This window comes from Electrona antarctica (assembly GCF_951216825.1).
Source record: "Electrona antarctica genome assembly, chromosome: 17".
NCBI classification, from domain to species: domain Eukaryota; kingdom Metazoa; phylum Chordata; class Actinopteri; order Myctophiformes; family Myctophidae; genus Electrona; species Electrona antarctica.
The window spans coordinates 10,300,493-10,370,371 of record NC_136798.1 but is presented as its reverse complement, the minus strand read 5'-3'; the positions used below and the strand labels follow the sequence as shown (position 1 = coordinate 10,370,371).

At 42.4% G+C, this 69,879-nt stretch overlaps 7 protein-coding genes across 8 annotated transcripts in view; 4 read left to right on the top strand and 3 right to left on the bottom strand.

The window, feature by feature from the left end:
- Positions 1-8,267, top strand: part of stmn4 (stathmin-like 4) — an 11,124-nt gene extending 2,857 nt beyond the window's left edge. Inside the window, exons 2-6 of the mRNA XM_079526526.1 lie at positions 3,598-3,718; positions 4,751-4,846; positions 5,144-5,352; positions 5,970-6,161; positions 7,965-8,267. Of these exons, the coding sequence (XP_079382652.1) occupies positions 3,706-3,718; positions 4,751-4,846; positions 5,144-5,352; positions 5,970-6,161; positions 7,965-8,024 (570 nt within the window). The 5' untranslated portion in view covers positions 3,598-3,705 and the 3' untranslated portion in view covers positions 8,025-8,267. The remainder of the gene's footprint in view (positions 1-3,597; positions 3,719-4,750; positions 4,847-5,143; positions 5,353-5,969; positions 6,162-7,964) is intronic.
- Positions 8,268-10,793: 2,526 nt separating this feature from the next.
- Positions 10,794-12,952, bottom strand: il17a/f3 (interleukin 17a/f3). Its single transcript, XM_079526568.1, has 4 exons — positions 12,800-12,952; positions 12,119-12,285; positions 11,431-11,574; positions 10,794-11,137 (listed from the first exon to the last, which is right to left on the bottom strand). The coding sequence occupies exons 1-4, from the start codon at positions 12,806-12,808 to the stop codon at positions 11,008-11,010; spliced, it is 450 nt and encodes a 149-aa protein (XP_079382694.1). The 5' UTR covers positions 12,809-12,952; the 3' UTR covers positions 10,794-11,007.
- A 3,431-nt stretch (positions 12,953-16,383) lies between these two features.
- On the bottom strand, positions 16,384-25,430 carry mcm3 (minichromosome maintenance complex component 3). The gene is made up of 17 exons (XM_079526709.1): positions 25,286-25,430; positions 24,835-24,947; positions 23,824-24,032; positions 22,874-23,004; positions 22,395-22,633; positions 21,814-21,922; positions 21,532-21,685; positions 21,198-21,329; positions 20,531-20,739; positions 20,140-20,314; positions 19,465-19,591; positions 19,103-19,253; positions 18,655-18,795; positions 18,176-18,288; positions 17,739-17,803; positions 17,354-17,438; positions 16,384-17,206 (listed from the first exon to the last, which is right to left on the bottom strand). Exons 1-17 carry the CDS (start codon positions 25,352-25,354, stop codon positions 17,008-17,010), a joined length of 2,421 nt encoding a protein of 806 aa, XP_079382835.1. The 5' UTR covers positions 25,355-25,430; the 3' UTR covers positions 16,384-17,007.
- Positions 25,431-26,354: 924 nt separating this feature from the next.
- paqr8 (progestin and adipoQ receptor family member VIII) lies at positions 26,355-29,692 on the top strand (the record flags this gene model as incomplete). Its single annotated transcript, XM_079525746.1, has 2 exons — positions 26,355-26,507; positions 28,496-29,692. The coding sequence occupies exon 2, from the start codon at positions 28,616-28,618 to the stop codon at positions 29,690-29,692; it is 1,077 nt and encodes a 358-aa protein (XP_079381872.1). The 5' UTR covers positions 26,355-26,507; positions 28,496-28,615.
- A 4,685-nt stretch (positions 29,693-34,377) lies between these two features.
- LOC306941199 (uncharacterized protein) lies at positions 34,378-38,522 on the top strand. The gene is made up of 4 exons (XM_079526514.1): positions 34,378-34,516; positions 36,225-36,261; positions 37,033-37,093; positions 37,183-38,522. The coding sequence occupies exons 1-4, from the start codon at positions 34,386-34,388 to the stop codon at positions 37,266-37,268; spliced, it is 315 nt and encodes a 104-aa protein (XP_079382640.1). The 5' UTR covers positions 34,378-34,385; the 3' UTR covers positions 37,269-38,522.
- A 2,916-nt stretch (positions 38,523-41,438) lies between these two features.
- znf395b (zinc finger protein 395b) lies at positions 41,439-55,006 on the top strand. Of its 2 annotated transcripts, none has more exons than XM_079526794.1 (10): positions 41,439-41,730; positions 43,888-44,029; positions 46,350-46,531; positions 48,489-48,607; positions 48,874-49,067; positions 49,683-49,783; positions 50,079-50,361; positions 51,870-51,965; positions 52,229-52,347; positions 53,918-55,006. In XM_079526794.1, the coding sequence occupies exons 2-10, from the start codon at positions 43,889-43,891 to the stop codon at positions 54,027-54,029; spliced, it is 1,347 nt and encodes a 448-aa protein (XP_079382920.1). In that variant the 5' UTR covers positions 41,439-41,730; position 43,888; the 3' UTR covers positions 54,030-55,006. The 2 variants fall into 2 exon arrangements, with proteins under 2 accessions (XP_079382920.1, XP_079382919.1); XM_079526793.1 differs by having other exon boundaries at positions 41,440-41,730; positions 50,076-50,361.
- A 1,898-nt stretch (positions 55,007-56,904) lies between these two features.
- On the bottom strand, positions 56,905-68,867 carry pnocb (prepronociceptin b). The gene is made up of 3 exons (XM_079526150.1): positions 68,775-68,867; positions 59,924-60,215; positions 56,905-57,782 (listed from the first exon to the last, which is right to left on the bottom strand). The coding sequence occupies exons 2-3, from the start codon at positions 60,059-60,061 to the stop codon at positions 57,171-57,173; spliced, it is 750 nt and encodes a 249-aa protein (XP_079382276.1). The 5' UTR covers positions 60,062-60,215; positions 68,775-68,867; the 3' UTR covers positions 56,905-57,170.
- Positions 68,868-69,879: the final 1,012 nt, after the last annotated feature.

Genomic DNA, 69,879 nt, shown 5'->3' with positions numbered 1-69,879 from the left:
GTAGAAATGAGAGGTTTGTTCCCTACAGCATCGATTTGTTCCCTACAGCATCGATTTGTCCAGACAAAATCTGAATGCACAGTCATTCAGATGATCGGGATTGGCATTGGCTAAACGCCTAAAATGTACATTTACCAGACTCGGCTAGCACACCATGTGCAAAAGAACAAAGCTTAAGTGTTGTAAGTATTGTGAATGCGGAAGTAGAACAAAAACATTGACTGGTGGGGCACATCACTAGATAATAACCTAACCGCAATATCACTGGCTCAGTTCCAGTGTTGCATGTCCTTCTCACTGTCCTGTCACAAAAAGAAGGGCAAAGAAATGCTATCATCAAACTGTTCTCCAAGTGTAGTGTGGCCTTTTTACGAGTCCATTTAAATTCCCTCTGCAGCATTCTCTCTCTCTCTCTCTCTCTCTCTCTCTCTCTCTCTGTCTCTCTCTCTCTCTGTTTCTCTATTGACAAACGCAATGGACAGCTTACCCCTGCAGGAAACATTTCACTGATCAGCAACCTGGGTGCTTTCACAAGATGAGGAGAGCAGGTGTGCATGCGTGTGTGCGTATGTGCGTGTGTGTGTGTGTGTGTGCGTGTGTGCGTGTGTGTGTGTGTGTGTGTGTGTGTGTGTGTGTGTGCTTGTGTGCTTGTGTGCTTGTGCGCTTGTGCGTGCGTCTGTGTGTGTATGTGTGCTTGCACGTATCTGCGTGCGTGCATGTTCTTTGAGGTGTCCTTTACAGAAGGAAATGGACGTTATGGCACTGGACACAACTGAGCAGTGGTGCATGTGTGTGCGTGTGTGTGTGTGTGTGTGTGTGTGTGTGTGCGCCCGTGTGTGTGTGTGTGTGTGTGTATATGTGTGTGTGTGTGTGTGTGTGTGTGTGTGTGTGTGTGTGTGTGTGTGTGTGTGTGTGCGCACGCGCGCGTGCGTGCGTGTATTTGTGTGTGTGTTTGTGTGTGTGGGTGGGTGGGTGGGTGGGTAAAATGTGTGTGCATATGCACAGACCAGCACATGTATCCTTGAATGTGTGTGTGTGCAGCGTGCGTGTGCATGCAGTATGAGGGTTTTTCATACACGTCCTTGTGTGGTAGTTCTTCTGGGGGGCATGTCAGAGGAGTGAATGCACTTAATGAGAACCCTCTCTCTCTCTCTCCCTCTCTCTCCCTCTCTCCCTCTCTGTCTCAGCCTCCCAGGAGTCCCAGGCAGCCATTTTCACATTTCACACAGTGAATCACTCCATACAGTTTAGTGGGCTTCTTCTATCGTAAATTTGTTATACTACTATCATTTGTAAAGTAAATACTGATACATACTGTACCGTCTTTCTGTCCGTCTGTCTTTTTGCATTGGATTGGAGAGAGCTTATCGGCTCGGCAGGTTATATACAAGTTGTCTTTATGGAGTTATCTCCTTCATGAAGGCCTGCATGGCAGAGGAGGGGCAGATTTACAGCATCCTTCACATGTACATAAATTCAGTTCTGAGCATACCATCTAACATGGAGGAGAGAGAGAGAGAGAGAGAGAGAAAGAGGAAGCAGCTGATGGGAGTGGTTACACTTGGCTTTGATTTTTGGGCTCTTTCCTTCCATCTCTCTCTCTCTCTCTCTCTCTCTCTCTCTCTGCTTTGCTCTACTTAGCATGAATGAACATATAAAACTGTTAATATGCTGTGTATAAAGATATACATTTATTTGAATTGTATTGTAATGCTCTGATGTTAAAGCTATACAATCCTAGATTAATTTATATGAATTAAACAGAATTTTAAAGGAATATTTCTCTCTTAAAAACACTTTTGGTCATTTATTCGTCTACTCAGGCTTATGTGAACACCCCAGACAGTTTCTAAGTTGCTTGATTCAGTAATTAGATATTTGATATTAATTTTACTGAAGCTGCCACACCCCCTTCCTATACAAACCCATTATAACTTCAAACTCCATTATAACCATGATATATTCACCGAAAACACCCAACTTTTTCTGTCGAATGACGTATCCTTCTAATACGTGAGGGGCCGTGGTTTTTCATTTACTGTTTTCATTTATTTTTAATAATTCTTTTGGATTTTTTGAGCGGCGCTGGAGGAGGTTATTTTCCAAAATAATTATTAAAAAATAATTAAAACAGTAAATGATAAACCACGGCCCCAATAGGAGGGCAGTATCAGTCAACAGAAAAAAGGTTGGGTATTTTCGATGAATCTATCATGGTTAAAATTGAGTTTGAGGTTACAATGGGTTTGTATAGGAAGGGGGTCGGGGCAGATACAATGAATATCAAATATCTAATTACTGAATCAAGTAACTTAAAAACTGTCTGGGGTGTTCACAACACATACACCGTAGAGGTAGACGATAACATGACCAAAAGTTTTTTGGAAAGTGAAATATCATGACAGTCACATCATGACACCTGAGCCTAGTTTTCAGACATTTTGGGGAATTGTTTTACATTTTGGAAAATCTTTTGAACACGTCTGCCTGACTAATGTGTTTTTCTTGTAAAAACTCAGTGTTCATTAATTTTAACTATTTGTAACTCAAACACATTTTCTTTTCTTTTCTTTTCTTTTCTTTTCTTTTCTTTTCTTTTCTTTTCTTTTCTTTTCTTTTTTCTTGACATTGACATTTGTTGTCAATCAATCAACATGCTATGAATTCATTGTGCACACGTCCTCGAATGTCTTATCTATTTTAATAGATTGTTGAAATTATGAACGTGTCTCTTTTAGCATCTTATGTGTAGTCACATAATCAAAGCCACAGGGTTTGTGTGCTGTGATGAATGATGACATACTTTTGGTCATGACATTTGGTCATGACATTTGGACATGAACTGTAATGACATCTACTAACAGCTTCATAATAATATTGGTCTGTCACATTTTTACATTAGAAAATGTACTTAGATTCTCCAGAGAAAAAAACGTGTAAATGCTAATGTTAAAGACACCACTATCTACCGGAAGTGGGCGTGGAAAGCGGGCTGTGAGATAGGCCTAACCAGAGTCCCCTGTAGCTTTATAACATACAGACCACCAGCCACCTCCTATTTTCCCTCTACAGTACACCCAACCTCTCAGAGAGTCTACAAATTACAATGGAATGTATTTATTATCTCTGCCAGTCTGGAACAGCCAGGAGGCGGAGATTAAAGTTTAAGGCCAAGGAAGAACTGACAGGAATGACGCAGTATTATACAATACAAAATCACACCTGTGTGAAGTGAGGGGCGCTCTTATCATTGTACATCATCATATATCATCTCATTCCGGCCAATAACAATTTGCGTCCTCACCTTCAGCATCAATGTTTGTGGTTACGCAAACACTCAAAATTGTCTTTTCATGTTTGTTTTAGGACAAAATGTGGGTTACACACACCAAAAGCTGGACATAGGAGGGGTTATTGCCCCTCAAAAATAATCATTCCCAAGATTCCTTGCATCATGTCTCAACTCTCCATTCTCTTTTTCATTCAGACAATTTTTTTCCTCATCTTCGTTCTCTCTCTTTTTCTTCCTGTATCTTTCTGATTGGCCCCCCCTCTCCCCCCCTTCTGTCTCTCATTCTCTCCCTTTCTGTCTTTCAGAGTCAGAGTGAGAAGGATCGTCAGTTTCCCTGGAGTGACAGAAACACTGTCAGACAGACTGAAAGACAGACAGACAGAAAGACAGCGAGAAAAAGACCCTGAGACAAAATGACTCTGGCAGGTAAGTGACAGCAGTCAAATGGACCATCAACACACACACACGGTGCGTGCCTCTGTCTAACACCCCACATCTTGACCATACATAATAAAGAAGAGTGTACAGATGGAACCAAACTCATCAGAGTTAAGTTAACAATGAAGATTGAAGCTTCAGTGCACATATACTTACATTTCCTCATCATTCGTGACCCCATATGAAATATATTTATTCCACCACGCAAATATATTAACACTTAATCTTATCTTAATGACTGCCTGCATGGAAGAGGTCTGAATTAATACCATTAAATCACTGAGTTATTATAAGAAATTTGCATACAAATGTTCTACTTTTTGCTAATCATCTTTTATGGACTTTTTTCAATGACTTACTCCATGTTTAACTCTTCCTCCTACTTCGATAGAAATGCATCACACATTTTCCTCAAAGCAGAGACTAATTGGTCGATAATCATTTATTATTGCCAGCAATGCAATTATTACTAATGACGTCAATTATTTTCTTAAAAGGAGATTTAGATTCTGCTGTCAAGGCCACACAAGCTGTGTGTGTGTGTGTGTGTGTGTGTGTGTGTGTGTGTGTGTGTGTGTGTGTGTGTGTGTGTGTGTGTGTGTGTGTGTGTGTGTGTGTGTGCGTGCGTGCGTGCGTGCGTGCGTGCGTGCGTGCGTGCGTGCGTGCGTGCGTGCGTGCGTGCGTGCGTGCGTGCGTGCGTGCGTGCGTGCGTGCGTGCGTGCGTGCGTGCGTGCGTGCGTGCGTGCGTGCGTGCGTGCGTGCGTGCGTGCGTGCGTGCGTGCGTGCGTGCGTGCGTGCGTGCGTGCGTGCGTGCGTGCGTGCGTGCGTGCGTGCGTGCGTGCGTGCGTGCGTGCGTGCGTGCGTGCGTGCGTGCGTGCGTGCGTGCGTGCGTGCGTGCGTGCGTGCGTGCGTGCGTGCGTGCGTGCGTGCGTGCGTGCGTGCGTGCGTGCGTGCGTGCGTGCGTGCGTGCGTGCGTGCGTGCCATTGACTGTAAAACATGTGTGCTCATTATGTCCTCAGCCTACAAAGAGAAGATGAAGGAGCTCCCCCTGGTGTCTCTGTTGTGTGCCTGCCTGAATCCACAGACTGCAGATAAGCCTACATACAAAGCAGAAGGTGATATAAAGTACTTCAGTAGGCTATATATATATATTTTAATGTTTTTTTTTCACGGCCCAGGCCTCAGTAGGCTATATTAACCCCATACCTGTGTGATGATGTGTGGTGTAGCTTGTAGATCTGCTACTTTGAAAATGCATATGTAATGTATTGTAGAATGTTTTCTTTTCTGACAGAAAACACACGCACACACACACACACACACACACACACACACACACACACACACACACACACACACACACACACAGGTATACCTTATATCATACTGTATGTATGACCATACCTTGACAGATGCCGTGGACTTGGGCGGATGGTGTGTCATTAAGGACGTGGAGGTGATTGAACTGAACAAACGAGCCTCTGGCCAGGCCTTCGAGGTGATCCTCAAGCCCCCTTCCTTTGACGGCGTGCCGGACCTCAACACCTCCATGCCGCAGCGCCGAGACCCCTCACTGGAGGAGATCCAGAAAAGACTGGAGGCTGCTGAGGAGAGGAGAAAGGTGAGAGGGGAAGGGCATAAAGAGAGGATAGAAACAATTATGACAAGAGAAGAGAAGAGAAGAGAAGAGAAGAGAAGAGAAGAGAAGAGAAGAGAAGAGAAGAGAAGAGAAGAGAAGAGAAGAGAAGAGAAGAGAAGAGAAGAGAAGGGTCACAGGAGGGACATAGCTTGTGGAAGGAAATTAAAAAGCCTAAATCGTTTTTTTAACTGGACATCCTTAGGTTTTTTTTTTTATAGATATGCATCATTATTTTTAAAAGTAAAATTCCCTGCTTCCCACCCTTTAAATATCCATGGATTCATAATTTCAAAAGTAATGGATGATGGAAGGTGAAAATGCGCGTACTCAGTGCCATGTGTGTTTATTACCTTTTGCAATTTATACTCTCCTATGATGACACCACCTTCTAAAAGTGGCAGAGAATGTACGTGGCCTAGTCTTCAAAAAGGCCACTTCAAAGAAAAGTTGAGATACTGGACCCCACTACTACGTCTACTTGTTACCCTTACCCTGCTTGTTACTTGACAGATATACATGCTGACTGTTGACTGCCACCAGCTTCTTGCCTCCCTGTCTATGGTCGACTGTACCTCTGCTCTGTGTGTGTCGCCCTCTAGTGCCAGGAGGCGGAGCTGCTGAAGCACCTTGCAGAGAAGAGGGAGCATGAGCGCGAGGTCATCCAGAAGGTCCTCGAGGAGAACAACAACTTCATCAAGAACGCCAAGGAGAAGCTGGAGCAGAAGATGGAGGCCAACAAGGAGAACCGAGAGGCTCTGCTGGCCGCCATGTTGGAGAGGCTGCAGGAGAAGGTACAGAAAGTCTTACATATTTTCTTTACTCTTCTAGTCTTCTTTTAGCCTCGTCAGGTGGTGTGTTACAGACTACTAGAGTAGACTATTGGCTATGTAATTAATTAACCTTAGAGCTTTTTTCACAGCTGCCACATTGGCATGGAATTGTAAACACAGGTGTTACCAATTATACGGGTTCCATTTCATTCAGGTCCAGCTGGTTCTGCTATGCTATTGTGCATGTTGGCTGGCTCATTGGAAAGGCTGCTACTACTACACTAAATGGAACGGAACGTTAAAGCGCAATTACACTTTGGTAGAGGTTTGGTTTCTGCTGATTTGCAGTAGTTACTGAGCCATGATGTAGGCCTAACTCACTCCAATAGCCTATTGTTGATAATTGTCTCCACCAGGCCGAAGGCATGGGGAGAGAGTATGTTTTGCACTCCGTCCGTGTGTGTCTGTGTGTCCTTGTGTGTCCGTCTGTCCGTCCGTCTGTGTACAGCTAATCTCCGGCACCGTCGATAGCAAATTTTGCACACACACTCCCTGGATGCCAACGATGAACCTCTGCCCTAAATAGTTCAGAACGGCCTGTTATAGCGCCACCAGGAGGCCGACTTTTGAAAAACACATTTTTTTTACATTACTCCTCCAGATTCTGTCCAAAAATCCCGCAAATCGTTACACACTATCTCTATAGTCATGTGTTCAAGACGGATCTGTCCGATATTTCAGATTCCATCCTAATTGTCTAACATTGGCTTTCAAAGTTAGCAGGAATGGCCCGTTTTGAACAAAAAGCCTCAAATCATGAACGCAGCGTGCAATTTACGTGAAATCGTTCACAGACTTTCCTACTAGGCTGAGGGAATATATCCCACCCTTTTCACATTGGCCTGTTATAGTGCCACCCAACAGGTGGTTTCTGCAAAACACATTTTTGGAACAAAATGCCTCAAATCATGAACGCAGCGTGCAATTTACGTGAAATCTTTCACGGACTTTCCTACTAGGCTGAGGAATATATCCCACCCACATTGGCCTGTTATAGGTGGAGTTACAGGTGGAGTTTTGCAAAACACATTTTTGGAACAAAATGCCTCAAATCATCCAATTGCCATCCAAGGCGTAAGAAGAAATGGAACTCTTTTCACATTGTTTCATTGTTTCACATTGTTTCACAAATCTAATTCCAAATACATTATTTCAGGTGCCACATCACATGATCCTTTAACATAAGAGAGCTCTTGAATATTAAACAAACCTCCTCTACAGTACTTGGTACCTTCCCCCAATCTAGAGGATCACCAGTACTGTAGGAGAGACAGGTGCCAAACAACTATGATTAACTAGCCTAATAAATGTAGACTATAATTGCAGGTAGGCCTAAGCACAAGTGTGCAACAACTATTGATACATGCAGTTAAATATTGGCAAATGAACCACACACCCCAGGCCAGAACTCTGTTTTATTGTGCTTTAATTAGTTGCCCATTATAGTAACACCCATACGTTTTCATGACAAAAGGCCTGCTGTAAAAAAAAATCTATATTGCCATATTTTATTCTTAAATAAACATTCTATATAAATAAATATGTACTTTTGACATTCGATAAAAAAGGGAAAACAATCAAACTTCTGGAACATTTCCATTTTTATCCTTGTTGATATTCATGAATTTTACATGGGGTTGAAGAGCGTTTTTTATACCGTATTCTTGCTCAGATGTTCATTGTTCTCTTCTCTTTCATGCAAAGTCTTTCACAAATGCAAATGATGTTACTGATGTTATGATTGTTGTCTCTTGTGTCTTGTAGGATAAACATGCAGAGGAAGTGAGGAAGAACAAGGAAATGAAGGAAGAAGCCTGCCGGTAGACGAGTGGAGCGAGGGAGTAAAGGAGGAAGAGACGGCGGGGTGAGAGAAAGAGAGAAAGAGAAAGCATAAGTGGGTTTTTTGAGTCATGAATAAAATAAATAAAGAAAAAAGGAGATCAAAAGAGTGCAGGAACCAAAATAAGAACTTGAAAATAAACCCAGGAGAAAGGGCAAGGTTTTGTGTTTTATGTGTGCTGTAACGATTGGGAACAAGTTGTTTAAACTCGTCATGGAGAAACTCCAAAACAGTCTTTGTTTTTCTAAAGGAGTGTGTGTGTGTGGGGGGGGGGGGGGCGGGGGGGGTGGGGGGAGGTTCATACTAATAAGTCGTATGCCAAACTGTCGCTGGCCAAAAATGCGATGTAGTAAGTTATATAAATTAGCCTTAAATGATTTACACAAAAAAGGTTCAGTGTAAGATTTTGAACAGAGGAGTCTATAATGATAATATTGAAGAACAGTTTGACAGAGCTGAGTCAAAGCAGAATGTGGTAACTGTAAATGACAACCGCATCATTTCCCCAATTCTGGTTTAACAAGACAGTAACAACGAAAATGTATAGTAAATTATGGTTGTTATACAAAACAAAATTACTGAGCATGTGTAATAGATTATTTTTCTTTAGGTATCGCTTAATTGAACAAGCAAAGCCGTCAACTCACGACATGGATGTTCAGTCGAGAGGAGCTGAATGTTAGACCCAATGTTGTTACATGTTGTTACGGTCTAATTACACTTGAATTAGGAGGAAAGGGAACTGCAAGCTAAAGCAGGGGTTCTCAACCCGTGGGTCGCGACCCCTCGGGGGGTCACCAAATTATTTTGGGGGGTCCCCAAATTATTTTCAAAAAATAAATAAATCTTTTTATTTTTATTTTTTTGCAACTGAATGGCTGGAAAGTGGAAATGAAGAGTATACATATAGTAGCCTACACATAGTACATGCATACACCTTCCCTAATGATTATATCTGGTTTCAGTATTTATTTATGGTGTATTGTCTCTATTATTAAGGTTATTGTAGCAGTCAATTTATATTGGGGGTCGGGAGGGGGCGGGGCGGGGGTCCCGAGACATTGCCAAAGCATTTCCGGGGGTCCCCGGCCAAAAACGTTGAGAACCCCTGAGCTAAATGTTTTAGATCCAGCTTTATAGCTAACGTGTTACCAAGACTCCAAGAGTGATGATGTACTGTTTTTTTGGTTTGGAGAAATGATGTGCATGAGGAACCGTAAAAGATGTAGTTAGAAAACCTGTTCAGTCATAGCTAATGTGGTTACAGTCTCAGAACCCTTCAGCCTCGCTTTCAGATAGGCTAGTGCTTTCCAGTAGACTAGACACACACACATGCACACACACACACACACACACACACACACACACACACACACACACACACACACACACACACACACACGCACACACACACACACACACACACACACACACACACACACACAAACACACGCATACACACACGCACGCACGCGTGCACGCACACACACACTCATATTATGCACAACACACACATGCTTGCATACAAGCACATAAACATACAAACACGCATACTTACAGAGTAAATACACAAACACACAAATATGCACTTGCGCACGCACACACACAATAGTCATACCATTCAGATCTGATTAGCCATTTCTCATAGTTCCGCTGATCGCACGTCAATTCTTTGCTGCACTATGTTGGATTGTACAGTTTACCTGAGGACATTGGATTGTACAGTTTACCTGAGGACATGGAAACGTAGGTCGGGCATCTTAGCAAATCATTTATGAATGACAACGAAGCATTAGATTAGGTTTTTTGTGCCAAAGTGTTTTGGCGAGAATTTAAAGTGAATCTAAACCACTACAATGGAAGCTTGAAACGTATAAGGAGCTCTGCTGTGTTTTGTCATTTGACAGAAACTAGAGAAACCTTTTAGATTATAATTGTAGCATAGTGCCGTAGTAGGCTATGAAAGGAATTTTAGTCTGTTAGATTTAGAGCACTGACTGCACTCTGACTTGAAGAAGCACAACTCAAAAGCACATACAGTAACCGTACACATAGAATACATTAAGTGCAGTTAGATGAATGTACAACAGGCAGACAGATCACATGGAGGCAAAGAATTCAATAGAGAGTAAATTCAGCTGTCAGAGATGAGGAGGTATGGAAGGTCAAATCGTTTTCAGTTTTTGTTTCCTTCTGACTAGCCAATAGTTGCACTTAGCATGTGTCACTGTAATAAGGAATAAGAGGAATTCCTACAAGAAACACCTGGATGAGTGGAATAACAGAGAGGGAAATCGATCAATTTGGTGCTGAAATTGGAGTTTTTGAGTCATACTGACTTGACTGTGATGTCTAAAACGTTTGCACTGTAATTAGGGAGCTGTACTTTGGGGTTTGTATTTGCTGTGTCTGTGTGTTGATGTATCCTAAGGATTGAATTGACTGTCTCTGTTCGGCATGGTCAGTAAAAAGAAGCTTGACTGAACTCACAGCTTCGCTCTGGTTGTCATTATTTCGCACCTTGTAGTTTGACATGTTCCCTCAAGAGCTTGATTTGCATTGCAGTACATTGCTGTCGGGCTGAAACCTTCTATATCCATATTTCAACTTTATATGTTTTTTTTTGTTTTTTTTTCATAAATGAATGCCCTGCCTCGCCATGTAGTGTCACACAAAAATATCTATCTGTTATTTTGGCTATTTAAAAAAAATGTGTCTGTGTCTTCTATACATTATTTGACCAATGAAACATATATTCATATTTATTTATTATATAATTATCTACAATACAAGGTAGGCCTATGTTAGTAGGCATAACCAACATTATGTCGCAACAGTCCAATTCTATTTACATCAACTGCCCTGAGAAGAAATGATTGAAATATCTCTTTGGTGGGACAGAATAATACATCTCTTTAAAAAAAATAGAATTTGCAATATAAACCAATGTCTTCATCCCAGCATAACTCATTGTAGTACCATACTGGGCTTCACACAGGTGCAGCCCACCGCCACTGTTTCTATACCGAGTCTGAAGACAAACGTCCTCCCTCTCTTCCTGCCTCCACTGTTGACCCCATTTTGACGTTTTTGGACCCTGTGGTAGGGGGATGATAAAAAGCAAATTAGCCACTTTCAACCTTTGCCTATTTGGGGAAGATTTCCAAAGAAGAAAAAAAAACTAAAAGAAGAAGAAGAAATTATCCAAATGGGGACAATGTACTGTAGCATGCAGTATTAACACACCCAGGAATCAAACAGGAGGAGGGGCCTGGGAAATAAAACAAACATTTATTTTTCAGTATCTGCCTTTGTTCCAGAATTATGTTTAAAATTAAACAAATTACAGATTTTGTCGTCGAAATGAGGCTTTTGAAATGAACGCCTTACTTGCGGAGGACCGGGAATTGGTAGTAGATGGGTTTGGCCTCCAGGCTCATGTCCTCCTCTCCGTTCTGGACAGTCAGACAACCGGAGGTCAGACAGTGGGCATGGAAGATCCTGTTCGGAACCCGAGACAAATCAAATGTGTCCCTAGAGATTGACGAGAGAGAGAGATAGACGAGAGAGAGAGCGAGAGAGAAAGTAAGGTAGAACGAGAGTTAAGAAGACAGAGGAAAATCACAGATAAAAGGTGTGAGGGAAGGATATTTTTCTTCTTTCTTTCGTCTGGGAGGGGCGTGGGATGTTCAGCAGCATAGTATTTTCATTATTTTTCTGCCCCTGAGATTGCTGTCATTGAACATTTAAATAAAAAGATTTTGGAAAAAAAAGAAAGAAAAGAAACAATGTTGTGAGGGAAGGAAGTAGCAGAGTGGTGGCGGTAAGGGGTGGAAAGAGACACAACATGATCTTATAATCTACTGCTTGTCACTACTTTTTTCTAATCATTAGTGTTTATTTATTTTATTTTACTTCATCTTTCATTGTGGATGACATTTCAAATTACAGTAGTTTGTCTTCTGTTCAGGCCTTACAAATGTAACATCCTTCCAATTCAACTTTATTGTTCAGACTATATTGATTATTTCATGAATTCAATAATTAATTAATAAGTATCATAGTAAGTGTTTCTCACCTGTAGGTCCAGGGTGAAAGAGACATGTTAGCGCTACGTGAACTGGAAATGCTGAAGAATCGCTCCCTCTGACTGATACCTCGCTCCAGCTCCACTAAAACCCGCCGTCCTTTCCTGGCACTGTGTGATGCCATTAGCAAGCCCAGTGCCAACACAGCTCTGATTGCCTACACACAAGAAACCAAACAACAACATTCTGTATGAAAAAAAATCATTCACCTTTATAAATGTCCAGCTCAGTTCCTCCTCAGAAACCATATCCTAAACATCGTATGGGTATTATATCCCTAATGTTTGAATTTTGATTTTCTGTTTTCCAAATATATTATTTTTGTTGCGGTCTCATTATTATAAATGAGAATTTGTTCTCAATTATCTTGCTTGTTCCAAGTTGGTTATTGAGAAAAGGAGGAAGGCACAACACTCATATTAATATATTAAATATGAATTATATTTTTCTTTAAATCTCATTAATCTCAACATTAATCTGATGAAATAATACAAATACATAATAAAAAAACAATAAATCTATCATATCATGGTGTAGCACATGCATTTTGTTATTATACATTACATTTATTCATATTACACATTCAATATTACTCCACTCTGAAACAAATCTTCCATGAATAAGTAACAATTAATAAGAATGAATAAACTGCAGAAAGAGACCCAACTCACCCAAAGCATGCTGGTGTGTAGTCTGCTCTGTAGAGTGCAACTGTGCAACACTGCTACGGCTTCATCCTTCTTTATGCTGTGTGTGTGTGTGTGTGTGTGTGTGTGTGTGTGTGTGTGTGTGTGTGTGTGTGTGTGTGTGTGTGTGTGTGTGTGTGTGTGTGTGTGTGTGGCTTTTATGCAGCCACACTGATGTGTGATTATCGTTTGTGTGTGTGTTAATACAGGCAAACTGTGTGCGTGTGCGCTGCATGTGTGCTTTTATGCAGGCGAACTGTGGGTGAGTGCGTTGGCAACACCCAGACTGCATTTCCTCTTGACTGTCTGATCTGAAAGATAAACTCAACAACAAGACACACAACGACACTTTCATACTTTGCCTCTCAATCGTTTGTTTCTCTGTCCTTTTCTTAAACTTTAGTTATTTTCTTGGTCCTTTCTTTGATTGATCTATCTATTGTTCTTTCCAATAATCTTACATGCAGATGATTCATGAAAGTAATTATGTGAACAACTACCCATTGTTGTGAGCCCGGTCTGCAATCTTTAATACACTTTAATACAATACACATCTGCACTGTCAATACAGCTGAGCTGACCCCATTCTTATGGATGATACAGTGGAACAATAACAACAATTTCCCCATTGGGTGTGTGTGTGTGTGTGTGTGTGTGTGTGTGTGTGTGTGTGTGTGTGTGTGTGTGTGTGTGTGTGTGTGTGTGTGTGTGTGTGTGTGTGTGTGTGTGTGTGTGTGTGTGTGTGTGTGTGTGTGTGTGTGTGTGTGTGTGTGTATGCGAGCGACCGTGCATGTGTGTGTCAGACAGGCAGTCGTCCGCCCCCGACTGCCTGTCTGGGGTCAGAAGCACCCCTGTTGTGTTGTCGAACAATGCCAAGGACAGGGCACTTTACAGTTTTTACACAGATGTTTATAAGTAAGTAAATAAGTAAGTATAGCCTTGGGAACCAACAGTTCCCGAGCAATGTGGCTAAAAGGTCAGGAGCGTGAGGCTTGGACATGACGCTTGTTTGGCGCAGGGACTTACTCTACCTCTATCCAACCCTTGATGCTGAATGTCAAGCAGGGTGGCTTTTAGACAACCTCCCAATCTCAAGGCAGACACTTTAAACATAAACCACTGAGATGGTGCACAGATGTACTACTGTATATATTATGGATGTATATAATATCCTGATAATATAGACCATGATAATATTATAGACCAAGGTGCTTGAAGGTCCTTACTAGTATGTCATAAACATCTATTATACAGATGTGTTGTGTATAATAGATATTTGAAACAACAGTAAGAACCTTGCGCACAGCACCTTAAACACTAGGACAACAGTCAAACTGTACTCTTCCTTGATTATAATAATGATTCCTTCTATATTATTATTAATGCTGCTACAATGTAAGAGCAACAAGAACATAATAATTTTACTCTTATGTACCTGTACACAAGAGCATGTACGTGCGTGCGTGCGGTTGCATGTGTGGAATGTGTGTTTGCAGTGCGCACGTGTGAACAAATGGATGACCCTGTTGATACTTCTGTACAGCACATGCTGTTAAAATGTGTGAAAAGGCATCATCTGTGAAGTAGTTAAAACAATACGTCTGACATTTCCAAGGTGATAAAAAGCAAGTTTCTTCACTTGAAAAGTTCTACATAACTGGGGCAAGAAACTACATCCTAACTCAACCTGAAATCACAGCTAAATCTGTTTGAGCCTCTGACGCTCAAGGGGTACCAAATCTTAGTCTGAATGAGGTCAGAACCAGCTGCTTTTCTATGGAAAGAGACGCACTCAAGTTTTTAATGAAATCATTGAGAGTGTTTAATCTTTTTTATATATAAAATTGGGGTTACATGTTTTTACTATGAAACCAGGTTAATTGCATGGTCTGGTTCTGCTAGTTCCTGGTAAGAAAATGAAACTAGCAGTACTCATTACTTTCAACATTAAACACAAACTGAACTGGTGAACAATATGGAGAATAATAATACATACAATTGATATAGCGCTTTACCCAAAGTCGCTTTACAGAACAAAATAATAAAAAAGTTTTATTAGAAAAATAAACTAGATAAAAAGTTAAAAGCTAGACACTAAGGTAGACAAACAAAAAGTGGAAGCTGGGGAATTATGTAGGGAAAGCAAGTCTGAAAAGGTGGGTTTTGAGTGTGCTTTTGAACGTTTCGAAGGTGGGGGCAGCTCTGATGTGAGCTGGGAGTGAGTTTCACAGTGAGGGGGCGGCCACTGCGAAGGCCCTGTCACCCCAGGTTTGCTTTTTGGACTTGTGGGGTTCCATGTCAGTCAGGCAAGCAGCGAACAGACCATGCCAGCGTCCTCTCACGTCCTCTCCAGTAGTCCACGTCTCTGAATGTAGGTCAATTAAACTCCAACGCCTTCTCTTTGACATCAATACTGACACCAAGCATAAACTCTCAGAATCAGTCACTATTGAGTCACCATATGAATGCAAAAAATGATAGGATCTCTCATTGTCATAAACAAAAGCCTTTGAACTGGTGCAAATATTGATGTGCATTTCACATATCACAATTGCCACATGTTTTAAATACTGTACAGTGTTATACAGTGGGCTACAAGTAAGTCTTGCATTCTAATTGTTTGCCAGAGCCCAGACTGTTGTGTTTTAATCATGATAAAGGTTCTTAATGAATTAGCAAGTTGCGGCTAAAGACCCTGGAATTACAAATGAATAGTAACAAGGTAATTAACAGCCGCCTGGGTGTGTCCAAGCATTTTGCCTCATATCCTAGCAACGTGAGAATATGGTCCCTGAAAACTAACTCTCTTAGTTGACCAGAGTCTCACAAGGGTCTGTACAAGACCTTGACCTGTACATCAAATCTTTTATTATTGTTATTGCTGAATGATTGCCTGTTAAATGCCCAGAATTGGGACACTAGCGTGCATGTGGTTAATGTAAGAGAGACTGGGGGAGGCAGGCATAGGTTACAGCTCGACTGTTTACAGAACTTGAAAGCTGGCCTGCTGCTGGTGGTCTTACCGTATATGTAGGTTGATCGAACCACATCTATGGTTATCAAACAAATCAGAAAAATCAGGTTGACTGCATGTCTATAACCTGTTTTTTTGTTTTGTTTTTTAACCACATACGCTTTGTCTACCATATAAATACTGAAATGTTAGCAGGTGCAAAAGACTTGAGTAGCTGAGGAATACAGATATTCAAGTCATTGTTTCTCATACCGCTGAGGCAGAATTAAGGGTGTGCAGGTGGGGCAGTACAGTAGTTTAACCAGATGTACAGTATACTTAGTCATACAATATGCAACATATTGCCGATAATATACTGTACAGTACAAGCTGCCAACACGTAACGGTGTGACACATTGTCAGCTTGTGGATCTGCCATTTTCTGCACCGGACACCTTCATAATTGGATGTGGCTTGTGACCCGAGTCATGTCATGTCATGTCACTCCTCTGGTCCTCTTGTAGTCTTCACAGCCCTTTCCACTTAAGTGTAAATAACCCTTTTACAAATGCTTTCCCCACTGTTGCATGGTCAATCAAGCACACTCCAACCTAAGAACATGAGATGGAGTTTTATTTTCCATTTGCTGTGCATATACAGTAATAACTATGGAAATATTTTATATACACAAGGAAGCGGGGGGGGGGGGGCTTTTCCAAATTCCAATAACAGAAATGTATTATAAACCCGATTATAAAAGATGTCATCCTCATCCTAGTATTGTTTTAAAGGTATTAGTTGATAAAATAAAACAAAAATGCAGCCGATGTTGGCTTTGAAAAGGAACAGTAACTGACCATTACAAAACAGTTCTATAAAAACTGTTAAACCTAGACAACATTACAGTATGTACTCTTTGCGACGTCTTTCCATAGAATGTTTGTATTTGTACAGGAATCTTGCCTCCAGTAAGAGACAAAAACATTTGCCAATATTTCTCCACCAGGGACGTGACCTGGGAAAAGAATGCTGAAACTAAATCTTTGCTGGACACTGCCGGAAAACATGAATCTTCATTATTGAAAATGAATGAGTTGGGAATTTCAAACCTTGAAAACTAAAATGTTATTAAAAACAAAAAACGGCTAAATTACTTTTCTTTCTTCACAAGTCCATTTCTTGGTCTCAGAGACAAACATCTCAGAATCCAACCCTCCTCCGAAACATTTCTTGCTCCTCCTCAGATGAGGAAGATGATGTTGTCTGCCAACATAATCTGGTTGTCGTCCTGCATGCGGCTCATCGCGGCGCTGATTTCGTCTTCCGTGAAGGGCATCTGGCGCTCCTTGTTTAGGTCAGTGGTCAGGGCATTCAGCCCCACCGACTGAGCGTGAAGCGACTGGAAGACAGCGAACAGAGCGGACTTGAACTCCTTCAGCCTGTGAGTGATACAAAAAAAGGTGGAATTATTATTAGGACAATATCATGCAAAGCAAACAAAATGAAACGTTTTGTTTCCCTTTGTGTGTGGCATCACTTTAAACCACACATTACGAAGAGGGAAACTTGCTTGCCAGTGAACCCACCTGTCTGCCGAGAGCTGTGAAGGGGGGATGGCAGCATCCTCCTCCTCTTCTTGTGGCGCGGGAGGTTTGGGTGTTCCTGCCTGAACTGGGGAGGGAAAAGAGAGCAATGGAGAATGGTTAACTTCGTCATACAGCAAATGGTGAAAATAGTTGAACTCCCAAGGTTTTGACTTGCCCATAGGTGCCTCGCTTATAATGACATGCCCACAATGGGGACGCCAGGTTGAATTAAGACTATAACAAACCACCACTAGACATAAGATGTGGTCTACTCCATTTTGTATCAGATGGTGCAGGTAACTGTTCAAGTAACAAGGAGTTGTACTTTAATGTACATAAAGGCGAACTGCCTTAAGAAAAGGTCTTCGAGGAACAGTGGACTTACTCTCAGGGACGTCATGCTCTGCATCAAAGTCAAAGGGATCGTCGCCCTGAGACTCACGGCGACTCCTACAACACACAAACGCATGAATTGATTAATGTCATGAACCGTACTGTGTTAGGAGAACTTGGGCATTTTCCTTTTCTTGCATCATTTTGATAGATTGAGTAGGACTGATACAGTACACTACTAGACAATCCATATTCCCAGTATGGGCACTGAATTGTCAAAAATGACGTAAAGCACTTACCGTACATGGGTGGTTAGGCATGCTAACAAAAATAATAAAAGTAATGTTGCGAGTTGTCATTTAAGTTAGAGAAATTAAATTTTTGTTAACCTGGAAGTTTGAAATATATTAAGAGATATTGTTCTGGGATGGGAATGTGTGTGTGTGTGTGTGTGTGTGTGTGTGTGTGTGTGTGCGCGAGTGTGTGTACCTCTTTGTCTGTGACCGAGGTGTGCTCTGAGACTGTGTGGTTGCTTCTGTTTCTTCATCCTCTGACCCAGAGTCGCGCTCCTGTCTGGGCCTCTTCTTCTCCTTCTCTAGAACCTGCTCAGAGCACACAGAACAATCCACAAATGAGATTCCTTTACACTGGCATCCCAATCCATTTTACAATAATGTTACAGGTTATTTACACAAGCAGCCATAGTGTAGCTTTACCACTAAACCCCACATTGTGACCTATACAACAGCGTTCACAACTACACTTATAGTAACTTACTGTACTATCCGTATCTAAAGATTGGACAGGGAGGCTATGTTGTTTCAACAAAGAAAGTTAGGTAAAACTGTACAGTAATAAATTAAAGGGCAGAATCTTTGACACAAACTTTAGGGGCGCTTCTGAATGGACGGAGCGGAGGTATGCGGTTACATGCAGCGTACATACAGCATAAAAAGGCATGAGCAAACCTTTTTGAAGTAGGCGAACTGGACCAGTTCCACAGCCACCTCTGCATCCTCCAGCTCCACAGTTTTGTTCATGCGGGACTTGGCGTGGGCCGTCGACAGACGGATGAGGGTCTCCAACGTACGAGCCGTCACCGGAGAGGTCTGATGGAAAGAAAGCTTATTCAATGCACAGCAACGATGATGGAGTATTTCACAGTATCATAGGGTGCTACTACCTGGGTTTCTACAGGTCTGTGGTTGTTAAATACTGCACACAATTACCTTTTATTTTTATTTTTATTAGTGTCCATTTATGGACATGGTCACTTTAGGGCAAATTGTCTATGAGGAGGCCCTGGTAAACTATAATTGAGCACTTTGCGCCTTGCACAATGATGAGCTATATCCCCTGTGAATTTCAAAAACACTTGAATGAAATTGTGTGTGTCTGTGTGTATATTCTACTTACCCGAGAAATGTCGGAACCCAGCTGCTCTTGACTCCTCAGTCTGGAGTACTCCTCTGCGATGTGATCACACGCCTCTTGTGTCAGTGTTGGAGTCAGTACCTTGGCAATGTGGATGTATTTCCTCATGAACTCCTTGCTGATGATCTTGTCCCTGAAACAAAGGATTCTTATATTACATTTGACACTTCATCCCTTTGAAGTCAACCTGCAAGGATAAAAGGCGATGCACTCTAGATTTATGAAGGTGTCACGCAAAGATTGCAGTTATAACAAACCTACTAGCTCAGTAGTTCCCAAATGTTTTAGCTCAAGACCCAAAAAAGAAATTGTGTGTGTGTGTGTGTGTGTGCGCGCGTGCATACCTGCGTCTCTTGCTGCCATGGAGCAGGTTGTTGTGTTTCTCATAAACCTGCAGTTCCTCTTGGTCCTGTTGTGCTGCATCTGGGTCCTCTGTGGCCAAAACGTCAACTGTCCCACCGAATGCCAGAACTTAGGAGATAGGGAACAATTAAAAAATAAGGGAACAATTAAAAAAATAAGCACAAATAATACTACAAGAATATATATACTGCCTGTTCCCCGCTCAACCTGAACCGTTTCATCTCAGAAGCAGTTTGTGGCTTAAACAAACCATTCAATGACGTTTTATTTGACTTAATGTTACGGCATATCGAGTTAAGTGGCAAAGTGAGTTTAACATTGTTTAACGATGTTTAATGCAATCAGAAATGACTTTTCTGTTTGTATGTATGGCAAATGCCAAATCGTACCACTACAACTAGTCGTGACTCCTTGCAACAAAACAGTTTTAAGGTCAACCGCACCAATGCAACTCCTTGCAATTGCCTTTGGGGATAATGGTTGCAAGTACTTGCAAGTTGCATAATGCAAGGGGTTGCATGGCGAATCATTGGTGTAGACTAGAGTGGGCTTTAATTGTTACATTTTTAAGTTCTTCTAACTCTGAGAATGTTACAAATGTAACCAAATGGACCCCTACTCTCAGGGTTAAATGAACAGTCAGGATGTGACGGTACCTGATCCTTCCTGCTCACGGGGGTCGCGGTAACGATGCATCCTCAGCACGTGGTCAGAGATCTCTCTGTCCTGTTTAGCGTCCATCACGTCCAGCATGATGAAGAGGAGGTCAAAACGCGACAGCAGGGAGTCTTGAAGCCCGATGTTCTCCATGGGGGTCTTGTATTGGTCGTACTGGGCACAGGATACAGGCGGGCGAATGTTACTACTAAAAGTCATAGCTGTCATGATCTAGGATTTTGTTGTTGTTGTTTCACCCAGTGGAATAAACATGAATGGGAAAATGAGAGCGAATTGAACTGTATTTATGGCCTGGAAATTAGAGCCAAAAAACCTAAGACCTTTTTTCCAGGACCTGCATGTCTGACACATCAGTCCCTACAGACTCACCTTGCCATAGACGGGGTTGGCAGCAGCCAGCACAGAGCAGCGGGCGTTGAGCCTGGCATGGATGCCTGCTTTTGCAATGGTGACACGGCCCTGCTCCATCACCTCATGGATGGCCGTGCGGTCCATGTCCGTCATCTTGTCAAATTCGTCGATGCACACAACACCCCGGTCGGCCAGCACCATGGCACCTGCCTCCAGGCGACGCTCACCTGGAGAGGATATGAGATTGTTGTTTAAAAAGGCTTAGTCAATCACATCCCCACACAAGCCATCTACAGAAAGTAAATCATACGCAATCATTCCCCTCTGTAATTGAACTTTATCAAGCATCGATAAAAGTCATACAAACGAAACATTGACTATATAATATATATAGTAAATAGTTCTTTCAAACAATGATCATTTGCTGACAACTATTGTTTTTCATTTTCTCCTCTCAAACAGGCTTTCCTCTGACAGTACAACTTTTCACTGACAAAAGAAAAAGCCACAAATTCATCATTTTAGGACAAAGCACTTTTCATTCGTCAAAAAGAAATCTGTAATAACTCATAAACTGGAGCCCATGGAGTACACTTATTTATTTCTGCACATTAGGGGTGTGTGTTGTGTGTGTGTGTCTGTGTGTGCGTGCGTGTGTCTGTGTGTGAGTGAGTGTGTGGTGTACCAGTCTCCTGGTCGGTGGTAACAGCAGCAGTGAGACCCACTCCAGTAGAGCCTCGTCCAGTAGTGGGGATGGCTCTGGGGGCTGTATGTAGCACATAGCGCAGCAACTGCGACTTCGCTACGGACGGATCACCTGGAATGCATGGACAGACAGAGACAGAGTCAATACAAGGACTACTGGACTTGATCCAGGTACTGATGGGCCAACTTAAAAATAAATACAAGGGTAAAAACACACTGTGCTAAGCAACCCTTATCATGATTTGAGCCTTCAAAAGAGGACACAAATAAATAACGTCGGAAAATGTACAACGCTGATGACAACAATGCAGTACCGATTAGCAGAACGTTGATGTCTCCTCGAATGCGTGACCCATTTTCCAGGATCTTCTCAACACCCCCCAGCAGCATACAGAGGATGGCCTTCTTGATGTACTCATGGCCGTGGATGCTCGGGGCAAGAGAGTGTGCCAGCTGTTTGAAAACATCCTAAAGAGAACACGGAATATGAAAGGACGTATACGGTTTAATGTGATTTCTCTAGTTCGGGAAATACAGAAACAAATTGAATCAATTAATTGGCAACACTTCACAATGACATTGCTGCATCAGATCACCTTGGATTCAGATGTCCTGAAGCGTCTGATCTTGGCCACATCATCGGCAGTGAATTGAGGAGCCATCTCCTTACTCATCTGTTTCACATTGCAGGCGATCATGATGGTCCTGGGAAAGAAGGACAGTTATTTTTCACTTGACAAAAAAGGGGCCCGATTCATCACAACAGCCGTGCTTACAGCACTATCTGGATTGCTGTGATCCCTCCATGCGTCTATTCACAGCTTTGGAGACATAAACATAGACCTCACTTTCTGAACAAATGTTCAGAGGTCAGAAGCATACCTGTAGAACTAAGTAAAAGTTGGCTAAACATTGCACATTTAAGTTGTGTTAAACATGCCAGACTACCCGTATGGTCCTTCAAACTAGCTGGATGTACTGAGTGCTTTGTCTGCAAACCTCACAGCTAAAGGCATTTCTTCTTGTGTACTACATCAAGCAAGGTGCCATTGGTCCACAGAGCATACAATGTTCAATATAATGATTACAAGCAAAGTGGCAGCTACTACAGCCTTACCTTATTTAAACAACAAAAAGATGATGTTCTATAACTCTGTCCTCAAACATCATTCCTCACCTGAAGGTTCCAGAAGTGTACCCTCCCTTCTTGCCGGGCAGACAGCGGTATGTTCCAACCACCTGGACCCTGTCTCCAGGTTTGATCACGTCCACCAGGTCGTTATCCAGGATGATGTCGACAGAGCGAGGCAGTTGGCCAGCGGGCGCCTTCTCCGGCATCTCCTGCACGGTGATGGTCTGGTGGTCCTTGTAGACAGACAGGCCAAACTCTGTCTCCAGGGGGTTGTTCTCCTCATCCTGGGGATATTATTTATATATATAAATAAGTCTAAAATAAGACCATCACTTCATAATCGCAGCGGTACGTTCATTGTCAAGCTGTTAGGCACCCTCTGAATTTATGTATAAATAAAGTGCATTATCTGATACTGAAATACCTTTGGCCCTAAGATACTCATCTGATCACATAGGATTAAACAACAATATAATTAAATAATCTTGGCCAGAGCTGCAGGTCTGTGTCATGCGAGTCATTACCTTGGTGGGGTAGATGGCAGTTGAAGGGAAAGCATCCAGGGAGGTCATGTCTGTGTATTTTCTCTCTATGGTCTTCTTGGTGGCAGGACAGTAATGAACACTCCGCACCACCTTTGGACGCACCAGGGAGCCTGGGGAGATGAATAATACATATACTCAAACTAATTCAAATGGTAAACCATGCTGTCAGGACTGATTAATCCACAGAGCGCTGCCCTGTAGGCAATCATAACCGCGGTGTGTTGCGGTGCTGCTTGATACTGAAGTTATGAATGCCACTCTAGATGTAACCTATAGATTCATCTATAGGTTACATAATACAAAATGAGGGAAACTCAGGATTTTGCACTGAAAAGGATTCTTGTTGTGTCTGAAAAGGTCAGGATTGGAACACATACTTTTATAACAAAGTCACAAATAATGTATAACAGACAACAATTTGCACTGTAACTACATAGATACAGATAAATAGAAACTTAAGTGAGATCCTACTCCTAAAGGCAGAGGTCGCGTGCACGCATCCGCCTTGGTGACAGCAGACTGCTGGGCGAGCACTGGCGCTTTGGCGGGGGTCAGATCAACTGTGGAATGAACTCTGTACTGGCCATATATGGAGCGTGTCTTGAGTGCACAGGGTTTGATGAGGTCAGATCAACATATGGAATGTCAGAACAGGTCAGCTCCTAAGGGAGATCTAAGGGTGGCAGCGGGGGCAGTGTCTTGAGTGTACAGGGTTTCATGAGGGCCCAGGTAGGGCCGGGCCTTAAATTTCGGGCCTGTTGAGAACTCTAGGTTTTGCCGGCTGCCGGGCCTGGCTGCACTAATAATTTTGGGGCAGGCCCGTCTAGTTTAAATGGGCAGGTCAAAAGGGAGACATCGAAGAGGAAGGATCAACATATGGACTGTCAGAACAGGTCAGCTCCATATATGGAGATCACTACTGTACTCACACTTGGTGACAATGCCCTCCACGCAGACCATGCTACCCAGTAGGCGGGCGGAGAGGGTGCGCGGGGTGACGTGCTTGTTGCCGAAGCTCCCCTCCAGGCCAATGAAGAACTCCTCGTGCTGCTTGGCATAGGTGGTATCTATCGTGGCAACCAGGTCCTTTAGCGCGCGCTGGAACGCCAGAAGCTCTTCGAAGGCATTGCTCATCAGCCTGATAGGACAGAGACTGACTGAATATTCTCCAGGTGGCTTTGTTGCGAGCAATGGTTCTCACGTCAACGACAAACCACATTTTCCACAATCTAAAGCCCAAAGTCTACGTGCGTCTACTCGCAACCGTTTGGTTGGAAGGAGTTGCATGGCGACCCATTGGTGTGGTTTGGGCATAAAAGCTCACAACGTCCCACAGTGTGTTTTTAGCTTGTAGATAAGACTGTTTTCGAATAGCCAATATACTGTATACATGTAGGATCAAAGTGGATACAACATAACAGCTCAAATTTACATAGCGCTGATTTTGATGCTATATTATCTAATTTTGCTGAGGACTCCCTGGAAACCCATTAAGGACCTCTGGGGGTTCCTGGATCCCACTTTGAGAACCACTAGCTTATTAGAAGGCTATGGACCGACATAACCTGAACAGGGGGTTTGATTCCCAAATTTCCCTCTAGTTTCCAACACAGGACTTGCACAATATATCCCTCCTCTGCCTAACTGTCTTTCATCACTGTCCAGTTTTTCAGACTGGACAGTGATGAAAGACAGTTAGGACACATTTCTTTAAAAGTAATCTTTTTTGTCAGTGCACTAACAAACAGGCACATACAGGGAATGCCATGGGCTTGCCTTGCGAACATAAGAAGACACACAAAGCTATTATGAATCTATGTCAACGATCCTCCTTATTAAATCATTTAAAAAGACAAAGTTCAGGCTAGTGGGCGTGGATATAAGATACCCAATGATCAGTGAGAAGAACAACAAGCTATAAATCAGCCATGTTCACTTACTTTGCAGCTCTGGTCTCATTTCGTCGTCTCAAATCGTTGATGTTGACGATCATACGAGACTTCTGGTCACTAATCATGTCCCGGACCTTGCTTGAATACACACCCTGGTCTTGCTGTAAGACAACAGTGATGGTTTCATCGGTTTAGAACTGACCCACTACTAAATAAATTGACATTTTGACCGAGTAGCGAATACGTGTAATGCTAATTAACTGCTATATTTTAATAAACTAATCATGTGCACGTTAGGATCGTGTTAGTTGCAACTTGCAAGCAACTCAAAAGTATTCGACTTTAATTACAGACAATGCATATGAGTTGAGTTGAGTTCGCATGATGAAGCTGTAAATTAATTAAGACTGGTCCTCTTGTCCAGGCCGCATGGCTGCTCGTGTCACTTTCGTTTCATATAAATACATTTCTACTAGCCAAGCCGAAAAGTTCAACTTACGTCGTCATCCAAGAAGTCGAGGTAAGCCCTCTGAGCTTCCCTCATTTCCAGGTCCTCCACAACGGCCATTATGATCAATTATTTATAAAATATTATGAAGTGTTAAATGAATAGACAAACAGACTGGACGAACTGTGTGTGTGCTCCGTTCCGTTGTCTGAAAACACCACGGAGTTTTCGCGCCACCGTGTGCCGGGAAGACGTCGGAACGTGACATGCGATTGGTCCACAGTACATTTGGTCATTTGCATGTATGGCGGGTAACTTGTAACTGCCCAATCGAACGCTTCGCTTTGACGCACGAGCCCGCCCACTCAACAACTCGCGCGAAAACCTTACATGAAGGGTAACCTCGCCTCATGAAGGGCTGTCCCTAAGCATATGAGGGAGGAACCCTTCTCTTGTGTACAATTCTGGTCTTGTGTGCTGACATTTTATGATTTTAGACACTGCTTCTAGCTTTTCATATCTTTGCACTAGTTCACACTTCACAGTTAGTTAGAAGTCATCTCACTCAGGTCATCTCACTTTAGCCCTCGGTCGGGTCCAGACGTCCAGTGCGTTAGTAACGCTTACTGCTACTTGCCTACTTTTCAATGTATTTTAGGTACACCGTACAAGGCGTACGGTACGTACATCCATAATAACAAATACAATAAAAACTGAAAACCTGCCATAACCACCTGAATGTTATTATTATTATTATTTATCGTTATTTCATTTGTAGTGCACAAGACTGTACAGCAGATGGCGACGTAGCTATAGCTAAATAAATAGATAATATCGTTTGCACTGGTTATCGTCATAATTGGGTTAAAATATGATATTGTCATTTCATTTGTCACATTGACACATACATTCCCTGGGTCATGTAATGTTTGCATCATTCACGACTAGACATTAATTCACTGAGATTGTGTTTAACCTTAGTAATAGCGTGTGTTTATTTCACATTATAATTAGGTGTGTAAAAACAACACTTGGGGCGTTTTCTGCAGCTTAGGCCCACGCCCACTAGGTTGAACCTGAACTTGTGTGTCACATCATTGTTTTTCCTGCTCCTGAAAAGCCTGAACGATGCTTGCACAACAACGGCCACGGACTGTCAACATGTAGTTATTACTGTCATGTTATGAGAATTTTTTTAGTAGGGGCTGTTTTTGCAAGTTGCAACTCATAAAACAGAAGGAAACGAGAGCAACAGGCCTACTGTCGAAAACAGGTGAGATGATGTTATTTTCTTCCAGACAGTATACTACCGACTATACATCCTATATCCATCCATTATACCTACGAGGAATTGTGTTTATAGATAACTACAAAGTAGTTTCCTAATGATATGTATACTAGTCTTTCAAGCATGGCAAAATACACATTTGAATCCAATATTAAGGTGTATGGTCATTGGTTATATAGGCTATCCTGAAGTGAACATAGCTGCATTTAAGTTGTTTGTCAAGGTGTCAGATATTACTCTCTTGGAAATTAAGCAAGAAGGATAAATGAGGAATATTAGCATAGCCTAATGTGTTGGAAAGTGTTTACAGTACTTTACACCATCCATCCAGGAGGGGTTAACTGGGGAACAGAATTATCAGTGGGGAGCCAAGTGTTTGTCTTGACTCCAATAGCCATAGGAACAGCACGTGTCTCTCTAGGAACAGCACAGATCTCTCTGTCTCCTATACTGTAAACTGCATAGCCTACTTGTGTAAATATCTCTCCCTAGGATCAGCACATACTTTAGATCTCTCTCTCTCTCTCTCTCTCTCTCTCTCTCTCTCTCTCTCTCTCTCTCTCTCTCTCTCTCTTTCTCAGTACTGCATACCTGTTTTTCCAGTGTAGAATAAGTGAACATTAGGCTAAACAGTACAGTAGGCTATGTTGTTGTAAGTATTGGACTTGGTGTCTCCATTGCTGACAGCATAGGTATTATTAGGCTACATTCCTCTCTCATGTGATGTTGGTGTGTGTGTGAAACATAGCCACCGTGATAGAAATCCCCTGATCTCCTGCATGCATGGGGCCCAAACATTTACTGGGGATGGGCTATATAAATTCAATTCAACAGGCTTTATTGGCATGACATTTTACAAGTGTTAATTGCCAAAGCACAATTACAACTATGACGTAAACAATAAACAACATAACATAATATCAATGAAATTAAATAATGAGTTTGAAATGAGTTTTCTTTGACGGGTGGGCTGGCATCTCCCTTAGAGATGGTGAGAGAGACTCGGGAGTAGAGTCGCTGCTTCTTCGCCTGGAAAGGAGCCAGCTTATAGGTGGTTCGGGCATCTGGTTAGGAATGGGATGCCTCTGAAGCGTCTTCCTATAGGTCCTCGAGGCACGTCCCACTGGGAGGAGACCCCGGGGCAGACCAAGAATGAGATGGAGGGATTACATCGACTCACTGGCCTTGGAACGCCTCGGGATCCCCCAGGAGGAAGTGACTAATGTTGCTCTGGAGAGGGAAATCTGGAGCTCTCAGGTGGAGCTGTTGCCCCCGCGACCCGAATGCGGATAAGCGATTGAAGATGGATGGATGGATGGTTGTCCCTTTTCTTATGACAGGAATTGACATATTTTGCAGCCAAAACTGCACATTGAGTACATGTATGTGCAAACTGCACATGTTCTCCCAGAAGGAGTGATAATTTCTCCCTTTCTGTCATACTTCGGAATTCTGGGCAATTTGTTTTCGTATTTTGGAAAGAACTCCTCCCTAATATAATATTTATCAGTTACTACTGTGGTTAGTTTAGTCTGCCACAGTATACCGTCTGTTTAGGGCCAAATCAATTTCTAGTTTGTGTTGTGATTGTGTAAGTTAATTCCATTAAACTGTAAGTGATGTATTTATCTTTTTCTTTAGTTATAATTTGGTTAGGTCTAATCTTCTGAGTAATAGACTGATAGTGTAGCTACACTGAGGCTGGTTTGTGATGTCAGAAGGTGAGTGGTTCAGCTAGTTTCAGAACCAATTGACTGAGGGGGCTCCTTTGAATGTTCATACTCTATATTGTCAATATATCTTCATGGGGCCTATATCTTCATAGCGGGATATTAGGTTTCTGTCCCCCTCCTTTTATCTCCTCTGTCAATACCCCTGTTTGGAGGAACAGTCTGTTCCTCCAAATGTGATCAACATGTGATCATCATCTTGATTCACTGTCTGTCCCTTTTGTCCTTGTTTTCCTTTCACAGCGGTTTCTGGCCACCACCATAGCTGCTCGTCTTCATCTACCCCTCTGTCCATTCTTCCCAACACGCCCTGTCCTCGGCCCGTCACGCCACCCTTGTTGTGAGCTTGTGACACAGCCAGCCATGTCGGGAGTTACTCTACAGCGTCTCAGCACCTTGACCCTGAACTTAAAACAGCTCAATCGCCTCCCTCGCCTGCTCTTGGACCTGTCCCCTCCCTCCATGCCTTCCCCCAGCCCCACTGTTGCAGTCTCACAGGTTCCCAGCTTGTTTCAAGAGCCCTTTATCCTGTCTGGCTATCGTCCCGTGGGGCAGGACTGGCGCTGCTACTTACTAAGCCTCTTCCAAAGGCACAACGAGTCCCTGAATGTTTGGACCCATTTGTTGGCAGGCCCAGTGTTGCTGCTTCGGTGGTGGGTCTACATGGGTGCCGCAGGGCACACCTTGGATGTAACTTCACTGCCTCTGTGCCTCTACGTGTTGTCCTCCCTCACCTACCTGTTATGCAGTGTGGTAGCCCACCTGTGGCAGTCCCATTCTGAACTCTCACACTACTCCCTCTTCTTCCTGGATTATGTGGGAGTGGCTGTGTACCAGTACGGGTGTGCGTTGGGCCACTACTTCTACGCATCCGAGCCAGCATGGAGAGAAAGTGGCATCAGTGCGCTGTATTTACCTGGAGCTGCCTTCTTAGCATGGCTGTCCTGCTACAGTTGCTGCTACGCCAAGTCCCGTTACCAGAGGCCATACCCAGTGAGTCGTAAAATCTGCCAGGTGATCCCCACCAGCATGGCGTATATGCTAGACATCAGTCCTGTGGTCCACCGCCTGATCTCCGTACCCTGGGCACGTGAACCAGTCATGCCCTTCCATGCCCTCCAGGTGGCCTTCTTCCTGTCGGCTGCTTTCTTTTTCTCCTGCCCCGTCCCCGAGTGCTTCCTTCCTGGTCGTTGTGACTTTGTGGGACAGGGTCACCAGATCTTCCACCTGCTTCTGTCCCTGTGCACTCTCAGCCAGCTGGAGGCCCTTCTCCAGGACCACACCAGGCGGAGGGATACGGTCGTGGAGGTGTTTGGGGAGAAACAGCTGTGGTGGGCCTGTGTATCCTTCCCCGTCTTGGTCCTTTGTTGCTCCCTGACAGCGCTCCTCATGAGGAGGCACATTCAGAGACGACTGCAGGAAAGACTAAAGGACAAATGACAAGGAGTGTGACAAAAAGAAAAATTCCGTACTTTTTAATAGTCAAGAATAATTAAGGTGTTTAACAATCAGATTGTGCTGAAAACATTAATCTTGCACAATGTTAATGTTAATAAAATTTGTAAATGCTTGTGGCCTGACACTGTAAGTGTCAGTGACACTGTGTTGTTATCATTAAAGTATGTTTTGGGAATGGAATCTGGTTGACATCTCCTTCAATAGTTCTGTTGAGCAAATAAATGTTTTTTGCACTATAAGAGAAGTTAGTAGAACAGGGCAAGATGGTCCCAGAGAAGAGTTACTGATGCATGACAGGCATAACATGTTGGGTGTTTGAATCTGTTGTAGTGCATAGTATGTAGGCATGGCATTAAGTCAGATAATTGCAGATAATTACTTTATTTAAATAAAGTATCCTGGGAGCTCAAGAACAGTGTGTACTTTATTTAAATAAAGTATCCTGGGAGCTCAAGAACAGTGTGCAGGCTTCCTTCCTTTTCCCTGTACGTACTATCTTTTGTTCAGCACCTGTAGAATTGTTTTGAGATGCGAGTGCTTCCCTTTGGACCCCATAAGACAGTGGTCCTAAAAGTGGGGTCTGAGGCCCCTCAGGGGTCCTAGAGTGGGTTCCGAGGTCCCAAGCTAAAGTATTGATAGTTCGGAACCAAACAGGTCAGAGTTACAGGTCTGTAACTCACAATGTACAAATGGTTTATTTGAAAGACCTGAACTTTCATCTCTATATAATCCCATTTTGCTTCATAGTCTGAGATGCACCAACAGGCTAAAGGTCTTGCGTAGTGTAGAAAATAGAAATATTCTTGCAGATTTGGTAAGGATATTCTCTTCGATCTTTTGGGAGTTGGAATGTTGCATATTTTGTTCTGGGTGTTCAACCATTCCAAAAACCCTTTCTTTGCAGATTTAAACAAGCACCAATAGTGATGTTTCAACTAGAACACTCTTCAGAAATCATCTTCAGATGTCTGAAGATGATGTCTGCTCAATTAGGGGTGCAACAATTAATCAAACGAATCAATTAAAAAACGAATCAATTTAAATAATATAATAAAAATAACATAAATACATTTTCCACTATTTTGTATTGAACGACGTGTGTAAATTAGAGCTTAAGTGGTTAATCAGACAAATGTATTTATTAAATATTAAGAGGAATACTAAGAGTATTTTGGGTCAAACTAAAAACTAAATGTTTTGTTTTTGTTAAAAGGTGAAATCTCTATATATAATCTAATAACAATCATTGCTATTGAGTGTTGGTTCTGTTAAAAGGGTCTCCCATCTCTCCAGTTCTTTTTCGCTTACAGCCCCTTTAACGATATTACCTTCAGCAGTCTCACTCATCATTTCTATTGTATCTCGAATGTTTTGTCCTTTGATAGTTTACATTTGTCAGGGCTTGGAACCAAGCCCTGACAGATTAACTACTGTATGGCCACTCCCCAGAAAACTCCGGTTTTCTGTAAATTCCTTTAGCCTGAGTTTCAGGATCAGGGCAGACAGTCTAGTGGAATTTGAACCCATGTCCTGGGTTCAAATTCAGCCTCCTTCGATCCTTACTCTCAACAAGACTGCCTGACAAATAAAGATCAATAGAATCACATCACATTTTCAAAAAAGGTTTTGGCAGAATCAGACGATTCTAATGTACTTTAATAATATGTATTTAAATATATAATATATTATGAATATACTAATATTTCATAAAGGTTTCCCCATCATCACTGACCAATTAAGATTTGTATTTATTTTTTTAATTTAATACAACCCTTATGACTGTTTAATTAACTATAGTGTTTGCCTCACTGGTCAGTAAGCAGAGCTAAAGTCATGCAAGCAAAGGGAATCACAGATTAAATCACAGACCATTAGTGTAAGTAGTCGTCAGTAATTGTCTTTTTGTATGTCAATGTTTTAATGGAATAGAACTGTCTCCGGAGAAAAAAGAAAAGTGTGTTCAATGGAGCACAACATGTGTAAGATGTGTACAGTTGATGTGCATCAACTGTACTAAGCAGAGTATGTGTATGTGTTCATCGTATGCTTTTAACAGTTACGCAATACTGTCACTCTTTTTTGTGGTAACTAGTAGTACCGGTATATCCAATTACTTTTTCCAATTAAATAACACATTCATTACCCTTTACCTTATAAATAGTCGACAACTGACAGATCATAAGTGACTCTGAGAGTAGATCATCAAACATCAAAGCATTTAGAATGGTAGAGCCTGAGGCCCATTCTGCCTCTGATTGTCAAACGAGTGGCGTGATGATTTTGATTGGTTAAAATCATCACTCCACACACAATAGACCAGAGAATGGATGTACACTACAAACAGACTGCCATCCTTAGTCCAGTCATTACCCAGTCCTCACTGCTATACTGTACCAAACCTTAACCTTTACCCTATAAAAACCTCATCTTGCAATTTCAGAATGGACAACTATCATGGTCAGGTCAAAAGGCCCTTCAATTTTAATGCCCATAACTCAAAGTTACAGTCATGCACGCGCACGCACGCACGCACACACACACACACACACACACACACACACACACACACACACACACACACACACACACACACACACACACAACCTCAATGGTGACTTTAATGCATCCCTTGTGATTTCAGTGGTTTTTAAATAATCCCTTCTTGGCAAGAAAGAGAGTGATGGATATGTATGTTTTGTAGCCTACAGTATTATTTTAAACTTTGTACTGTGTCAGATCTTTATTGGCTTTTGGATGGTATTAGCCTATTCCTTGTTTCTTTTGGAGAAGTGGGAGAAGTAGCAGTCTTTTGAAGATGTATTAGCATTATTAGTTTCTTATATTTGTCTGGATCATTTCAATTTACATTTATTTACATGACTACTATACCAGTGGACAGGCTGACAAGTTTAGCCCATTGATTATGAGTCGACTCACGGTACACTTGACATACTGCTGACCATTTTCCAAAGCATACAGGAATTGATTAGGTTTTCAAGGAAGCCACATGGATTCCATTAATTTCAGTACGGCATGAAAATCAGTTTGCAATGACTTGAAACATACACAGTATAATCCCACACACTAAATATCATTGTGCACTTTGTCAAGATTATGCTATTGTTGTTATGGCATTTTAAAGCAAGCTTATTTGAAAAGTCTAGCGTAAAATATTGCCTGGAGAAAAGACTTTCGCCAACATTGACTCAGTTATTCTGGTAAGTTCGGCAACATTTTAATGACTACAAAGGAAGCCATAAACAGGAAAATAAAATATGGCTACTGTAGCAGGATGTGTTGGTATGGTCTTGTCAAGTTCTTGCAGTCACGTAAATTGCCACAGGAGGGAGGTGTTGTTCAAGTAGTTGTTCTGATTATCTTATAAAAGTATAGGACCGGCACCCATACATTAACAACAAGCAGTGAACAATATGTGAAACTATTAAGAGGCATTCCTTACATTTCTATACAATAAGTTATTGTTAATTTTATTTATTTTGCTTCCTCTGGAGACTCCAGGGTCCTGAGAAATGTTACTGTACCTGTATATATTCTAAGTTGTATTCCCACATTCTTTGCAAGTATGTCTGGCATGAAGTCAGTCGGGTGCGGAAGTGATGTCAAGACAATGGGCTTGTTCATCAATATTGGCACAGCCTTAATTCCCCTCCCCTGCTGTCCATGGGGTTCATAAAGTACAGGCAGGTGCTTCCTAGTTGGAAACATACAGGAGTAAAGGCGACAGGTGTCTACTGGCCACTGAGCAGCACATAAGGTAAATGATGAACTCTATTATTCTTTTTTTACTTCGTTTTGCACCTCCATTTCTACATTGTCACAATCCTGATGACCTAATGGTCCATATGTTTGTCATGCATCATACAAAGTAAAGCTGATTACTGATAAATGGGTTCTCTCTCTTGATTGGATTAAATTCTTGCTTTAACTTTTTAACAAAAGACCTTTTGTCATAAGACAAAACATATCACTTACAGTTACAGCTCCTTTAACTGAAACTCTTTAATTAGGATAAAACAGACCTGTATGGATGAGGTTTTACAGTTAGTTAGTTTACAGTTAGAGGTTTTAAAGAGCTGTCCAGACCAAGCAATATAACTAACTATAAATAATTTTAACTCAAGTGGATGGTATACTAGGGTCCACACCACCACTCTACAGACGACAGTGGTGAAGGATCTAGTTGAATTGTACTGCTTGGTGTGGATGGACAACCCTGTTATCGAGGCTTCAAAGTGGTTGGGTCTTTGTCGTTGGGTTGAGGGTTAGGGCGAGCTGAAAACATTTCACTGATTCAAACTATATACTTTATGGATTGGGAGCTTGGATTTACCTGGGTTCTGTAGGCCTGACACAGTAAACACTATCCTATAAATTAAAAAAAACATATACACTATACAAATCTATGTCGTCACCACAGGGCAGGCTATGAAATTCCTAATGTTAACCTGTGTGTGTGTGTGTGTGTGTGTGTGTGTGTGTGTGTGTGTGTGTGTGTGTGTGTGTGTGTGTGTGTGTGTGTGTGTGTGTGTGTGTGTGTGTGTGTGTGTGTGTGTGTGTGTGTGTGTGTGTGTGTGTGTGTGTGTGTGTGTGTGTGTGTGTGTGTGTGTGTGTGTGTGTGTGTGTGTTCTGATATTGATCCCAAGGTACGAGGACAATGGCTCCAGTAGCGGTAGTTGGTACATTGGGGGGCATGGTTTTGTCTTCCTCCCCTGCAACAGCCTTCATCTCACTAGTCATCTTCGGCATCCTCTGTATCACACTCCTCGCATTGTGCACCAGGTGCAGGTGAGGGCTCCATCTGATTTTGACAGTGATTATATTTTTATTTGAATGTATTTGTATTTATTTTAAAATATTTGTTTGCACCATACATGATGTGAGGGAAGTAATGTCAAGAACCCTGACATAGCCATAGCCTCTGGCTGCTCCCCCCCCCCCCCCCCCACCCCCCTCCTCCCTTTTGAAAATAGTCAAAATAGCTGACCTATACAAGCTTACAACACATCACGTGAGCTTGTAGATTTGCTATTTCCGCTATGTTAATGTTTTTTTTTTAAATGTTTGAACATATTTGAAAGGTTTTGACAGTAATGCTGACGACATGGCCAAAATAGCACCACCAGGTTGAAAGTGGCTTTACAATTGGCCCCCTGGCCGCCCCGCCCCGGCTCTCGCTTTGAAACCCTGTGCTACTACAGCGTCAATTATATTATAATGTCCCTATATTATAATGCTGACCTGTGTTAGTCTAGAGGTCATCCCACCTCTGCCTCTTACTACTCTTCTACTGCCTCTTTCGCTATAGAGATCAAAGATTCACAGAAAAATAATCTAAAAGAAATCAGTCAATTATATCAGTAAATGATAAGTTGTGAGCTATACAGTAGGGTTCCACTTCTGAGAAAGAACTGAATCACCGACTTGTTCAACCTGTTCTTTTATGATGATGATGGGTGTTGTCTTGTTTGTAGAGCAGAAGGAAGTGGTGAAGGATGATCTGTGCCAGCATGGGTTGGGTTAGCATTGTATAGGCTGTATAGGCTTCCCAAACATACTGTAGCCCTGTGTGTGTGTGTAAATATGTACACCCTACACTGACGTACTGTACAAATGTATAATCGCCAACACCCAGTGCAGTGGTGACACCCTGGTGCCAAATATGCAGGTGACACTGACACACAGGAACTGCAGAAACTAGCAAGGTTCTGCACATTCCAGGACTTGTAAGTCTCTGATGGGTTGTGGAATGACATGCCATTGAGAGCTAGGCATCATGACTCACAACAATCGTTCAGCAGAGCTAAAAGAAGAGGATTAAACAAATATGTGGAGCCAGAAAGTATTTTTCAAAACAAACAAACATTGGACCCTGGAAACACTATGCTGTATTTTTTCAGATTTCAGAATAATTTAAAGTATTGTCAAAATACCATGCCTTCCATTATGACATTAACATTAAAAGCTGAGGCTGAAACACGTTCGCGTTTTCAATAAATAGACGAATATGCATGTCTATGTCTTGCATCCTTTATTTTGGAGTGCCACTTTTTCCACTTCGGTGGTATTTGAACTCACATCCCTTACAGACGGCTAGTCTCTCTACGTGAACATTTGAAGTATTTGTGAATTACTGCATTTATGACACTGGAAAATCTGAGCTGGGAATGAGTAACGCAGAAGTATAATTAATGTGCTCTTGACACTTGATGAGATGAGATATACCCCCAAGTGGAGCTATTCAGTGTCCAACAGTAGATGACTGTGCCACTGTGTCTGGTATCAGTGAGTGAACAGTAGTAGAGTGTGACTGTGAACCAAGGTTTTACTGTAAATAATAAGGAAACCTTTACCTGAGTCAGATATGCTGACTGAGTCATGATCATCCACCTTTAAATCCACTACTACTCTGTCACTACTATATCTGTCTCAGTCTGTGGTACGCAAACCACACCCTTGTGTCGAGTACTATCATGACACCTGTTGTCACCCACAGGAAAGGTGGCAATGAATACGATGTCAGTGGAGCACAGGTATGAACAATGCCACTTTCACTGTCTCCTGTCTGTAGTGTTTTATATTTTGTTTCCTGTCTGTCTGTCTGTCTGTCTGTCTGTCTGTCTGTCTGTCTGTCTGTCTGTCTGTCTGTCTGTCTGTCTGTCTGTCTGTCTGTCTGTCTGTCTGTCTGTCTGTCTGTCTGTCTGTCTGTCTCGCCATTGCTAATCTCTATCTCTTCTCTTTCTCCCTCACTATCTCTCTACCTCTTCTTTCCGTGCAACAATGCTCAGTATCTAAATCTACCGTGTGTACTTTTATGCCACTTATTAACAATTAGAAGACATACAGTATGTGGCTCCTTAGTGTCAATGAGAGGGATTCTGAGCAATGTTACATTGAGGCCCGCCTCAATGCGTCTACTCTACAGCATTGCAGACTGTGGAAACCCACAGGGCAGCAGGGAATAGACAAATGAGATGGAGTTAGATTTCACTTAACTTTATTTCGTTAAAAGGAATCATGAGTGCTTTACACATTTTATTAACCATTTAACCGTGTATATGTTAACTAGGGTCGACCAGGGGTCTGTACTTGGCCCCCTCTTTTTTTCCTACACCAAATCCCTTCGCTAAAAAATAAATAAAAATAAATTAATCAAACAATCACCTGTTATGACATGCCCAAATAAGGGACGCTAAGGTTCATGTGGTTAAATGGCTTGCAAGTCTCTCACAAGCATATACACCATAAACTCACACAAACAAACCCTGCACCCTGATCGACCTGCCTTTCTTCCTGCATGACAGGTGTCGGGAGAGACTGGGGAGACTGGGGAGGTTAACGGAACTTCACCCACAAAGGGAGGAGGTAAGTCCTCTGAGAATCAAGTTGTGTTAAAGCTCCAGCAGTAAAGTATCTGTGTGTTTTCACGCATTATCTCATTTTGTCATTATTAGATACAGGGTCAGTGGCCCACACAGAGTGGAGAGACCATAAAGCCATGCCTGCCAACACGCTGGAAAGAGATGCGACTAATCCCTGAACCTTACAGAAACACAAAAACTTCAAACACATAATGGACAAGCTGGGAGCACAGGACCTAACAGCCATTTTCCAAATGACCAGCAGCTACACGGTCCCATTCCTTTGCGCCTTGTGCACAGGTGCAACCCTGACAAAGAAGAGGTTTCTCTTCTACGGAATACTAAACTTACCATCAGATGCTGAGGAAAGAGGATGAATTATCCTTAATATCCAACAGTTAACACTGCTTTTCTTCTTTTCATGACATTGCACTGAACGGAGAGATCATCTTATCTTCATGACGTCGGAGCTATCTATCTGGATTAAAAGCATACAGGAAAGCATACAGGAAAGCCCTTTTAGGAGCGCTCTCTCTGCTAAAAGTGATGTCCATTTCAAATAAAATATGTAGTTGTAACAAATTAATTAACAATTGTCTTGCCATCAACTGCCACATGCACTGTCAAATTAAAACTAAAACACACCCAAAACTGTGTGCGCACGCGTGCGTGTAATACTGAGAGGGGAAGCACCCACTTGATGAGCACTTGCAAACCATGTTTTCTTCTAAATTATTAAAATAAATGCGAAAGCCAAAAAAAAAAAAAAAGTGGGCGAGTCCATGTGTGATGTACACCAGGAGAACAGTACAGAGTGACCTAAGTGCTTGACCCCTACAAGTGATGCCGTCTGGTGGCTGTTATAATGGATGGCAATTTCCTGTCATGGTCCACTTGGGTCCGCTTGTCCCTTGTAGAGGGAAGGGTCACTGCAAATAAATACAAAATAGTCGAGTCAAGCTGAGTGACCATCTTTATCCTATGATGATACATTTCTGCTGATGGAATTGGTCTATCAGGATGACGATGATGTGAATCATATGCTTATGCTATGATGGCCTTCGTTCAAATGCTTGAGCAAGACAATTTTGTTTGGATTTATCTCTCTTCCCTTTTCCCTCCTTCCCCTCTACAATTTCACCCACTGTGATGATCTGATTCTGATTCCTCCACTGTGAATGGGAGAATGTAATGCACATTGTAAAGCGCTTTGGATAAAGGCACTATTTAAATAATGGGTACCAGAAAGATCTGGTCGCCTTCGCTTCTCTTATAGCTAGATGGCGCATATTGCTTCACTGAAAGAGTCCTAGCCCCCCTCCCACAACATTGGTTTGTGTTGTTTTATTGCATTTTTTTTATCGTTTTTTCTTTGTTTATGTATGTAGCCTACTGTATTAAAGAAAATGTGCCATTTACCATTTACAATGAAATATTTGAATCTGTTATTTACAATTATACAGTACCGCCTGCTATATAATGTTCATGTTTTATGTTCATCTATCTATTCTAAGTGGTTGGCGCTCTTGAGAGGGTAAGGCGAGGTTACATCATAAAGTGAATGGATCAATGAAGATTGGGATTCTGTCTGAATTGTTTGGAGTGGGATTTAACTAGGATTGGGTTTCTCACTCTTCTGTGGCTCAGCCTCAGACCCAGGCTAAAATCCCTGCTCACTGGTGGAGATGGTAGGCAGACGGCTGACACTAATCCAGTCTCATGTTATGCAGTATGCACAAAATAAAGCACATACATGCCAACACACACACACACACACACACACACACACACACTGCGATGTATTACTGGCAATGGCTACTTCATCCATCATTGTATTTTACCGGTATATGAAATAGTGTGTTGGCCAACTCTCGCAGTTCGTAGAGAGCATTACAATGTATTTTTTTTTAATTTATAAGGCCTTGTGTGGTAATCTTCCTTTGTACCTATCCTCCAAAAGTCACTGGATGTTCAACAAATTCAGACCACATAAGAACAGTGAACAAGGATTTAATTTACTATCTCCACACAAATGGAACAAACTTCAGGGCTCTCTGAAACTGGTTGATTGATTGAAGTATTTTTTTAACAGTTTGCAGAATGGATACATTTCACATGGAAGCACAACTCAATACAAAGACTGTTACTGTGGACGACACTGCACTTTTTTACAACAGGGTCCACCATTTTCAATTCATCAGATTAAATTCTCGATTGGTCATAGTCATACCCACATTTAGGGTGCTTCTTGAGGACACTATACTGCACCTGTTTCATGTAATACTATATTTATTACTACATTTATATTTATTTTATTTTATTTCTTTGAGGGGCGCTAGCCACCCCTCCTATGCCCAGCTTTGTGTGTATGTGTGTACTTATCCCATAGTGATGATTTTATTGGCTGAGGACGGAATGTTATGTATGACGATAAGAACGCCCCTCACTTCACAGTTCACACGAGTGTGATTTGTTTTCTTTTTTCATTACACTATATGTAGACCTATTGCGTTTTGAGAGAGAGAATAAGCATATTATGCATAATCTCTGGTCTCGACTCTTCCCATAGTCAGAGCTGTATTTAGGCTTATGGTTGTTTCAGCAATTTCTGTGTTTTGAGTGCTTGGATCAAAATAGTAATCTCAGCAACGCCGACGTCTTCTCAGTTAAAGTGGGTGACATTGTGTTATCACAAGAAAAGACGAAATTACCTACCTAGGTTCCTTCCTGGCAAACCTTTCCTGTGATAACATGGCTCACTAAAAACACCGGGACAACGCTCCACACGTCCCAAACTCTTCTCCCTTCTGGCCCCAAAACTGTGGAATGCACTTCCCGTTGAAATCAGAACTGCAGCATCACTCCCGATCTTCCGCCGTAGTCTGAAAACCCACCTTTTCAGACTCCATCATGGCCCATAGCACTTACCCTACCCCCTTAGACAGCACTTCTTAGACTTATATAGCATTTGAAACAGACTTATAGCATGTCATGTAGACAGCACAATAAGTGCATTGTATGTAGTCATAGCCCTTCATAGTATATATGTACAGCATAGTATAGCATATATGTATAGTTTATATGTAGTGTCATTATATAGATATGTTCTAGTTATAGTTTATATGTATAGTGTCATTATATAGATATGTTCTAGTCAGCTTACGCATGTTTCGCGATAAATGCATTTTACATATGTGATGTATTCCCATGCTTTTTGTTCTTGCTTAATGTAAATCGCTCTGGATTAAGAGCGTCTGCTAAATGCCTAAATTGTAAATTGTAATCAAAAAAAGTCAACCAAAGAACAAGATTCTTGTACAGGATCTCCTCACTGGTCAGCAAAAATACTTTGAAGACCCTAACAAGAGCCATTATACAAGGTTTCTTTGACTATGCATGCACCTCATGGTACCACAGCAGCACATCAAAGGCCCTAAAAACAAGGCTCCAGACATCCCAATACAAATTGGTCAGGTTACTAATTGGCCTTACTCCCAGAACCCACCTCACCCCTGCCCATTTTGATAGGCTGGAATGGTTTAGGGTTGACGACAGAGTACAGCAACTTGCGAGATTCGCTACAGTACACCACCAACTAAGGTCCAAGAAACCCATGTCAAATACCTACCTGTCAAATTACTTCCTTAATGTCAACAAAGTCCACACTCACAACACCAGAGGGAGTTCAACAAACCATGTGCAGCCCAGATTCGGCTCAAAACAAGGGATTCAATTAATTTCGCTCCAATGCCACTAAAATGTGGAACGCCATACCAACAGTCATTAAGACAATGTGAATCCCTTGACTCCTTCAAAACCGCTCTCAAAGAGCACTCTACGGATGGCTGCAATTTGAAACTGGCCCCTGTAAATAAAGTCTGAGTTCCATAGCTCTGGTCCATATGGACCAGAGCTAAGTTCAATTGAAAATGGTGGACCCTGATGTAAACAAGTCGTGTGCTTTTCATGGTTTCGTCCACAAAGTAACAATTTTTGTATTGATTTCAATGACTTGTGCTTTCGTTTGAAATGTACCCATTCTGCATACTGTGAAATAAAAATGTACAATCAATCAATCAATCAATCAATCAAACTTCAGTGTATATTCAGTTTATATTCTTCTGTGTTGTGAAAATGTGCATAATCTGCAAACATAACTAAATTGGAGCTAGGGTCATTTCTAAACTACATTTATTATTGACACCCAAAACATATTCATATTTATGTTTTTTATTTTTGTTCTGGCTCTCAGTCAGATCTCCCTCTTCTTGTTATGTGCATGGTGTGCGTGCGACGTGCGTGCACTGTGTGCGCGCGCGCATGCATGCGGATGCTGCTCTCGTGGACATGTTCTGGTGGTGGTGGTAACCCCTCACCTAGATCATCATCCTTTGTGCAGTGAGTGTGCACGCCGCCTCGGCATTAGCGGCGCGCTGCAGTGTGATATGTTTGCGCCGTGCCCAGCTGTCTCCCCCGGCATTGGACCACCATACAACCTCACGTAGGCTCACAGCCGGCCGACCGACCAACCCCCTTTCGCTCAGACAGACCCGGCTTGCAGTGGGACAGCAACATACGGTGCACCGTGCACTTCTCTCCTCGCCTACTCCTCGGGACATTAGGTCTTCGTCCACCCAGCAGGTAAATGCAATCCTAAACGATTTAGTTTTAATTTAAACTGGGGCTTCAATTCCATGAATCGTTGTTGTTGTTGTTTTGCGGGAGAGTGAAATGTAATTTTCCTTTAAACACCGAGGGGGGGCATTCTCTGATCGCAATCTCTGCTGCCGCCGGGAACACACCGGGTTTGTCTGTGGATGTTAATGTTTATATCATGTTTTCATTGATGCTGGGGCTGAGACAATGCGTTTATGATTTATTCTCCAGTATCATTATTTATTGCATGTGTTTTTTCTCCCACATAATTAACTCTGACAAATGCATTTCAAGCCGGTTCAAATCATAATACCGCTTTTCAACCTCGATCGCTCCCCTGCGAGACTCGTGTCCGAACACGTTGCCTGAAAGGGGGGTGTGTGCATACAACTGTGTGGGGGTGTGTGTTGGACACCCGCGTTCCACCAATGGGCGCTGTCCCCCCGCCCACACTACGTCACTTGTTTACTACTGGAAGTAGGCGCTGATTGGTGGAGAGCCACTGCCAGAGAAAATCTTGCCTGACGTCAGTTTACCTGCTATGTCTATTTCTCTATCTATGTAGTACAGTGTGTACAGTGTGGGACGGGTGAAACATACACACATTATGTTTGACACTTAATAGCAAACAACGATATTTTGTGCGAGAGTATGGCAGCGACACCACAACTTTGTATCAAGCCAAAACAAAATTCAATTTGTGCTTTACTGACTACACTAAACCGTGTCACTTTCTTATGCAGTCCAATTTCGAAATTGTTGCTATTCTGCCGTCTGTCTCCACTCTCCATGTCCATTTTCAGCATCTATGTGCCCTCTCCCTTCCTCCACAGTTCTTCAGCTATGCATGCACTGAGTGAATATTCTCCATAATACATGGGGATTCTTCCCCAATTATTACACCTTCTGTTAATCACATTCTTCTCCGGTCGGTGTCCCTGTTTCTTTTTGAAACATTTTGTCCATCTTCACGAATTGTCCAAATTTTTATTCTGAATTAGCTCTGGTCCATAGCTCTAATGCGTTCTGAATACTGATATTCATCACAAATTATTTTACCGTAGGCCTATGTTGTTCAGGGTTGATCAGTTTAAAATGTCACACTGTTGTGATTAGTGTTAAGTTACAAACAGCAATGAACTGTCTGCATTTAATGTTTTTGTGTCATTGCATTGACCTAATTAATTATCGAATCATTTTGAGAGGATTTTGGCTCAACAGTACCTCAATGGAATGCTCTGGTGGCGCAGTGTTAAAGTCCCTGCCCACCTGCCAGGTTGTAGGTTCGAATCCACCGTGGTGCAACCGGCTTTGTCGGGCATCTATGGGAACAGAATTGGCCCGTGTTCAGGAGAGGAAAGCCGGGCGGGGAGGGTGATATTGGTCATTGCATACGGGCTGGGGCCGCACCTTTCAGCGGGGAGTGTTGGGTGGGATGAGTAGGACGAAGGCTCTACAAGCTCCCGGTGGGGGCTCCTCACTGGCAGGTGAGTCAGTAGGATACAACAGCAGTGACTACGACTAAATTGGGGAGACAAATAATTGGCTACTGAAAAGATGAAGAAAAATCACACCCGTGTGAAGTGAGGGGCGCTCTTATCATCGTACATCATCATGACGTAATATGTCGATTTGCTCAGACACATATAATGTAAATTCGCCATTCATTGTCAATAGGAATTTAACAAAAATACAGATTTGCTCGTCTACATACGTAGGCCTATGACGTAAATTCTCCATTCATTGTCAATGGCATTTAATGTTTGTGTTAGGACAGAAATAGCCGATTTGCTCAGACACATATGATGTAAATTCTCCATTCACTGTCAATGGGAATTGAACAAAAATACCGATTTGCTTGTCTACATATGACGTAAATTCTCCATTCTTTGTCAATGGCACTTAATGTTAATGTTTGTTTGCACAAAAAGAGCCGATTTGCTCAGACACATATGACGTAAATTCTCCATTCATTGTTAATGGCATTTAACTTTTGTTTTAGGAAAAAAATCTACACTATAGTTAGGAGGGGCTAGCGGCTAGCACCCCTCAAAAAAAAGGTACCTCAATGGTGGAATTGTGACAGAAACCCCACTCTCCTGTTATTATAACGTAGAAAAATATTATTGTTGTTATTTTAAGGATGCACGGCAGTGTTGTGAGTCCCCGTACAAAGTGCAGCGGCACCATGGCAGCTATGGGACCTGGAGGGTTCGGGATGGCCGGGATCTGTCCTCTGGCAGGAGCACACCATAGCACAAGGTCTGGAGGACAGGAGACTTTGGTAAGTAGTCAAGTTGGTATCCTTTAGGATTTTAACGGTCCGATTCCTTAACTGTTCTCTTTAACGATTCCTATAGGGGGTTCCAAATGAAACCTTACAGGGTTGTAACTCTGAGAGAGTACAAAAGGAACCAAATGGGTTACTGGCTTTAGTTCCAACACACCAAAGGTCCGACAACCTAACCTAACCCTAACTGCAAGCACGACGCAGTGCATGTCGGACCGACGCATGTCGGGAGCGACGGGTGATTTCCGCATGACGGACCTTTGGTGTGACGGATAAGCGTGCGCACCCCACCAAATGGACCCTTGTAACCGTTTCCCTCAGTTATCTGCTTTGGGGTGCCAGGTTGGCGTGTTTGTGTAGCCAGGTGGTGTGGCCAGGTGGTGTGTTACGGGTCCATTTGGTTCCATTTGTACACTCAGAGTTATGGTGGTCATTGAAATTGAAACGTTTGAGAAACCACTGGTATAGTAATTCTATAGCAGACATGAAGTTAAGTCTACATACCAGCTCTCACAGTGTGATAGAAATCTGTTCCGGACACGGTTCCAAATGTGATGGAACCGATTCCGGTTCCTCAATATTGGATCCGGCTCCTCCGATTCCTCCGGATCCCGACCCTAGTAAGTAGGCCATCAAGAGAGAGAGAGATGTATACCTCTAAATAGACTAGAGTGGTGATATAGATAGGTTGTATGCATCCCTACTTTTCTGACCCCAGCAGCCACCCCTCAGCTTCTCGCTATCTATCTGCCTTCAAGAAGATAAAATACAAAACTGACTTGAATGGCATGCTCCACTTTTAAAATAAGTGAAAGAGATTAATTTGACTTTGTGATGCCTACACTATGGTCATGGTACATATGGAAATGTTCAGATTTACCGGTAAATTGAGTACATAATATACACAATACCCAGCTTAAAGTTAAATGTAGAGTTTCCAGCAGACCGGAAAATGTGGATTAAAAAAGCAAATACCGGCCTGGGCCATGGCTCAGTGGTCCAGGCACCTTGGCTGGTAATCCAGTCTGGCAGTGTGCCGTGGGTTCGACTCCCGATCCCGACGGCCTTTACTGCATGTCTTCCCCCCCATCTCTCTCCCCATTTCCTGTCAGCCTACTGTCTGTCCCTTAAAATAAAGGTGAAAGCCACTAAAAAACAATATTAAAAAAAAAGCAAATACCGGTAAGCATACTTACTGATTGCCCACCAGAGAGCAGTCTATCAGGCAGTTAGTAGTGACTTTAAGCAACGACGGCTACGGCAGTCCGCTCCGGCAACCGGAAATGGATCAGTGCTCGATACATAAACCTGCTTGCCGTCGCAGCCCTTTCTACTACGGCAGAACCTACACTTACACGTAGTGTCTACAACGCCATGTCATAACCATGTTTATTGAAATTAGCTGTCATACATTTACACCGATTGCTCCATCACCTCTCTTATGCTGTGTAATGTGTTGGCATGCTCTGAATGAAGAAATAACACTAATACCATATGTCATATTAACCATGTTTATTAATAACACATATTGCATATTGGTCCAGCACCTTCCTCTTTCCACTGATGATCATGTCCAGGGAACCAAAAATGGATGGGAACCCGTCGCTGACGGCTGTTTGCTTAACAATTTTGATAGCTACGGCGATTGCGTCATAGCCGCCGTACTTCCGCCTAGCGGAGCCGTCTGAAAACAGTCGTTGCTTAAAATCCCTATTGCTAGATTGGATGGATGGGCCGGGAGAGGGAGCATTACATGTTTTGTTTCAGTCACAACTGAATATAGAATGGGTTTACAATTGCATTACTTTTTACTTTATTTGAAATCAAGGCAGACACACTAATATCAAGGTCTTGAAGTGTGTCCAAGCCACGCCAGATGAGTAAATATCCACGCCGAGCAATCAATCAATAAGTGCACCGTCCATGTCGGCAAGCCATAAAAATAATAGTTTATCACCGGTTTTGAAATTGCACATTATGCAGGACCTTGAGAGTGGAACAAAACGAGTACTCCACTGTCCCCTCCCTCAAAATAGTTGGAAACATTTATTGAAACATGATTCAGAACAAGAGAGACCTGTTTAGCGGGAAGTTAGATACTTATCTTGTTAGCAAAGGTGAAAACACAGTGACCATTATTGAGAACTACAATGGGAAAGCAGTATCACTTTAGAGACAAGTAAGAATTGTGTTATAGTTAAAGAAGATTTCCACCGTGCCACGAGAGGGGTGGACACTTTGCTTTGTGGCAAAAGTACATATTGCATTGATGCATTCGTGACCGTTGGTATTTTTGGTTTGTCTCCCACTGAAGTGCTGTGGCCAGGGAATCGTGTCATCAGGGATGCAGAGTGTGGGACATGTGATCCAGGCACCAAGCCACACAGCCTGGGGAAAGGCAGAGGGAAGCTGGTGCAAAGTAGCTGGTCCCCTGCAAAGCGTAGTCCCTACAATGCCTGTCTGCAACCTGCCAGCCAGTATGGATGTACCATATAGGTGAGAGATATGACTTGAGATGATGAGATGAGATATACTTTATTGTCCCACGAGGGGAAATTTGTCTTGGGCAAAAGTGCAGTAGTACATAACGCTTTTTAAAACAGAAGACGAAACACAATAGACAATACACAATAGCAGCAATGTACAAGTACAGTATCACAGAGTATCACAAGAGATCAGTGCAAAAATGCAATCAGAGGAGGTATATAAATACAAGTACTAGAGTATTCACAGTTTATAGTATCACAGGTGTAAGTACAATAAATAACTGATGAAGGTTGATAAGTCCCTTTCCCACTAAGAGCTATGAACTATGCGGCGCTTGTTCAGTAGGACAATTGAAGTGGGAAGAAAAGTTTGAAATGTCATATACAGTTTATTTACAGAGTAGGTCATAACCGTGGCTTAATGTTGGTTGGAGAAAGGCACTGAAACATCACCATAATTATGACAAATGGGGCAATTCCCAGTGTTATGTTAATTATATCCCTTCAACCAATGTTTCCAAAGCTTAGTGTCTGACCTGATAACAGTACACGTTATTATTTCTTGCACAGGGATATGCTTTTAATGTCACATAGAAACCTTTTTGTGTAACCTAATCTTGCAGAACAGGATTCAGACTATTTCGTTGTACTGCCAATGTTATAGATAGTCTAAGTTCAAATACAGAAATACAGATACAAAAATCTGCATGTTATCTTCCCCGAATTGACAAAATTGTGGTTTGTGTTAATGTGTTGTGGCCATGTCGACTAGTGGAGTTACAGTTTGACATTCACTTTAACTTCACCAGGCTCTTCCTGGTTATGCAGATGTTTCTTCCCGAGTTGTTTTGTTTATATAATATAAGAAAATATTAATAATAATACAAATATTACCTGCTTCTCGATTATTCGATTAACCTATTTTTATCTCCTTTTCTTTTCAACGTCTATATGGATGAGTTATCTATGTTCTTAAATGCATGTGGTACAGGGTGTAGGGTTGGAAACCTGCTAATTCATCTCCTTATGTATGCAGACGATTTGGTCATCTTTAGTCCATATAGTGCTGGTCTTCAACAGCTGCTGAGTACATGCTCACAGTACGGTGCTGACTTTGACATTACATATAATGCAAAAAAAAGCAAGATAATGATTGTCCGAAGCAGGGAAGACAGACATCTAACCTTTCCTGACTTTTATCTCTCTGGCTCTGTCCTTAGTGTCTGCAGTGAGATTAAATATTTGGGCCACATCATTTCAAATGACCTCGCTGATGACAAGGACATATATAGACACTTAGACAGCGTTGGAAGCTGTATGCACAAGGAAACATGCTGTGTCGAAAATATAGCATGTGCTCAGTACCGGTTAAGATTTCACTTTTTAAATCCTTCTGTACACCCCTGTATACCGCCCACCTGTGGTGTCGCTACAAACAAGCCAGTATTAGACGATTGACAGTGGCCTATAATGACTGTATGAGGCTGCTACTGAGAGCTCCAAGAAGCTCCAGTGCAAGCCAGATGTTTGGCAGTGTTGGGGTCCCCACCTGCTCTGCTGTGCTATGCAATCTTATTTATGTGTAGGGTATCTGAGTCAGTAGATGTCATTACTAACCCGACACGTAGTTCTGTCAGGTTCTCCTCCAGACTGTGGAACCATTGGCGAACTTGTCTGTATGTTCGAAACTGAACATGGTGGAACTCTTTTTATTGTATATTTCTTTCTATATTCTTTTGTATCTATTATATTGTTGTTTTTTACTGTGATATGGATTCCCCTGAGTCTGCAATAAAGATTGAATTGAATTGAATTATATCGGTTTCGATATATATCTTTGGTTAATTTGCGAGCCCTAGACAGCACATCCTGCAAACCCTGTTAACGATGTCAGCATTATGATGTTTAAGATTTCCCCTTCTGCACAAGTAGAACCTGCTCATTTGTTCATTGTGTTGTTCCTTCAGTTTCCGCAGCCCAGAGTCGGTAGAGATGGATGAGATCATGGCAGCTATGGTTCTGACCAGCCTGTCCTGTAGTCCTGTGGTCCAGAGCCCTGCACAGATGGGTACCCATCATGGTCCAGGTATGTCAACAGACAGCCCCAGCAGTGTTATCTGTCTTATTCATTCAGTAAATTCAGTTCTTTGACGAGAACCCACATTCTGCACAATTGTAATGCAAGTAGCTTGGCTTTTCCCATCCCAGGACTGTTTAACAAGAGATTAAACCATTTGTAACCTGACAATCCCTATTTTGCCCATGTCATTATAGGAGGAAAATGTCCCAAGTGACTGATGCTGATCTGGTGGTCTAGTCTGATTCCTAACATGAATTGTTCTTGTCTTCCAGCGGTCTCATCAGCTGACATGGAGTGTGGCGGTGAAGAGCTTTCAGACAGTGGCAGCAGTGGCTACTGGAGCTGGGACCATGGCAACGTAAGCCCCGCCCCCTCGCCATCCGTCACCGAGATGGACAGCAGCCCTGACGAAGGGCTGCAGCTGGAGCTGGAGCAGGGGGAGGAGTTTAACACCAGAAAGGCAAAGGTAAACGGAATGTACTGCCTTCAACCAAAGATCTATAAAAAAATAGATGCCTCATTGGCCGCTGCAGTTCATTTGAGCGACGTGTATCGACGTGAGGGCGGAAATGTGCCGAAAGATGGGAAGGCACACTACTCCACGCTGCCACTCAAGTGACTACTGGCCAATCACAGCGCGTCTTATCCGGGACTTGTCAGACCCGAACGTCCGCTCTGTGACACACGCGGAAGCTTCTGTGAAGCACTAGTCTCGCGTTGCCAGACTGTTGTCTCTCGCAATAGTAGTCTGGATACGCCAGACTAGTGAAGCACTAACGCGGAAGCTTGCCCTCACTTTTGCACATACGCCCCAGAGCCGAAGGAGGCGTCTACCTTTCTATGGCTATGGCTTCACCTGCATGGCTCTGGGAGCCGTCAAATACTATTGAAACCTGTAGTACCTGCCCACCGCCACGGAGATTGGCGCTTCGATTCCCCCATGGTGCCTCTGGCTTGAAGGAAGAGGAGCCTGTTCAGCAGGGAGCGGAATTTTCTATCTCTGTCTTTGTGTTTTATATTTGTGTTCTCCTTCCTCATTCTTCACCTAATTTGCATACACGTCGTCTCTTGTGTGTTGCAGAACTCTTTCAGAGGAATGTACAAGTGTCTGTGGCCGGGTTGTAGCAAGGTGCTCGCGGCTTCAGTCGGAATGAAGAGACACATCCGTGTTCTGCATCTGGGGTCAGTTGTCAGCGTGCCAGTCATTTACCATTACTGTGTGATACGGTGCATACATTTGTACCTGCACTGTATGTGTGGCTTTTACTGTAGAAATGCTTATCTGTCTGTCTCTGGCTCTTTCCTTATCTAACACACACACACCATGTACATACACTGTGTGTGTTTCACATACACACATGCACACCTGTTGCTCACAAACGCATGCATACGTAACATTACTGCACATATACACACACCTGCTGCTACACATTACTCCATATTGCATGCACACAAACACACACACACATGGCAGCAGTGTGTCAGACCAGTCCCGAAGGGAGGAGGACTTCTATTACACCAAGATCCCGTGTGAGGCTGTGGACACACCTCCCCCCCTCCAGGCCTCAATCCAGGCCCCCACCGCCACCCACCTTGGCTGGGCGTCCTGCGGTTCTCCCTCTAGCTCTGAGATCCAGGGCCTCCCGGCTCCCAGGCCCAGGTCCAACTCCAGCTCCGGGCCAGGTCCGGGAAGGCCCAGCACTCTCAGCCAGTCAGCACCCAGCAGCTTCTGGCAAATCCATTCAGAACACCTCTACCAGGTTAGATTCACATTTGATAAGATGTTTCTTTGGTCATTAGCACTGGGAGAAGGTCAGTGTTTTAGAGCGGTGGCTCCTAATCGCTGGTAATGCTGTTTTTCCATCCTACCAGGTTGACCTGGTGTCCTTACAGTTACATTAGCTATTTAATCAGAGACCAGTTTGACCCGGTGGGATGGAAAACCAGCACTAGTAGGGGTGCCAAGGACCAAAGTTGAGAATGACAGGTTCAAAGACAGCAGCATGCTCAAGGGCACATCAACAGCACATGGCTGTCTGGTTGTTGTTGTTTCAGGGACAAAACATCTGACCTTTCAGTTACAGTATGCTCTCTCTTCCACCAACTGTGTTCCAAACACAAAACACAAAATGTACCTTTGCATCACGCAGACTAGATGATGGTGTCAGCACGCATCACAAAGCAGCACATTTCTGCAGTGACCTTAGTCTACCCTGTACACCAGTGCCTTTAAAATGGATGCTTTGTGACAGTGTGAGAGAAAGCTGTTAGCTTGCTAGGTTCCCTCCAGGCCCAGGGTGACAGTGATTGAAGTATCCTCTACCCAATATCCTCTCTCTTGGGCGTCTACTCACTGTAATATATCCCTCAATTTGATGAATAAAAAAAAAAAAAAAACTTAAACGTTAAAAACTCATACCACCCCTTTGAATTTTTGGCTTTTTCTTTTCTGGCTGTTCACCATAAAACTCTGCTCTGCTCCGTTTATAAATCCACTCAGATTTTTCTGTCACGATTTCGCTTTGGCTGCAAAGAAAGTTGTCATGAATATATTTGATATTACTTTTATAACCCAGTGTGAATGCCCATAATCTCTTTATTTCCTTATAGTTATATAATCAGAAGTCAATGTGCGTGCGTGTTCGCGTGCATATGCCAAGACAGTGGGTGGTCTAAGGATGCTGTTAATTGTGTGTGCATGTGTTGTGTGTACTTTTTGGTATGAAACCATTATTACTTTGATAAAATGTCATGATTTTTACATTTGCATTCCTTTTGCTGTGGTTGAAATACAAGGGTGAATTGTCAAGCAAGCATGTGCTGTGAACGACTTTAAGGCTCTGCAGAAAGAGAACAGACATCTTTGCTCTGCAGGAAGAGAACAGACATCTTTGTTTCAAATGAGAATGGATTCATGAGTACTTTGATACCAGGCACGGCACATTCAGATCGAGTTGTTTGTAGCAATTTTGAGGGAAATAGTTTGATCCTGATGTAAGAGGCAGACTGAAAGGAAAACATTGGACGGATCCGTGTTGATCACAGGACTATAGAGTCAGGTCTTGATTTGAATTTGTACAGCAAGTCTTTCAGCAGTTAAGCCTTCCTCATAATAATGCATGATGCACACTGAGGAATAGGCTCGATTTAATCATTCATTTAAGTAAGGAATGAAGATCCAGCTCTTGCTGAAATCGTACTATATTGGACTTGTTCATGTTTGTACTTACTTTTGATTCCTCTCCTCTCTCTAACCTACTCCTTCCAGGCCTGCAGTCCTGTGCAGCTCGCCACGCCGTCTCGTAGTCCCGCCTACCAGGGTTGGACTCCCTTTGTGTCCGTCTCGACCCAGGACAACAGTCCAGTAGGTTGTTTTTGTCACTACCACCATGTCTATATGTATTTATAATTCTGGTTGTATTTGTCTAAATCTAACTGTCTGTCTAATATGTATGCATGTATGTCTTTCTGCATGTGTGTATGTGACATGTCTGTATGTGTGTGTGTATGTCTGTAGGTTTGTTTTCCTCTGTCATATCTGAAAACTCCTGTCTCTAAACTCTTTCTATGGATGTTTACATACCCTGACCTTTCAAGAAAGCAAATTTTACTTTCATGATTTATAAGGTGGTGAAACCCCGCTGCCGGTCCGTGAGTGTCGGAGAGCAGTGGCTCCAACAGAACAGCGCCGCCAACAGGCTGCAGACCATGAGCGCATCTCCCTCACGCAGTCTCTGCTCCTTCAGGTATAGCAGCAGTTTAGTCTCTGTCTTCGTTTGCAGTTTGATTTTAGTCATTTAGTTGCTACTGTTATCCAAAATGACTTTGAAACAATATTGTCTGTAATTTTTATTGTTGAGCTTCTGTGCTCTGTGAGCTATATAGTTTGGGTATTTGCGGCGCACAACAACATGACCATACGAGAAAGTAGAAAGGCTTTGTCTTGTCTGTCTGTTTGTCTGTTTTTCTCTCTCCCCCTCAAATTTTTGCATGGCACTACGTATACCTGGAAAATATTACAATTATTAACCTCTACCCAATATTTCTCAATTAACATCAATATGAGTTTGAATATATTTTACAGTACAGTATACGTTCCATACTGTATATGACAGAGAGAGAAAGGGAGAGTTTCCCCTAGTATATATAGTTTATATAATTATATTGGTTTTAGGGCCTGTACTTTTTACATTATATATTAATAATATTGTTTCCACTCTGAAGGATTGTCAATCCCATCTTTACACAGACAACACAGTTCTATATTGTGTTGCCAATTCTGTTGACGTTGCCGTTAAGCATCTGCAGCTTGCTTTTAATACTCTCCAGGATGCCCTGGTTGAGCTAAGACTCGTTTTAAATGCAAGTAAAACGAAATGTATGCTGTTTTCTAGGGCTATGAATATTGACTTGGATAGTGTACTTCTTCAGATGGCCCCACGATTGAGAGGGTCTCTGAATATAAATATCTTGGCATCTGGCTTGACGATAAACATTCTTTTAAATTTCATATTGTTGATCTTGTCTCCAAACTTAGACAAAAACTAGGTTTTCTGTATAGTAATAAATTCTGTTTTCCAAATTCCAGTAAAAAAGCTATTATTGAGTCTTCCTCTCGGTCCTGGACTACGGGGACATTATTTATAGGTCTGCTGCTCCTTCACTTTTAAAGCGGCTAGGTCTACCACTCTGCCTTGCGGTGGACTACTGGAGATAGTTATGGTACCCACCACTGTGCACTTTATGAGAACTCAGGTTTATCCTCTCTGACAGAGAGGCGAGATAAGCATTGGCACCTATTTTTATATAAAGCCATTGCTGGGATGCTCCCTGACTATATCTGTTCCATGTTGGAATTGAACAATAGCACGTATCAGACCCGCTCTAGTGATTTTTGTAAGACTCAAGGTTCCTCAGGCTCAGACAGAGTTGGGCAAGACAGCTTTTTCTGTCAATGGCCCAACCTCGTGGAACGAACTTCAAAATTCCTTAAAACTGAGCTCTCTGCCATCCTTCGGTCAGTTCAAAGGAATGCTCCAGAACATTTTTCACCGTGATTACTCCTGCTTCAATTGATTTATTTTACTGGTTGTTCTGCATTTAAGTTCCTTTGTAATTGTATCCTGATTTATAATGTTGTGTTGATGTATTGTTTTGACTGTATTTGTGAATTGTAACCTCGGCTACATTGAAAATGAGGGCTTGCCCTCAATTGTATTTCCGAGAATAAATAAAGGTGATGATGATGATATTGGTAACTCCCCTGTCTCAGATTGTAAAAACTCACTGTGGAGCTTTGTGTGTTTACATCCGCAGGAAGGGGCGAGGGGAGGCCAAGAAATGCCGTAAAGTTTACGGGGTGGAGCGTAAAGACCAGTGGTGCACAGCGTGCCGCTGGAAGAAAGCCTGTCAGCGATTCCCTGACTAGACGACGGTCAATGATGAAGGTGGGGCTCAGGGGGCTGGGTAGTGGACTGATGAATGATGAAAGAAAGACTTTTATTAAAAAAAGAGTAAACCTTGGCCTAAGAGTCGACAGAAAAACAACCATTCTTTTCCTTTCAACATTGTTTTATTTTTGAGGGGGCGCTAGCCCCTCCTATGCCCAGCTTTGTGTGTTTGTGTGTACCACGGTTTGGCTGGTTTGATTGGCTGAGCACAGAATGTGATGTAAGATTATGTATAATGATGTATGATTATGTATAATGATAAGAGCGCCCCTCACTTCACACGAGAGTGAGTTATGTTGTTGCATTTGATCTGCCCCTAGAGTACATTTCTGTATTTTGATACCTGGGAACCCATGGTGCTAGTTAAGCTCCTCCCGTACTGTATACCATGTGACCATGTGCTAGGCCTACAGTACACTCCTGTTCTATCCAAAGGATATTGCCTATCTATCCATTTTATGCTGAATCTCATTCTTTTTACTCTTGTTTCCTTAAACACTTCAATCTCTTCCAGTGTTAGTGTTTCTGATATACTACTTCTATATTGGATGTTATGGATTCTGTACAAGTATTTTATAACTTTTTTTTGTATTGTCTTGTTCTTTCAACCAATGTGTTGGACCGGATTTACGAATTGTTGTTTTTTTTGTTTTAGTTATTATTATTATTTTTTTGGCACTTTGATGGAATAAGCTACACTTGGTTTGCCTCAAATCAAACTCCTTCCAGAAAAATGGGTTCTCTTCTTACCCAAATGTTCCAAACAGCCAGTGTTAGTGGTCTTTCATTGTAAACTCCTGAACAGATTTTACTGTGTATGTGTAATATAAAACGATAAGCTACTGGATCATGCCAACGGGACGAGCATTATTAAGACGACTGAATTTGTAATAGCAATACAAAAACAAAACAATAAATATATTGTCTAACACAAATCTAAGAAACGTGAAATTCAGATCGTGGTGTAATTGTTTTTCATTTCTGCATGACACGCCACAAGAGAAATAGCAAACTAGTTTATTATAGTTTTCTCTATACAGACATTTTATGACGGAGACTTAGTTAGAACAATGATATATAGGTTATAAATGTGGTTCAAAATGTACACAATATTCACAAATTCCATTGTTTTGTGGTTGCATTGAGAGAGAAACGCACAAGCTTACACACATGCACATGCAATTAGGCACGGACCGTCACACGCACACAACTGCGCACACACACTCCACAATCACCCGAATATGTTAAACACTTTATGCTGCAAAACAATAATATGTGACCCTCTGGTGAAAAAAAAGAAACATCTAACGTGTTTTCTTTTATGAACCGAAGCATGAGCAATCTGGGCTTATATTGCCAAGATCCGACATTTACATGCACAATTCAATCTAACATTCAACCAACAACCAAATGCACGTTCTTTGACTGAGCAATTCAAAAGAATGTGCATTTGGTTAGTCAACCTCTGTCATCTTACAATGCAATGCACAAGTGAATCACTGCTATAAAGCCACAGTGTGGCCCACACCTAGAAATCTCTCTTATGGGGGTCCCTGGTGTATCTTATAAAATGGAGGGTCTTTGGGCTAATATTTATCAATTTGGGGGTCCTTGACATGAAAGGGTTTGAGAGCAACTGACTGATCAGGAGGGTTCAGTAACTTCAGTTACGGGCTGAGCCTCTGTCATAATGGTGCTGTATTCCACTTTGGTTGCATGGAAAGGGAGCTACAGTAGCTCAGCATGTTTGTTTCCCTTCAAACACTAGAGGGCACTAGTGATACATTGAGATTGAGAATAGAGGACCTCGTTTCTGCAGCTGCTGAGCTGTCCAAGACTAAGGCTAAACTGCAATTTACAGATTTGTGTGTTAATTTGGTAAATATGTTATTTCATTACCGTAATCAAACCTAGATTTGGTATTGAGATAATGTTTGTTGGGATAATTCTACGATCACAGCTCGGCTATCAAAGTGATTCTAATGCTGTTTCTCAAGTCAATGCTACCCAAATGAAAATCTGATCCACTTGGATATGGGGATTAAAAGTTCTTCTCTCTTGGGCCAAGCAAAAGCATTGTAATTTAGAACTGCTGATTTTGAATGATACATTGACATAGGGAGCCAGTGTATTAGGATTGTGCTGTTGTGCCTGATAGATATATAGACAGATACCCTTCATCAGACATTTAAGAGATTAAATGTGATTTTAAAAAGATAACATTTTCTCTCAACTATCACAGTGAAGTTAGTGAACCCAGAGGGGGTAAAAAATATTATATTGCCACAGCTGCAGTTGTGGATTTGGGGAGTGCAGGGTTGGTGAGCACCTTTGTTGACCTGTCATTTATCCATTATATTTCCTATTTGGTTCCCTCAACCATAAAATGGGATTTTTTTTTATGGTTGCTATAAACCAGAAATGTATAGATTCCAATCTCAGAATTGGCCCATTGCCTCCAGTTTTCTTGTCCTGGATTTGTGGTAAAGTTGGAAATTAAATTATTACATTATTTTCTTTACCGTTTAGTTCATCCCAATTCCCAAAGCTACATTTTGCTGGTTCAGTGGGGGGCTCAGGCATGAGTTGGAAGTCCATTGTCATGAGAGCTACAGTAGACAGAGCTCAGCTAGCAGCCTCTCTCAAGCATGGACTACACTACACAGTGCAAACAACTGCAAGCTAAAACAACACAAGTTCCACTCACACTCATGCTGAAAGTGCATTCATCATGGTCTTGCGCTGACCATGAAATTCACCTCGGTCCAATCAATCTGTTTGAAGATCGATTTGTATTTTTGTCTCAATCTCATTTGGCCCTGATACTGACACAAAAACATTCAATTGCACTTCTCGGATTCTTTTATTTCACAGAATGGGCATGTGAATATGCTCATAAGGAAGGAAATGATCGAAGAACATTCCTTGTTTAACTTCTATACACAGACAAGAGGTGTAGCAAAGATGACATACAGTTATTCTTCATGTGGCATTCTCGCACGATGACAACAAATTTCACAGTTTAAGATTCTTGAGTGAGTTGTTGAAAACAATGGGCTGAGGTAACTGGGCCAGCATTCTGTTAAAAGCAGAACCGGTTTCAACAGGGGAATACACCGTTACAGCTGGTTTAGCTTTCGAAGCGCTGCAGGGCTGGCGCTGAACCTTCCACTGCGGTTGTTCCTCAGTCCCAGGTACTGCCTGAGCAGCTGGTTCACCCGTTTCTGGCTGTTCCATTTGCGGGCAGATTTGCGGACACCTATAAACCCTCCGTAGCGCTTCTGCAAGGGCCTCACCGCACGGTCAACCAATTTCCTGTATCCGTGGCGACCCCTGAGGAAACCACCGAAGCGTTTGGATAAACTGATGGCTTGGGCGTCCTCAGTGTTCCCCTCTGATTGGCTGTCTCTTGAGGCATCCCTCTCCTCCCTGTCTCCCTCCTCCTCCTCCTCGCTGTCTTCAAGCGGACCCAGGAGTAAGGAGTCGTACTGAGCACTGTGTTGCTTCTGGGGTAGCAGATCCCAGTCCTGGTAGTGCTCCACGGCGGCAGACTGTAGCAGTTCATCATCAGAGTCCAGGTCTGGCAGGGTCAACTCGACGCCCTCAACTGTTGCCTTGGAGAGAGCGCCTTCCTCAGGAGCAGAGGGGTACTGCGGCAGGTTGACGGCTCTTCTGCACAGCTCCCAGGTGAGGGAAGAGGAGACCTGGCCCTCACACTCCAACAGACACACCTGTGGGAGGAGAAGAGAGATGGATGTATCATACAATACACCACATCTCTGTGTGTACGTACATATATGTACGGGTGTACATACGTCTGTAATCCACGTAACTCTAGAACCGTTCGCCCATCCGACTTCAAATTCAACACACTCGTTCCACACCACCACAAGGAGTGCAGTGCCCGGCCTTGAGTCGGTCGGATACACAATTGTCCAGAACCGTCAGAAATGGCTCTGGTCAGGCTCTGCCAGTGGACCTAATGAGCCTACCGGTAAAGGTGGTTGCACACTGGACGCGTTTTTCGGAAAACTCAGAAAATCAGAAAAACGCGCTCGGTGTGTGGGGACCTTTACTTCCCACACCTGTACAAATTTCAGGCTCTGCCTGAGCCAATTGATTGCCATGGCAACCCCCACAACTGCCATTTGATTACTTAGTCAGTCCATGCATGCATTCCTGATTACGGTCTCTCCATATGTCCAAATATGGATCAGACTGACGTCATATTACCTACGTCATATGACTGGCCTTGACGTACTCTGGTAACAACGGATTACTGTGCGGGTAATTCCAGCTCGAATGATGGGTACTGCACTAATTTCTTTAATTGGCTAAGCTTAATGATGATATCACTGGCACATTTTCCAATTTGTGCTGTAATGAAAGCCTGTGATGTTGGATTAAGGTGCAAGAAGACGCAAGTAAGAGCCAAGTCCCAGATTGAGGTAGGAAACAAATCCCATTTACTCGTCAAATTTTCCACCAAATGAGATAAACTGTGTTGTTATCGGAAAAACCTGCTCACATCAAAGGGAATTAGAGGAGAGGGATTTCCGCTGTGAATCTATCAGCGGAAATTAATTATACGTCGTAATGAAATGTGTGCACCAAGGGATTCTCCACATCAGATCAATGGGCCAATCTGAAAAGAGTTTATGATGAAGATGCAGAGAGAGAGAGTTAATAAAGAATACCAGAGGAACTAGATACGTGTGTGTGTGTGTGTGTGTGTGTGTGTACTGTGTGTACTGTGTGTGTGTGTGTGTGTGTGTGTGTGTGTGTGTGTGTGTGTGTGTGTGCGTGCGTGCGTGCGTGTGTCTGTGTTTTATGGTAAGAGAGAGACTGAAAGAAAGGGAGCGAGGAGTGTGTGTGTGTGTGTGTGTGTGTCCCATCGCTGCGTGCGTGCGTGCGTGCGCGCGCGCGTGTCTGTGTTTTATGGTAAGAGAGAGACTGAAAGAAAGGGAGCGAGGAGTGTGTGTGTGTGTGTGTGTGTGTGTGTGTGTGTGTTTGTGTGTGTGTGTGTGTGTGTGTGGAATTGCTTGCTGAGTTCCATCTGCGTCTCTGCTGGAAAGTGACGACCGTAATGAGAAGCTGACACAATGTGTCAGTCAGCGGCGTGAGCCTACGCTGATGATACTATGAAGCTGCAGACAATTACATAGTTCTATTACCACTTTCCAAAAGGTCCCAGCTGCCTTTCTCTGCATCATTATCAGCTAAATTAGCCGTCCCATCGCTGTATCCGTGGACGCCCACAGACTATTTTTGCGCAGTGACGTGTCGTTCAGTCTGTTCGGAATGAAGTTTCCCTTACCAAGTCTTAGAATTTTTTAGAATTTTGGTGGGGCTATGCATACTATGGTTGAAGGGGATGCTTTTGAGTCATGGTGCCACATGCTCATTAATATACTGTCTATGCTTCCACACACACGTGTACGCACGCACGCGCGTGCGCACGCACGCACGCACGCACGCACGCACGCACGCACGCACGCACGCACGCACGCACGCACGCACACACACACACACACACACACACACACCCCGTATATATACCCACTACACACCTACACAACAAATGTTCGGTCCGTGTGTGATGCCTGATTGCTTTTTGATTGCTGCTCCAATTAATTTTCAATGGGAGTCACATGGTTTGACCAAACATTTTTGTTTGATGAGGGGGGAGCAATCAGCGATCAAACACAAATGTTTGATCAAACCATGTGACTCCCATTGGAAAAGCATTGTGGTGGCCCAAAAAAACGACCAAACATTGCTTGATTGGTGTTTGGTACGTGTGAATGAGGCCTCAGAAGCAGATCCCAACAACAACCACATGTATACCACATACACACTGGCACACACTTACCAGGGTGCTGAAGCCTTGCTGCAGCTGCTGTTTCTGTAGGAACAGCCCACAGGCCAGGCATTCCCCCTGACAGTCTGTGCGTCCTGGGGAGAAGAGACACGCCAGTAACACTGCCAGGAACCACAGAGGGGTCTTCATCTCTCCAGGCAGGCCCAGACAGGCAGGTCGGAGGCACGGAGATGAGCACTGATGAGCACTGTAGTATCACAGCTGAAGGATTTGGGTCCTTGGTGGAGGAGAGCAGGGCTGAGATGCTTGGTGTCCAAGGAAATAGCACCTATCTGGGTTCAATCTGTAAGGGTAAACAAATCAGTAGGGAGCTTAATGGTTTAGGGGTTTCAGATTTGAGCTTTAGTTATGCTATGCCTCAAACCGTGACATGTACAGCAATGCGTGTGTGTGGAAAGTAGGGCAGGGCAGTTATCCAAACATACATCGAAACTGACATTTGGAACCAATAAGCGACTTAATGTTTATGATAATATTTTTTAAATGTCTTTAAAATGTTCCAATAGAAGCGTCTAAATTGATTTGTCTTGATTAACCACTTCAGCCCTGTATTTTAAGTATTCTTCATTGTACAGTGGTGGCATACAAAAATAGCAAAAATCAAGAAATCGAGGCACAAGTTAGAAAATAACGTGAGACCACACACCAAAACAGTATAGCTGCATGGATGGCAGAGCAATAATTATGAGGTTATTGACTCAAGTCAGAGACGCTGTGAGCTTGCACAGTGCAAGGTTAATATCGATGTGTGTGAGTCTCGGTATGTGTGTGAAATAAAGGCAAGCAATCACCATGTCGCCAACAACTATGAACTGTCACCACTAACGTCTTTAGTCCATTATAGCCTACATAATGAAACAGAAACAGGTCATGTGTGACATGGGATCATTTGGGAAAATTGGCTTTTATAGGAAATCATTTACAATTACAATCATTTGATTGTCTTACATATATGTGTATAGGGATCTTGCTGACTTAGCTGGTTTGTTTTCTTTCCTTAAATTAGCCATCAGCTGAGTTTTAAAATAAACCAGTGAAGCATGAAGGGCCATTCACACTGAGCACTATAACTATAAAAATATAGTTTTAAAAAGTCAAGTGGTTCACACAACTATAAAAAATACAATGGTGAACAATATAGTTATCTTTATAGTTATTGTGCCCAGTGGCGCTTAACTAATGAATATTTGGGACAAACACTGTTTTAATAAATAGCACATTTCGAGACCTCTTGGGCTCTGTCAACAAAGACATGCAAGTTTTGTGTTTTTCTCATAGCTCATTGCTCAGCTTGGCAAATAATCAATGGAACTGAATTTACATTCCAAGAGTTCATGGTGTGGCCTTAGTCCCTGAGCTGCAACCCTTATACCTGGATGTCGATATTGTGACGATGACATTGTATTGTGACAATGTACATTTTCTTTATAATAACAAAATATATATCAGAAATATACAAGCTCGCCAATCAATTTTTTTCTTTTTTGGCTTTCGCCTTTATTTTATATTTCTTATGGAGGGACAGACAGTAGGCTGACAGGAAATGGGGAGAGAGATGGGGGGAAGACATGCAGTAAAGGCCGTCGGGATTGGAAGTCGAACCCGCGGCACACTGCCAGACTGGATTACCAGCCAAGGTGCCTGGACCGCTGAGCCACGGCCCAGGCCGCCAATCAACAAGCTTGCTTGTAAATCGATTATTTTCGCTATATTTGAAAGTGATAGGCTTATGTGGGGAAAAGAAGACAGTAATAATATTGATATATTGATCAGCCTTATTTCAGGGCCAGTATTGTGCAGAATGTTCTCTGCAAAGTGAAGTGTTGTGACCTGCAGAGAATGAGAGCAGAGAGAATGTGTGATGCTGCTCCTGCCGCTGCCTGATCGAGTGCTGTGCAAAGTGAAGCCTATTAATATAACTCATCATAGAGCTGTAATAGTGATATGAATTAGGGCTGTTGTCTCTAATGGGGGAATGGAGAGGTGTCATGAATGTAAGTAGGGGCAGAAAGATTCCACTGTGCTCTCTGACGCACTGCCATCCATTAGGCCACTGTATGTATGAAGCCCCAAAACAGTCCTTTAAGCACTCACTAATGCACACAGAACACAATGGTCTCTCTTCCCCCCTCTCTCTCTCTCTCTGTGCCAGTCTTTCTCTCTTGTACTCTCTTTTTCTTTTATCGCTCTGTTTTCCTGTCTCAGTCCCCCTAAAAATACTTCCATGTCCCTACATCTCTTCCATCCTGTCTCTCAGTCTGTCCTTCCATTTCTTTAATTATAATGTCCTTTATACGTCCTTTTCAGGTTGTATAATGCCTGAAATTAGATTTGTGGTGACGTTTCAGAGTTGTACGTGGGTATTAACTTTTTTCTTTGCGGCCAGAAAGAACATTAACACTAAATAGGTATTTCTTCCCCTTTGGAAGATGAATGACATACTGTCATTCATGGTCAGTTTCTCAGGAAAAAAGGATGAATCCATGGTTGAGCTAACTACCGCTATTTGTGTCTATATAAGTGTGTATAAGGGCTTGTGTCTGTGATTTCTTTCCCGTAATCTCATGTGATTTTTATAATGACTGCACAGTAAAATCCTCAGTGTAAATGTAACTTGTAAGAGTGTTCACACTTCACACTCTAGTTAGATTTACTTTAACGCTATATTATTGTTATAATTATTACGTTCTTTCTAATATGAGCAATATTAGCGTAATGTATTTCCCCTCGTACTACCCACAATTTAATCATAAGGCTACTAGAGAAATAGCATGGAAATATCCTGAACAATGTGACTTCTGCGCAAGGTTATCTACACGTAATATAATATGTAATATGAAACCTATTAAACATGTCCCTATCATGTCACTGACAAGACATTTACTTTGACCAACAAAAAAAAACTGGTTTGGAACGGATGGGCATTACGGGATAAGGGGGAGGTTTAAGGAAGGACAACTGTATACTACGAGAAATGAATCCGTTCTGTTGGACCAGAGATAAACGGCTGTGTGCCTCAGTGGAGAGAAGTAAGCTCACCCCCTGGCGAGACCACAAGACGGTGTGTTTGCTCCGAGCCGTGCCCTTCCTCGCAGGGAAGAATCTGAAAATGACTCATCGCAGAGAATGTGTTTAATCCGATTTTGGCGTGTCTGCCTTCTCGCTCGCCTTCCTGTGGTTGGAGCTGCTGCGATATACCTGATTAGATCACTACATTCACTAGGCAGTAGTAAATGACAGGCTGCTACACGTCTGTTTCATGACCGGGGCCCATTACCTATCCTATTATGGCGTGAGACTTGCTGGTCTGTCATTACCCGGGAGGTCCGGTCCTATTCTCACCCTGCACAGATGATGATACATGTTATTTAGAAACACTTCTGGGGAAAGCTGTCAAGGTCAAGGACGGAGGTAAAGGGCATCAGAGTCATGATGATGATGTGTGTGCAAACGTCTGAGTGCATCACTAGGCAAAGTTCAATATCTTTGTCTGTCTGTCTGTCTGTCTGTCTGTCTGTCTGTCTGTCTGTCTGTCTGTCTGTCTGTCTGTCTGTCTGTCTGTCTGTCTGTCTGTCTGTCTGTCTGTCTGTCTGTCTGTCCAAGTTCTGCTATTAGTTATAGCAGTTGTAGCATAATCACAAACTGAATTTATTGACTCCTAATTTCCTGTATGGATCATCCCCACTCATACGCATACATGCTCACAGTCACTCACACGTGCGTAAATGGCTGGGAAATATGACATCGGCCAATGTTTGATCTATTCTCATATCCTGCTTAGAGGACAATACACACATGCACTCATTGCACTGTCTTGCACCATAGTCTCAAATGTACTCTCTCTCTCTCACACACACGCGCGCGCACACGCACGCACGCACGCACGCACGCACGCACACACGCACACACGCACGCACACACACACACACACACACACACACACACACACACACACACACACACACACACACACACACACACACACACACACACTCCTCATATCCTAAATCAATTAAAGCACAAACACATTTCTAGGAAATTATATCCTATTTGATTTCTTCCCAGGCGGCGCCGTCATATCAGGTCAATTGAGCGTGTCATTATTGTCATTACTATTGTCTCAACCCATTGTACTCACAGGCCTCCTTGATTGAGAAACACATTTACCGCCTCAGTGGAGGCGTTCTACTGAGTGACGTCAATCCAATCATACTTAGTATTATGGGGTGTCCGTCATAGCAGGTGCTTGCCAAAAATCATACCAACGATCATCTCGTTTGGTACCCACATTGCGATTTTCATAATCCATTTATTCAAAAGGCTGTCTAATTATTACTTACAAGTACTGCGATCGGCTGGGTATGTATGTATGTATGTATGTATGTATGTATGTATGTATGTATGTATGTATGTATGTCGGTGTCCTCCAACAGCCAATAAGGGACCACCATTCTTGGTGACGTAAGGTACGTTTCAAGGTTGGTATAAGGTCAATAACGGGTCTAAAGGATTTAGAATAGAAGAGCTCTAGGACTCCGAGCAGCAGTCATACCCAGACAGAGAGCTCTAGTCTATAGGGACTCAGAGCAGCAGTCGTACCCAGACAGCAGCAGTGGTTGCTTGCGCACAAACAAGTAGGCCATGCAAGGCGCAAGTTGGCATCTCGACAGAGTGCATTTCTAGTTCCCTTTTCCCATGGTCACATCAATGTGTTTTCCCTAAGACTTTTATTTTGAAAGTCTTCCTGCCCAAATGTCAGTCTCTGAGACTTATTTTGACTGTTTCCTGCACAAACTTTGACAGTCTGATTGAAATGATCAAGTTCACCTGTGGTGCTGACGCCCAGCATGGTGCTGCAGAACAGCTAGCTCAGAGCTACAGAATAGCAACATTATATATAAAACAGCCTCAGTAGAGGAGCGAGGAACAGCATACACGGAAAGGTTTTGTTTGATATGGAAAGGATGGCCAAACCTTCAAAATGCCATTTGCACATGCCATTTTATTAGCGCCGAGCTGGAAGGGGAAAAAGGTGATCATTTTATTGTTTGTCATTTATCAGTTTATCTTGTACTGTCGAGTTGAGGGATGTTGGGTCTTATTTTTGTAATTTATTGTCTGAGGGTTATTCTTGCTATCTTTTTATATGGCATTTTGATATGGTGGTTTATTTATGCATTGTCTACTTGTATTGGTGATGATCGAAGGCCTATGGAAAACATGCATCTTATTATGTTAATTTGTGTTGAATGTTTGCAAATATGTGATGTGATGTATTTTGTTCTAGTTTCTATGTTGGGTTCCAAAATAAAGATTAAAGTAAAACTCGTCAGGGGTGGTGGTCCCCAGCTAAATAAAAGAGTTGGTACCCAAATAGACCCTTTAACTCTTGAGTGTAAATTGAAAACAAAGGGACCCTTACAGGTCCATTTGGTTTCATTTTACACTCCCAAGAGTTCAATTATCTGCATTACTTAATTTACAAGAAGTCTACACAATTAGAGATTGTAGAAGAATTGTTATTTTGATCAAAGTTTACCTGTAATCTCTCCTATGGTACCACATCAGTACTGCATGGAATTGTGGACAAAGGGTGTGTGTGTGTGTGTGTGTGTGTGTGTGTGTGTGTGTGTGTGTGTGTGTGTGTGTGTGTGTGTGTGTGTGTGTGTGTGTGTGTGTGTGTGTGTGTGTGTGTGTGTGTGTGTGTGTGTGTGTGTGTGTGTGTGTGTGTGTGTGTGTGTGTGTGTGTGTGTGTGTGTGTGTGTGTGTGTGTGTGTGTGTGTGTGTGTGTGTGTGTGTGTGTGTGTGTGAAAATGCAACCGCAAGACTTTAAATCAAAGGTCTAATCTTATATGATTCAGTCATAGCCTTCATCCTTGGGTGAAAAAGCCTCTGGTCAAAGCGTGTCAGCCTGATGCACCAAAAATCATTTATTTTCAGTGAGCAACACCGTTGTGGAAGGGAGGTATGCTTAATCCATTAAAATGGGGAAACATCTGTGTAATTTTAGATTTTATGCGCTGCTATAAAGGTGACCGTGATGCGCATGCATAAAGTGAGTGGCAAATCGAGTGGCAAAGGAAGTGAGATATGTTGTTTAATGCAATCAGATAGGACTTTTCTGTTTGGATGTATAGGCTGTCTGTCAAGGCCAGAAAGTCAGTTTTTCACACTGAGTTTGAGCTTGTAGAGCTGATATGATTGAAAAATATTGAATGTGTGCAAATCTTTAAATATATACATTTTTAACCAAACATGTTTTACTCAAATCTTTACTTCTGGGCATCCCTGGAACAAAATATTTCAAGATTTCGGGTCCTTGACATGAAAACGTTTTGAGCACCACTGAAACATTTGTTTTTCAGAGAACTGTTGTATAACTGGCCTGAGGTCTTAATGGGTAAAGTAAATAACACGCCAACATTGTCAAAAACAAGAGACTTTCAGGAGTGCAGAGGAACCCCCTAGAGGCTGTATTGGTCAGTGTTGTACGTCACCAGCTAGGGCTGATCCAGGAATACCGCTGTGTATATACAGTATTATACACTTGAGGGCTCACTGGGTAAAAACATACTCAGTCGACACTCATGAACATAATACTGTATTGTACTGACATCTGCTCCATTACCGATAATTGTACTGACATCTGCTCCATTACCGATAAGCAATTCTGAATTGTAAAGACTTCTTGAATGTCATGGATACCGTATGTCATCAACTCGAGCATGAGTTAATGACTGTTTATGACAACGCCTCTATGACTGAGCAAAGAGGTATAGGTAGGTATGATATGCACCTTATATCTGCATCAATGCAGTTAAAACTATAGAATTTAATTATGGGGCATTTTTGTGTGTAAGTAATCCTAACAGCCCTTTTTGTCGATTACTGGAAGGCTGCACTTCAAGCTAATTAAGGTTTTGCAGAACAGAGATGAAAGTCCAGCCATGGCCTGCACCACTAACCCAGGGTGCAGTACTTAGTTTAGACAGTTTTTGGTTTAGGCCTCTCACGGGGCAGCACCTAAACCTAACCTTAACCTATGTCTAACCAATGACTAGTCTAAACTAAGTATGCACCCCCCTAACCCATGCAAACTGTTGCTGATGCCGCTGGTCTACAGACTCTGCAGTGTTAGCTAGCTGACACCATGTCATCAGTGATCTAGAGTCTGTTATTGACAGTTGACACCTCAACAAATCCATTGGACATGCAGCTCCAAGGAAAGCAATCCCTATCCACTTCAGGGAGACTAGGCACCATCTTCTATAAGCGTGTATGTGAATGATAAAATTGTGGAAGGGAAACAAATAATCAAAAATAATTATATTTGCATGGGTGTAATGGTCTTGAAAGCAGTGTGTGTGATTACTTTTTGCTATTCTTATACACCAGTAATCCCACGGGTGAGTCACAGCCTGTGCTTAAACAAGACAAAAGCAGACTTCAGTGCTACAAGAATTCACAAATTATTATCAACAATTAAGGGGAGAAATACCTATCGGAGGACGTGATTATACTGTAGGTCATCAGCCAATTCAATATAGGAGGTTCATAATTTAAATGCAAACAAATTAAATTTAAAATCTTTGTAGTTAGTGATTAGGAGAATAAACAACCAACAATTATTTAAAAAACTTGATTGCAATTGAATGTTTAATTTAATCTAATCGAAGGGATATTAAAAGTTTTCCATCATATGACATTTTCAAAGAATAAAACCCTGACCACTGGGTTACTGAAACACATTGTGAATTATTCAATAGCCTACTTTCAATATTTGAAGATGCAACACAAATATTGACAAACTATCCTGAGATAAAACTGTATTTCATTCTTCATTAAAACATTGCCATGGTGTTGAATCATTATCTATTAATTACACAGCCATGGCTCACTTTTAACCCCCATCTGCGTGTCTAACTGACTGTTCTATTCTCTTTCCAGATAAGGAGAACAGATTGTGCACATTCATTACCATTATCATTACAATCACCATTAGCATGCTTTATAGAGTAATAAATGTTCTCAGTGGACTGGATTCGGTTATTAAGTTTATTCCGATACTGCCTTCTCGGGCAAGATACAGTGGAGCCGCTTCTGTAGTGAATGAAACAGCGTTTGTCACAAATTATTTTAAGAATACTTCTTCTCTATGTACTCCCCCAGGCAGTTCCCAATAATGTAATGCATAGGTTGTGATGCTCCTAGACGTTTATTGAGTTCACTTATTTGACATATTGCGTCAGGTTCAGGCTAACGTTACCTATTTGCGACAGTGAACATTAAATCTCCCTAGTTCTGTTTTTCACTTCTTATACCGGTATTTATTTTTATGCCTGGCTATGTAAAGCACCTTGAATTGCTTTTGCGTATGAAATGTGCTATAACTAAACATCCCTTGCCAAATTGTCCTTGCTGATCAAAAACATCCACTTTCAATATTAGACTGCTTATGATAGCAGAGCTGAGGAAAGGAGAAATAAGTCATGGAAAAATAAGCCAAGGTACTCCAGGTGAGAAGAGTAATCCTTCAAAGTACATAAGATATAGTGGATATCCTAAAACCACAGCAATCCCCAGGGAACCATTACAATTACATTCACGTGCACATAACAGGGACCATGAGTCCTTAACACGCAGACAATGAACTGTGACAAACTCTCCCCTCATCCCCGAACAAGAGCCTTTTCCATCTCTGCCTCATTTGCAGCTAACATACTTCATGAAACTGAAACATTTGTTCCCACGTGAACTCAATGCACAGGTAGAGACTGATAGAGGCAGAACAAAAGAAAAGCAATGAAATGAGATAACACAGACCGTGGTCGCTCTCCCTTACCTGTATGGTGTTCTCTCTGACAGGTTCCTTTTCCCTGGAAGAGAGTTCAGTGGCTCGACTGTTATCCTTAGGCTAGGAGTTTCAACTACTGAGTATGAGACTCCTCTGAGGCTCTTTATAATGGCACACCCCTTCCCTCCAGGCTCAACTCCCTCACCCCTCCCCCTGTATATCCCCCATTCACATACCTATAGGGGGGAGCTAGTTACTGAAGGGGTGGGTTACGGGTAAAAGGGGTTGTGCGTAACAGGGTCTGTTACGCACAAACCGGACAGACTATACATCCCCTGGTCCGATGGTGACGTACTTCCTACGCCACCACTTTCATCTTCATTGAGCCAACTAATGGAGCTCTAAAAATATGCATCATCATCCATGTCCCAGAGGTCCAGCATCATGTTTATTCCCTCATGAAACCAACAACCTAACCATGCAACCAAGGTAAAGTAATGACTAAGAAAGAGGGCTGAAATGAGCCATAGAATCTAGACACTCCTGCCAGGTGCAAGTGAGAATACAATGCTGCATCAACCATCGCTGGCCAGGCTTGTTTAACCTAGGACTCTATCTATACCTTCATGGAACAAAGACTGATATTTTATATATTTATCAATGCAGTCCAAGAGACCTGCATGCACATTGCACACACGCAGGCACACACACACACATTCACACACATAACATTAAGCACGCATGCACGCACGCACGCACGCACGCACGCACGCATGCATGCGCACACACACACACACGACATGAATGGTTCTGTAGACAGAATGATGTTGAGTCATATGAGGCAGAAATGGAAAACAAGAGCCATGTCCCAACTCCCAAGGTTGAGAGGACCGAGCCTCTCTGTCATCCATTAGTCCACTGCACCAAGCCCCAAAATATGCTTAAAGCATGTGCTAATGCACTAAAAACCAAGGTGTCTCTCTGTCTCAGTGTGTGTCTCTCTCTCTGGGCCCTGGAGTGTGAACCAGACATCTTCAAAAACTCTTTAGGGACTTACCTGGCAGACGGGGGATCATGAAAGATGGTGGATGGTGATGGAGGATCATGGTGACGATGAATGCTGAAATCAAAACCAATAGATATGCTGAAAATG

What these genes read in the sequence shown, in the direction of transcription:
- mcm3 (XM_079526709.1), bottom strand. Translation starts at nt 25,354, where the DNA reads ATGGCCGTTGTGGAGGACCTGGAAATGAGGGAAGCTCAGAGGGCTTAC. An exon ending in TCGACTTCTTGGATGACGAC is followed by an intron (nt 24,948 to 25,285) that starts GTAAGTTGAACT and finishes GTTGTCTTACAG; the next exon opens with CAAGACCAGGGTGTGTATTC. An exon ending in CTGCCATCTACCCCACCAAG is followed by an intron (nt 22,634 to 22,873) that starts GTAATGACTCGC and finishes TAATATCCCCAG; the next exon opens with GATGAGGAGAACAACCCCCT.
- znf395b (XM_079526793.1), top strand. Translation starts at nt 43,889, where the DNA reads ATGCACGGCAGTGTTGTGAGTCCCCGTACAAAGTGCAGCGGCACCATG. An exon ending in GGGTACCCATCATGGTCCAG is followed by an intron (nt 48,608 to 48,873) that starts GTATGTCAACAG and finishes CTTGTCTTCCAG; the next exon opens with CGGTCTCATCAGCTGACATG. An exon ending in ATCCGTGTTCTGCATCTGGG is followed by an intron (nt 49,784 to 50,075) that starts GTCAGTTGTCAG and finishes CACACATGGCAG; the next exon opens with CAGTGTGTCAGACCAGTCCC.
- LOC306941199 (XM_079526514.1), top strand. Translation starts at nt 34,386, where the DNA reads ATGGCTCCAGTAGCGGTAGTTGGTACATTGGGGGGCATGGTTTTGTCT. An exon ending in GCATTGTGCACCAGGTGCAG is followed by an intron (nt 34,517 to 36,224) that starts GTGAGGGCTCCA and finishes TGTCACCCACAG; the next exon opens with GAAAGGTGGCAATGAATACG. An exon ending in TTCACCCACAAAGGGAGGAG is followed by an intron (nt 37,094 to 37,182) that starts GTAAGTCCTCTG and finishes TGTCATTATTAG; the next exon opens with ATACAGGGTCAGTGGCCCAC.
- pnocb (XM_079526150.1), bottom strand. Translation starts at nt 60,061, where the DNA reads ATGAAGACCCCTCTGTGGTTCCTGGCAGTGTTACTGGCGTGTCTCTTC. An exon ending in AGCAAGGCTTCAGCACCCTG is followed by an intron (nt 57,783 to 59,923) that starts GTAAGTGTGTGC and finishes CTCCTCCCACAG; the next exon opens with GTGTGTCTGTTGGAGTGTGA.
- il17a/f3 (XM_079526568.1), bottom strand. An exon ending in CTTTCACCCTGGACCTACAG is followed by an intron (nt 11,575 to 12,118) that starts GTGAGAAACACT and finishes GTCAATCTCTAG; the next exon opens with GGACACATTTGATTTGTCTC. An exon ending in CAATTCCCGGTCCTCCGCAA is followed by an intron (nt 11,138 to 11,430) that starts GTAAGGCGTTCA and finishes CCCCTACCACAG; the next exon opens with GGTCCAAAAACGTCAAAATG.